This window comes from Pongo abelii, chromosome 3 (assembly GCF_028885655.2).
Source record: "Pongo abelii isolate AG06213 chromosome 3, NHGRI_mPonAbe1-v2.0_pri, whole genome shotgun sequence".
NCBI classification, from domain to species: Eukaryota; Metazoa; Chordata; class Mammalia; order Primates; family Hominidae; genus Pongo; species Pongo abelii.
In genome coordinates, this window is record NC_071988.2 from 11,495,936 (window position 1) to 11,568,024 (window position 72,089).

General features: G+C 36.7%; 1 long non-coding RNA gene across 1 annotated transcript; it reads left to right on the top strand.

Annotated features, from left to right (window-relative positions):
- Positions 1-12,191: 12,191 nt before the first annotated feature.
- LOC129058914 (uncharacterized) lies at positions 12,192-53,490 on the top strand. Its single transcript, XR_008524353.1, has 3 exons — positions 12,192-12,381; positions 37,605-37,722; positions 53,376-53,490. It is a non-coding gene; the product is annotated as an uncharacterized LOC129058914 (long non-coding RNA).
- The last annotated feature ends 18,599 nt before the right edge of the window (positions 53,491-72,089 follow it).

The window sequence follows — 72,089 nt, forward strand, 5'->3', positions numbered from 1 at the left end:
TTGTTAATTTTCTAAAACAAAACTGCTGATCTAATTTACTCATTTTAAAATTTGTTATTATATTTCTTATAAACCTACCTGTATTGCTATTTCTATATAAAATATATTAATTTTGTGAATAATTGTTCCCAGTATTCCAACATTATTTGGCATATAGTTTTGATTATGATGATTATGACTTGCAAATGTTTTCAATTCTTCTCTGTTAAAATCTTCATTATTTTCCATTGTTTGCTTTTAATCTTAGAAAGCAACTGTTACCTTATGAAATCTTTATTTATTTACCTATATTTTATAACATATTACCTGTACTCTATCTGTAATTTATTTTGTTGTACTTTAAGTTTCATTTGTTTTGTTAATTTTCAGTTTCATTTTTTATATATAGCCAGGTTTCACATTTTTAATACAATAATTCATATTTTCTTCTGATGGTTTTTTATTGTATTTTAAGTTATTACATAATTAAATAAATGAAAGAGCCCAGAGGAACCCTTCAGAAACCTCTCTATTCACCCATTCTAAAACCTATATTGGTTCTTCACTACATTTTCCTTTTATTTTTAACAATGTTATTCCAGTAAATTAATATACAAGAAATTGTACATATCTGAAGTGTATAATTTGATATGTTTTGGCATATTTAAACCTCCGGGAAACCTTGAACACAATCAAGGTAATAAATGTATTAATCACCCCCAAAAGTTTCATTATGTACTATGTACTCCTCTCACTAATCCCTTTGGCCACGCCTCCACACTTGCCCCAGGGAGCCACTGCTCTGCCTTCTGTCACTGTAGATTGCTTCATATTTTCTTGAAATCATATAACTTGAACCATAGGGTATGATATTTTTCTTTGTGTGGCTTCCATTATTTCAAATTATTTTGAGATTCATCCATGTTGTAGTACGGATCAGTAAATCACACCTTTGTATTACTGAATAATTTCCAATCATTTTAATTCTGAGGAATACTGTTTGCCCACTCATTTGTTTATTAACATTTGGGTTGTTTCCAGTTAAGGGCTATCATAAGTTTGCTATGAGCATTTACGTACAAATGCTTAGTCTTCTTAATTTTTGTCATTCTAATATGCGTGTAGTGGTATTTCATTACATATTTCATTTGCATTTCCTAAGGACTGATCATACTTGTACATTTTCATGTGTAGATTTGCTGACCATGTATCTTTTTGGTGAAGAATAGTATGCTAAAATCTATTCTCCATTTTTAATGGTCTATTTAGTGGATTTTTTATTGAGTTTTGATAATTCTTCATCTATTCTGATACAAATACTTTAACAGACATGGTTAACAAATATTTTCTCTCAGTCTGTGACTTGCCTTTTTATTCTTTTAACATTGCGTTTTAAATAGCAGTTTTTTTATTTTGATGATGTCTAATTTTTCAATTTGATTGTTTATGAATAATGCTTTCAATGTTTAAGTTAAGCAATGTTTGCCTAAACCAAAGTTATGATGATTTTTTGCTAAAAGATTTGTATCTTAGGTTTTCATGTAGGTATATGATACACTGTATTTAATTTTTGTATATGGCCTATAAATACACACTAAAGTTCATTTTTACATATGAATATACAACTATTCCAGGATTATTTGTTGAAAAACTATACTTTGTCCACTGAATTACTTTTGCACCTTCGTCAAAAATCTGTAGTTCATGTATATTTAATTCTATTTATAGATTCTCTAATCTGTTCTACTAACCAATACCATGTTGATGGTATCACATTGTCTCCATTGCTATAACTTTATAATAACATTTGAAATAGAGTAGAAACTTCCAACTTTGCCATTTTTTTCTCAGTTGTTTTGATTATTTTGGGACTTTTGCATTTCCATATATATTTTAGCATTATCTTACCAATTTGTACAAAAAGTCTGTTGGGGTTTTGATTATGATTGTGTTGAAACCACAGATCAATTAGGGGACATCTGATAGCTTAAGAATATTGAATCTTTCTTGCCGGGCGCATTGGATCACGCCTGTAATCCCAGCACTTTGGGAGGCCGATGGAGGTGGATCACGAGGTCAGGAGATCGAGACCACCCTGGTTAACACAGTGAAACCCCGTCTCTACTAAAAATACAAAAAAAATTAGCTGGGCGTGGTGGCGGGTGCCTGTAATCCTAGATACTTGGGAGGCTAAGGCAGGAGAATGGTGTGAACCTGGGAGGCAGAGCTTGCAGTCAGCCGAGATAGCACCACTGCACCCTAGCCTGGGCAACAGAGTGAGACTACGTTTCAGAAAAAAAAAAGAATATTGAATCTTTCTAACAATGAACCAATGAGCAGGGTATAATTTTTTATAATTTAAGGTGTTTTCTACAAGTCAAGTTTGTTGATCATGCTCTTCATATCTTTGATATAATTAGTTTTATATTTATTTCACCAATTATTGAGAGAGAGGTGTGAAATCTCCCACTGTGAGTAAAGAGTTAATTATTTCTCCTTTAATTCTATTAGTTAGTAATATATATATTAGAGCTTTGTTATTAGGGGTATAAATATTTAGGAATATATTCTCTTCTTGAATTGACCTCATTATTATGAAATGACCTTGTTTAACCTGGCATTATTCTTTGCTCTGAAATTCTCTTTCCCATATTGACTTAGCTTCTTTAGTGTTTCTTGTTTAGTGTTAGCCAGACATATTATTTTTCATCCTTTTATTCTTATTTTTACTTATCTTTTCCTTTACTTTTAAAGTGTGTTTATTTTCAGGCATCATGCTGTTGGGCTGTCCTTTTTTATCCAACCTGACGACCTATTTATTAATTGTGTTATAAAGACTATGTACTTTTAATGTGATAATTAATCATGTTAGCTTTAAATATAGTAACTTGTAGTATTTGGATAGTATACTATAGTATTTGTTTTAAGTTTATCCTATTTTCTGTCTGTTCACTTTGTCCTTCCTTCTTTTTAATCCAAAATTTTTCATTATTACATTGTAGCTATGTTGGCTTGAGTAGACTGTAACATTTCGTTTTGTTATTTTACTGGTTTATTAAGCTTTACATCTTTACCTTATTGTTCTCTACATTCAAGAGATATTCTACTTTACATAAAATAACCATAGCATTAATACTATGTTATTCTATTTGGTACTTATTATTCTCAATATTAGTGTCATTGCTGTCATACAGTATATTTTCACATGTGGTAGAAACTCTAAACTACAGATTAGTATTTGTAAACACTCAATTACCACTGAAGTGACTTAAATAAAAAGTATCCAATACATATAACTGTGTAGGTATGCTGTCTTTGCTCTCTATTCCTTTATGTGCATCCATGCTCCCATCTAGTATCATTTTTTCTCCCTCATAAAGAGCTTCCTTTAATATTTCATATAGCGTGGGTCTCCTGGTGGTGAACTTTCTTCAGCCTTTGTTTGTCTACAATGCCTTTTAACTTTTATTTTGTAAAGATATCTTCTCTGGGTATAGAATTCTAGGTTGAATTTTTCTTTTACCAGGATTTAAAAGATATAGGTCCGGGGGTGTGCTGCAGTGTCTTAGCAGGCTGGAGTGGTTGGGGTGAGAAGAACTATGAGAAGCCAAGTAGATCCACTAGAGGAAAAACCCCAGAAGTGAAGTTACAGAAAATGAATTACAGCAGCACAATGGCAGCTAGATTATTTTTGCTTTTGTCTCTAGCTTGTATTAGCAGAGTCTGATATTCAATTAAATATATAGTTTACTTTACTGTTCAATTGTACTGATATTCCAAAGGTAAAAGATCCCCATCCTTCCAGACAGCAGCAGGGCTGCATGAAGACTGACAGGCCCCCAGCCTCCACATTCCTTGTCCTTCTTAGAGGCTAAAAGCCTATTTTGTCCCTGGTCATGGAATAGCCCAGTTTACCCTCTTGTCAGTGAAAGCCATCAGTCCCATGTACGTCTCCATGAGGAGGAGACCTCAAAGACCACCACACCATTTGCTTGACTTGTGTAGGCTGCTGCATACAGGGAGGTACCCAGTATCTCAAATGCCTGCAGTCGCAAATATATTTACATTTGGTCAAATTTTGTATTCTAAAATTTAATCAATTTTTTTAAAGCTCATTCAAAAGCAGCCAGGAGACTAGTTCACTAAGATCAGACTGTGCCTTCAACTCCTGAGTGAATCGCTGTTCTTTTGTAAAGGTGTGTTTGACCTAAAGTCACACTTTTTCTAAAATTAATCCAGTTAATACTTGCAGTATCTTTCCAAACCCAAGAAGGTTTACGGAAAGTCACCTTGACAGTTCTTTGCACACAATGTTGACAACTATATGTATTCTAAGTTTGTATTGTATTCTTCTTTCAAAGGCAATCGGGTAGTTTGCTTTTTGAAGAATGCACTTTTATAAAGGAACCATGTCAGATCCTCATGAAGCAGCTGATGCCTGCCTTGCTTCCTACAGCTCCCACACAGATGTGGGGCTCTGTCCAAGCCCGGCGTTAAACATGCCTGAGCTTCTGTACGCCCTGGAGGATTTCCGCACGGGGATCAACAAACCTCCCTGCAACCATGCAAACTGCCTGCTTATTGACTGGAAGCTTTGTCAATACGCTTGACCTGCTGGCTTGTCACTTCTTTCTTTTTCCTTAGGACTGTTTAGCTTTAAGCAAATGGCGTGGTGTGGCCCCAGTGCGGCCGGCCGCCTGCGGGATGCTCAGGGCTGCCTCAGAAACCCGCCAAGGACTTCAGCCTTAGTGTTTATAAAGACATTTAGAACCAGATAGATGTTCCTTTTTTGAAGTTGTTATTAAAGTAGGTGCAACAACCAACAAAATAATAATAATAATAATAAAAGATATAGGACCACTGTCTTCTAGTTTGCATTATTTTGAATAAGGAATATAATACCACCTGTATCCTTTTTCCTGTCTGTGACTTGTCTATTTTCAATAATTGGTTTAAGAGTTTTATTTATCATTGATATTGGGCAACTTGATTATGGTGTACATATACTAGCACTCAATGATTTGTGTGTTTGTGTGTGTGCACATGGGTGGGTTCATTAAGTTTCTTGGGTGTTTAAGTTAATATTTTTATCGACTTGAGAATGGCTCACAAATTTTACAAATATATATATATTTATTTTTTTCTTCTTTAGGACTGCAATTATATGTATTTTAGGTTGCTTCATTGACTGCAATTATATATATTTTAGGTTGCTTCATTTGTCCACAGCTCACTTGTATTCAGTTGATTTTGTTTTTGTTTTTGTTTTCTCTTTTTTCTCCCAATTCCATCTTGGAGAACTTCTACTACCCTGTCTTTGAGTTCACTAAGGTTTTATCTGCAATGTTTATTCTGTCAATAATTTTATCCAATGTATTTTTAAAATACACATTGTAAGTTTTATCTCTAGAAGCTCAATCTTAGTTTTTTATATCTAATATGTCTCCACTTATCTTTTAAACATACAGAATACATTTAAAATAAATATTTCTAGGTGCTTATCTGCCAATTTCTGATGTGCCTCTGAATCATTATCAAGATCAATTTTTAATTTATTTTCCTCCTAATTATGGTTCATAATTTTCTACTGGTTTTTATTTCTGGTGATATTTTAATAGATGCCAAACATTGTAAATTGTACCTTGCATGGCACTGAATATTTTTGCTTGTATGAATGCATTTTAGTGTTATTTTTGTACACGGTATAGTATCTTGGAAACAGTTTGATCCTTTGCAGTTGTTTTAAAATTCATTAGGTATTACCTGAACAGTTCTCAGTGGAGGATTAATTATTACCCATCATTGATGCAAGACCCTTTGGCGAGAGGCCCTTCTTTAAAACAAGACACAATGTCCTAGGAATCACAAGGTTTCTCTGGTCTCACTGGTGGCAACAGGCACTGTTTCTGGCTCTCTAATCTTTTCAGGTCTCTTTTTTTCCCCCACAACCTCAGGTCATTTGCTCACATTCATGTGCTCATCTGCTGAAAACTCAAGAAGAACTGTGTTCCATCATCCAGAGTTCTCTCTCTGTGTGCAACTTTCTCCTCTCAGTATTCCATGATGTAAACTAGCTATCTTAGACTCCCCAGATTCTCGACTCTATCTCCTCAATTTACAGAGACTACAAGTCTCCTCCAGGGCCTTGAATCTCTGCGCTGTGTCCTGGAAACATCCATGGCAATAAGAACAAAACATAGTAGGGCTCAGTAGGCCTTCCCAGCCGTGCTGAACTGTGAGTCAATTAAACCTCTTTCCTTTATAAATTACCCTGAGATATAATAGTATTTTTTGGAATTGTTTGCATTAAGAATGTCATGATGAATTGTGATGAAATCTGATTAGATGAAATCTAATTCTAACACCAGACCACTGATTTTATCTGGGAAGCTAAAAATTACCATTACTCACCAAGAGTCAGTCTTCATAGAGGATCTTTTCCATCAAGTATGTTTGTTGTTACATGCATCAATTTCAAGGCATTAAAGTACATTTTACCTACAAGAGGTGAGTTCCTCGACAGCAGAAATCTTGCTTTAATCAACCCAGCTTGTGGAGTGGCCAGCAGGTTGCTTGGTTGCTTGGCATAGAGCAGGACCTCAGTACATCTTGCATAATAAATGAAGGTCTCAGAGCTTGCACTCCACAATGTACATTGAATGACTTTTTTTTTTTTTTTTTAAGACAGAGTCTTGCTCTGTTGCCCAGGCTGGAGTGCAGCGGCACAATCTCGGCTCACTGCAAGCTCTGCCTCCTGGGTTCACGCCATTCTCCTGCCTCAGCCTCCGGGGTAGCTGAAACTAAAGGAGCCCACCACCACGCCCGGCTAATTTTTTGTATTTTTAGTAGAGATGGAGTTTCACCATGTTAACCAGGATGGTCTCGATCTCCTGAGCTCACGATCTGCCTGCCTCAACCTCTCAAAGTGCTGGGATTACAGGTGTGAGCCACCACACCCGGCCCATTGAATGACTTTTAATGTACTTTGAAGCCGGGCATGGTGGCTCATGCCTGTAATCCTAGTACTTTGGGAGCCAAAGACAAGTGGCTCACTTGAGGTCAGGAGTTCGAGACCAGCTTGGCCAACATGATGAAACCCTGTCTCTACTAAAAATACAAAAATTAACCAGGCATGGTGGCGCATGCCTGTAGGCCAAGCTACTCGGGAGGCTGAAGCAGGAGAATTCTTGAACTTGGAAGGCAGAGGTTGCAGTGAGCCGAGATAGCACCACTACACTGCTGCCTGGGCAACAGAGCGAGACTCTGTCAGAAAAAAAAAAAAAAAAAGTACCTTGAACTTCAAGTCACTAATCTGGCCCAAAGGACAAAAATCAACAGAAGCTCTTTCATATTAAAAGTGCTATGCTAGGTGACAGAATTTATGGAGAAACATGAAGGACATATGAGCCACCCAGCTGTAGGAAAAACAATCACAGTAAAATGAAAAATAATTTAAGGTACAATAAATGTGAGTCATTATGAATACTGACTAAATTTCCCTTCCCACCTGTTTTATACTGTTTTCGGATTTACTGTAACCTCTTTATGTTTAGAGAGAAAAATAATATATGATTGGATTCCAGAATTGCAATTGTCTGTTGAAAGTTTAACATCATTGTCTTGAATTCCCATAGAAATTCAACACCTAGTTATTTATGGCATAGAAATGCCATAAATAAAAATCTGGGTATATTCCATAACAGTTCATAACAGGAAACTTAAAAAAGAGAACATAAAACTTCAAATTATTCTGTTGATACTTTCAAGAGTGGTATGTGTCTTTCTTCTATAAATTGAAGTAGTATACTATTAGCTCAGCAATTTAGAATTCAATATAAAAACCAAGATTTATCTCTCTTTCACCATATAAAATTATGTTGTAACAATTCTGAGTGTGAAAATCAGTGCATATATGTATGTTTCTTTAACTGTAAAAGTCAATGAATCCCTTTCTTAGCAGGTTCATCATTTCTCAGGCCATGTTATCTATGCATTATTAGTCTGATGGCCAGGTGAGGAGTTAGGGATAGATCCTCAGGGAGGTATATGCTGCTTTCTAAGGCAAAGATCTCTCCATTGTCTTTAAGCAAGTGAAGAGTGTTAGCCACGAATAGGAAGAAGTGGACCACTTCTGCAAGCCCAGAGGGTTCAGGAGAATATTGGATTTTAAGGTTCTTAAATGCATTGTCTCAGAGATCCTTACTCTGGATATCCCTCTGTTCCTGATCTTTGTCTATCAGACTTTCTGAGGTTGAGAATGTAATCTTGTCAGGAGTTCTTTTATCCTTATAATTAATTCCTTGGCCTGATGCTCAGCTATATCTACCTTTTGGCTGTAGGAAATGGGTATATATTAACATGCCACCAAAGAGGCTCCCTACTTTTACATTTTGTTTCAATTTGGCAATTATTAATAATACTAATCAAGCTTTTACTTTCTTTTTCTTTATTAATATACTCAACAAGATGCATTAGATTTAACCAGCTCTGTAAGACAATTTCTCCAGAATCACTAAAGCAGATTAGCCTCAGATGACCAGGCAAATGAGTGTGTTTTATTCCATTTCTTACAAGAAGGAGACTCAGAATTATATCACATGTTCATATGGTGGAAAAGAATACACAGATATGCTCTTATCCCACAATGTTAATTCCTCCACCTTTATTATAATATAGCTGAAAGCTCCTAGAGAGACTAATATTCTGAAAAATAAGATATTGCTCCACTGAATCAATGACATCACATTAAGTGAACTGGATGAGCAGCAAATGACAAGTGTGTTGGAGGCCTGCCTAAGATTTATGCACTCCATATGGTGGGCAATAAACTGAAAGATTCAGGGTCCTGACATGTCAGTAATACTTTAGGGATATACTGTGCTGGGAAGACTGGAGCATCCGCTATAAAATAAAGAACGAATTGTTGCATCGCATACCTCCCACCATCAGGAAAGAAGCACAGTGCCTGTAAGATTCTTTGGGTTCTTGAGGCATCATTCTAACACTTGGCAATGCTGCTACACCCATTTTCCCCGTGACATGGAGGTCTGCCAGTTCTGAGTGGGCCCCAGAGCGGGAAAAGGTTCTTGCAGCAAGTCCAGACTGCAGCACAAGCAACTCTGCCATTTGAGCCATAGGACCCAGCAGACACGGTAGGACTAAATGAATCTGTAGTCAGAAAAGATGTTGTGTAACATTGATAACAAACCACAATAAGAGAATTATAATGGATACCTCTAGGGTTCCAAGGCAAGGCCATGCCATTTGCATCAGAGTTATCCACCATTCGAAAAACAGCCACTGGTGTCCTGCTAGGCCTTAAGAGACATAACACCTGACCACAGAAGAACACATGATAGGAGGACTTTGGCCAGTGAGATCCATCAGACACTAGCATACGCTACTCTTTCAATCCCGAGTACTGCAATTAAAAATATAGTTGCCACTATTTTAGGCAAATCATAGTAGCTATTTTCATTTAAATTTTTTTACTTTTTAATAATCTTGAAAGTTTATTTAAAATTTGAAAATTTAAATATTCTGAACATATATATTTGTGTATGTACATGTAAATATATATATGTATGTATTTCACATTTTGGAAAGCTTATGCTTAATTCCTTTACTGATATGTCTACTGTATTACTGCTTTTTATACATTAAGAATATTTGCTTTTAAGAATATTAACAAATATTAATAAAATTAACATGTATTCCATTTCCCACCTACACTATGCCATTTGACTTGTAGTTTTCTTTATAGCATTTTGGGACACAGGAAATTGTCCTTATTCAATGTTTAGAAAGTAAGTTTATTATCCTTTTATTTTGTGTCTTCCTTTGATGTCAGTACACTAATTTAAGATACCAAGTTATTCAGTAAAAAATTTTACTTTAAGAAAAATTCTACTCATAATACATATACAAAACATATAGTGATGGGGAACAAAACCTGAAACTTCCTATTCTTCAAACCTTAAAATCATCAATAAACATGTTTCAGCGTATTTCTCCCCCACATTTTAATATGTATGTTTTTCTGCATATTTTTAATAATGCCAAGTTTACAATTTTCTCTTTCACTTTTTTCCCTTAACATTTTCCCATTTCATTAGTGCTGGCTGTCTACTGCCCAACCAGGGACACTCACCATGACTATTGTTGTAAAATTGTCTTGCTTCTATTTTTTCCAATTATAAATAATGCCACAATAATATACCTAATATTATATACCTTTGTATATAATCTTCCCTTATCCCAGGGAGTGGATTATTTCCACTGGACACATTCAGACAAAATGGGATTCTGAGTCAAAGGGCATGAGGTACTGAAGAATATTAATATATATTGCCAAATTTCTTTGGCAGTGTTTCTTCCCCAATTATATGAGCCTTCAAACTGTTCCTAACAGCAGAATCCACTGCTCTTGGTGGTTGTTTTGCCCTTTGAGCCATAGACGTGCACAGGTATATGCACATACCCACAATCAACTCTTACCCTATTACCCATGTTTTAAGTGTAAATTATAATGACGTGTGCCTCTTTTAGCTATAGTTTAAGGTAAGGAAAAAGTAAATTGTGGCTTATGAGTTATTGATTGAAAGCAAGGTATCATTTGTCAAAGCAGTCATTGGCCTGAAATACCAGCAACTATACAAACACATATGCCCCAATCACAGGTTTTTTGCTCATGTTCTGTTATGGAAACACAAAGGCGTATTGATTACATTCTGGAATTAAAGCTCAACTTGATGGCTGCAAACATACCATTACCTATAATACATTTATTTTTGAGACTTGTTTAACTGTAGCAGCTAAGAAAATCAATGTGTGGGGGCCCAGCTAGACTGACCTTTATCAAACAAAACAACCTTTCATTTCTTTTTTTTCCCCCTCCACTCTTCATGTAATTTTACTTCTGCTCCTCTATGGTCTCATGACCTCATGGTAGTTAGAAAAATTATACAAAAACTGTATTAGGTAGCTTGGAGTAAAGATGACTTGATTGAAACAGAGGGAAAAAGGGACATTTGCATAGGTTGTAATTAATGGCCCAGGGCAGAGGACCTGTATAAGCTATTACCTAATGCATTTTAATTTTTTTTTTCATTTTTCTCTTTTCCCTCTTTGTGGGAGGTTGCTATCTTCCTTTGAGGGAAATAAATATGACATCTAGACCCTCAAGCGACAAAAAACGTATCGGCCTTATCAGAGGTGTTCAAATTTCTTCAAGAAAAGGCACATTACATATTGGTAATGCAAACAGTTCTTTCACATGGAATCTGTGTCCTTCGTATTTTTGAAAAACATTTTGGCAAAGGCTTATTGGCTGAGGCTCCCTAGTCAAGGCCATTAGGAGTGGAGGTGGGTGAAAGAAAAAACATGGGAACCTGGAGTACCATTGCCATGTTGGAGTTTAAGAACATCACTATCATGGGGATAGGGAACATGATGGTTGAAAAGAATGTACTTTGACCTCTTTATTTTTTTTTAATTATTTATTCATTCATTTACATATACTGAGCACTGATTCCCACCCAGGAACTTGTTGCCTATATGGTCAGAGTCTGGCTGCACAAGTGGCCACTTGAATAAATGATAATTAATTCACTGAGCCAGCTTAGGAGTTGAAGCATGCCCAAAGTGACGCAAGAGATCCTATAGAAAAGTCACCATACGTAAGAGAGCTGAAAAGGGCTTCCGGCAGAACAGTCCAGATTCATTGGGCTGGGTTTGAAAAGCTATGTAGACATTGTTTTTTTCTGAGAAGATGGAGAAAGAAATCCACATGGATGGAGTAGCACTTTGCCCGGGATCCTTTAGGGAAGTCTGAAGATGATGTGGCTGTAGTAAAGGTCCCATAGAGGGACTGGGAAGAGATGAAGCTGGAAAGGTATTTTGGGGCCATATGGGACAGTCTTTTAAGCCAGCTGGAGTTTTGATTTATGTTTCCTTTTCCCATAGGGGAATGATATGCTCTGCATTGGACCCTTTCAATCTATTTGCAAATAGTAGCCAAGTTGAGTCAGACCACTTAACACTTTTGCAAAATCTGTAATGACTTCCATTTTACTCAAAATAAAATCCAACTAACAGTGAATTATAAGACATTGCATGCTTGCCCCTCTTTCCTCTCATCTCTTATTGAGCTACTCTCTCATCCACTGTAATCTAACCACAATGACCTCATAACTGTTCCTCAAACATTCCACAGTCTTCAGCTCTTGAACTCCAGGATTCTCACCAGTGGCCAACAGTTTCTCAGACCTTAGGCTTTGAACTGAGTTACATCACCAGCTTTCCTGGTTTCAAGGCCTTCAAACATGGATTAAACCATTGTATTGGCTTCTCTGATTCTCCAGTTTGCTGACAACCTATCGTGGGACTTTCCTGCCATCCTAAGTGAGTGAGTCAATTCCCCTGATAAATCCCATCTCTCACTTCTCTCTCTCTCAAAGTACATGTTTCCCTCTGGATAACCCTGGCTAAAACTAAGATCCAGATTAACTCTAGGTACTTGAGTACTGTTTGCAATGCCTGAGCAGGACCAGAGTGAGTGTCCAGGGATTTGGGAAGTGCTTAAAGGGATTCCTGCTCTCATTGACTGGAGGGAAAATTTTCTCACAGTTGGAGAGAAAAGTTCCAAAGAAACAGGTAGAAAATAGAGAAAAACGCCTTTCAGATTGACCTGAAATCTCAACATTTTGTTGAAGGAAGAAATCATATTCTGAATGCCAGTACATGGTCTGGAATTGTTTCACAGGATGGGAAATGAATAGGAACTAGGAACTGCATAGTAAATTGTAGTAAATAATATGATTGGTCCATATGTCTAAGTGGCTTATGGACTTAGCAAAAAGGACAGAAAGCTAATGAAGCTGTCTGTGATTTAGGATTTAAGTCATGATTAACACAATAACATTTGCTTTCATCAGCTGGCTAATACAAAACAGAGTCTCTATCCAGAGATAATAATGATCATGAACAAGTCAACGATTGCTACCCAAAAGTGAGCAGCACTTTATGTGCCAGGTACTTTTAATGAAAGTTTTACATAGTTTAATCCAAGAGTTGGCAACAGTTTTCTGTAAAGAGCCAGACGGTAAACATTTTGAAATTCAGGACATATGATCTCTGTCACAACTGCCCAACTCTGCTATTACAGCAGAAACACAGCCACAGATGACACGCAAACAAGTTGGCATACGATGTTTTAATAACACTTTATTTACAAAAATAAGAAAAGGCAGTGTCAAGATTTGGCCATGGGCTGTAATTTGATGGCCTTTGGTTTGGTTTAGCTGATAGCCTTCCCAGCTCTATCATATTATTTTTAACCCCAATATATTGATTAGGGGACTGGGGCTAAATTAGGGCTAAGCTGAGATATAGAGGGGGCAGTGTTCTAATACACATCAATATAATTCCAATGCCTACATTCTTTATTCTACATTGAATTTTTCATTCAGCTGTGACAAATGAATCTGTATTTCTACCACCTATATCCCTTCTTCACCAAAGGAGCTGCTAGTGGAAGATATGTTGGTTTTATTCGTTCTTATTCAGCTCCAAACTTCAGTGGGGACCCTCAGAGATAGTGCGTGTTTTCTGTTTCTCAAGTACATTTACCTGCTCCAGTGCACCCAAGGATTTTTGCTAAGTCTACCTGTTTGCCCTTTCTTTGCTGTTCTGCCTGCACTGAAAGCCTGACATACGAATTTTATTTTAGTGTCAACCTCAATTTATCAATGCTAGAAGCTTTCCTTGTGAACTTCTGAAAAACAAGGGAGTAGATTTAGAATGAAGGGATTACTCGTTCAATACTAATTATACATGTAATTGCTTCTTGCTGAGAAGAGAAAAAAAGCAACAAGCTGGAAAATTGAACTTTGACCAAGTGGGGCAAAAGAAATAGTAGAAAAGACAACATGGTCTATGAGGAATAATGCTAACCCAAGGAGCTATGATTCATGGATTCACTGGCTCTTTTTCTCTAAGCTCTGCAGCATTGAATATGTCACTTTGGTGTCTCTATTACGGAATATAAACAACCTAATTGAAAAGTATAACCTTTGGAACTCCCAGAATTTGTTTTTTGTCTTCTGCACAAGGATAGAGACATCAAAAGAAACATGAACCTTGGTAGGCACACATATTTGAGTGCAGCCTCCCAATCCATAAGTAGCACCTAAAGCCTGTCTTTATTACCCTTCTGATCATCTTGTCCCCTTCCTCATCAAGACCAAGAATGTCACTCCTATGCAGAAGTATTTCTTAGTTTTGCTTTCTAGTATGAGAAGCAAGAATCTCCCCAACAAACTGGCATCACTAATGACTGACCCTTCTTAGGAGATCTGTCCCTAACCTCAAGTAAAATGGCATCTTCTCTCCTGAAAGCCCAGTAGCATACAATAGAGTATTCATGAAATTTATAACAGGAATCAGATAGAAGCAGTGACTATTCCCTCAAAGAGTATCAGGGAGGGAAAGTCCTAAAGAGGGAAACTCTTGGCAACCTAAACTTATAAAACAGTCTTCCGAAAAACTATGTAAAACTCTCATATCAGGTACCACCTTAAATAGAAGAGCGATTTTCTAACATTAACTCCAAATAATTACATTAACATACAAGCCTCATCTCACCCAATTTTAACATCCTGTTTTCCTTAAAATCAGGCATTGAAGGCACATTCTGAGGTTGGCACTAATACAAAAGAAGCAAATTCATAGTTCCATTGAGATTAATGTGTTTATTTGTACAAGTAAAGGTGTGTGGCCAAATGTCACAACCTTCAATTTGAAAAGTCAGTTTTCTAAAGTAAAATGTAAATTTTATTTTTAATGGCATTGGCTGAAAGAAAAAAGCATTTTGCCTCCCTCCCTCCCAAGAATTCCTTTGTACATTTGGGGGATGAATTGTTCCACCACCTCTTTCAATTTTAACTATTTATTTTTCCTGGAACTGCTGAGAGTCTTGTTTTTCCACTTGTATTCAAAACTGCTTGGGCTTGGTGCTTCCCCAAGTATATAAAACCAGCTTCACAGGAGACTTAGTGGCTCAGAAAATGTGACTGCATCCACAGGAGCTTGTTTCGTAGAGCTGGTTAATGTGAAACGCTTTATAAAGAACATCATTATCTGCCTCTAACGAAAGATTTTTCCTTCACCAAATGGAGAATCTCTCTTTCACAGTTCTCAGAGATGTTTAAAAATGGTTCCACTTCTTATTCCTGTTATATTTATGATCAGGCCCTTTAGATATTGAGGGAGGAAGAAATAAGCATGAGGTCATCCTAACTGAAATTTTAAGTTATATAAATTGGAAGATTTACTGGGTAACAGAATGCTTTTTATGATTACAGAGTTAATTCAGTTTTTCAAAAATATATGTTAATTTTAAAATATTTTTATATGTTTTATGTTGCTTTTAGTTCAATAATAATTGTACATATTTATGCGGTAGAGTGTGATGTTTTGATGCACATGTGCATTGTAGAATGATCAAATCAAAGTGATTAGCATATCTGTGATCTCAAACACATAGTTTTTTGTAAGAACATTTAAAATTCTCTCTTCTAGCTGTTTTGGAGTGTTAATGTATTATTGTTGACTATAGAATACTTACATTTGTTCAGTACTTACCATGTGTTCAGTGCTTTATATTTTATATTTGTTACATCTCACAATCCCTAGAAGAGACATATTGATATCTCTACCTCACATGAAGAAATTCAGAGAAACTAATTGAGTTGTGTAGAACCATCGAGTATTATGGAAACTAAGAGCAAAAATGTTATCATTGGAACACCTATATTCAAACTCCATCTCTACCACTTGATAATAAAATTTAAATCTGAGTCTTAGAGGCTGTACTCTGGGACTGATCTTCTCACTTTTAAAAATGTTGATAATTAATAGGTTATCATAAAATAAAAATGTAGTATATAGAATTTAAAAAATACTTTTCACGCATGATAGGGAAGATTTGCTAGCTAAAATGTAGGAGAGATTAAAATCTAAGATGAATAAAAAAATTTTAAAACATCAATACATAATAGGTAAAGTATATTATTAAATAAGTAAATGGAGTAACATAAATAGGTAATAAATATTTTATTGAATTGTCAGTAAAAATTTTCAAAAGTAAAAAATAATATTATGTTATTCTAGTGTGTGAATAAAGGAGAGTAAATGATATATAACAATAGAGGAACAAGTACTTTTATAAGCAAGTATAGCAGTCAGCACACTTTTGCCATAGGGTAGGTTTCTAATATTTTCTTATATATTGTACTATTAAAACATGGAATATTTATTTATCCCAAAGAGACAGATAGAAATATCAGGATATAGAAATGAAATGTGAAACATCATTTATATTTTTTGAAATCTTGGAAAATACCTAAAGGTAATTAAAAATAGGGGATTAGTTAATTTGTGGTAAATCCAAACAATGAAATTATCTTAGTCTATGTAAAAATGTGACTGGTAAATGTATTTATTAACTTAGAAAAATATCTTATGTATTAAGTAAAAAAGAACAGTATAAAAAATGCATTGTTTGTTATTTTTAAATGGTATGCTATTACTATTTGCAATAAAAGATATCTGAGCACTGTGTGCCAGATATTGTACTAGTACTAAACACATATATGTGTGTGCATATATGTGTATAATTGTATATATACATGTGTTAATTAACTCTGAGTGATGTTTTATTATTCCTAATCTACAAATAGGAATATAGGAATACAAGATGAAGGAATTTGCACAACATAACTCAGTTAGTTGCGTCTCTACCAGGATTTGAACAGAGTAATATCTGATTTCAAACAAGACATAAAAATCACTGGGTTCCAAATTTATTTATTTATTTTACTCAACCCATATGAGTGTGTGCATAAAATATGCATACATAAATCCCATGAAAACTCGTAATCATCAATAAACTCTAAACATAATTAAGACAGTGGGTACAATCCCTAGTGTTATGTACTGAATGTTTGTGTACCCTCAAAATTCATATGTTGAAGCCCTAAAGCTCATCACGATGGTGTTTAGAAGAGAACCTTTGGGAGGTGATTAAGGTTAGAGAAGTCATGAGGCTGGGGCCCTTATGGTGGGATTAGTGCCCTTATAAGAAGAGACACCACAGAGCTTACTCTCTCTTTCTCCACCATATGAGGCAAGAACACAGATATCTACAAGCCAGAAAGAATCCTCTCCAGAACTTCACGTTCTGGCACCCTAATCCTGGACTTCCAACCTCCAGAATTGTAATAAATCGATGTCTGTTGCTTAAGGCACCCAGTATTATATTATAGCACCCAGCTTGTTAGGAAAGAAGTATATAAATCTCTATTTCAAATAATTTTTTCTGGACATTTTTAAAATTATTTGGTAGCTTCTTACAACAGATAATATCATCATTATTTTACAGATATATTGTTGCTAAAGATGAACATGTATTTGCAGGAGGACAAACACAAACTCTGCTAGATTCTTCACTGGGATTTCTAAGCCATTTTTTTTTTTTTATCATGTCACAATTAGTTCCCATAAAATAGATAATATACACTGAAAATCCAAGAACTATGCCAGCCTAAAGTACCTGATGCCACAATAAGAAAAATGAAAATAAACAAGGGAGGAGATCAAATTCTCTACTTTTGAAGTTTTACTGTCTTACTAGTACCCCTCTTGTGTTTGACATTTAACTTGGACAGATTTAAGAAAATTTAATAGAGTCTGGTTCTCTGGCTGCATTCTGAAGCAGAATGAGATATAAGACAAAGAAGTAGGAAGTTGGCTCTACATTTGTCTTTGTTTCTCTGTACTAAATGTATGTTATTTCTCTGGATGCCTAAAGATTTTTCTTTATCACTTATTTTGCCACTAACTTATTTCAATTTTTTCCCTTCTCTCTTCTTTCCTGACACTCCAATTATATGCATGCTACATCACTTAATGTTGTCCCACTGATTACAGATAGATAGTATATATTATGACTATTAAGTGTATAAAGATAATTTTATTACATGTAAAATACCATATATAAATATATGATATTTGCTATATAGTATATATGTATAAATATGTATTATATTGTAAATGCTTTTAATTATAGCTTTTAATTAAATATATAATTCATATATAATTATACTTTTTATTTTAATCATAATTCATTTTATTTTAATTTATATAAGTAAATTATAATATAAATACAAATTAAATATATAATTTTCAAAAATCAATAAGTACATTAAAATCACATTATTAAGTGAATATAATTTTATTTTGAAATTATCTGTATCTATCTATATCTGTATCCCTCTATCTCTATCATATAGTATTCATTTTCTTCGTGGTTCATTTTAGATAATTTCTCCAGCACTATCTTCATGTTGTTAATCTTTTCTTTATAAGTGTCTAAACTACTGTTGGTCATCTACTGCTAGTGATCATCTCTGTCATTTTAAGATTGGGTTTTTACAGGAAAATTTTTCTCCAATGCGTTACATTTTTAATGTCTTTTTTCATAGACTAATATTCTTTAACTCAATGCTATACTTTGTGAATTTTAAGTTCCTTATTGGTAGGTTTTATTTCATTCTGTTATAAAGTATTGGGCTTTAGCTGGCAGGTAATTTAGTTATTTTTGTGTTACATTAATAATTTTGACAGTTGTTTTTTAAGAGTATTTTGGGGTGGTGGTGGACAGAAGAAGTTAGAATAGTATTTATTCTAAAAAATATTAACTCCCCTAAAAACACTAAGCACGTGGCTCCCCTGTTGTCACTACTGATGGCACTGCTTATTCCACAAGGTCTCTGCTGGACACCTAACGATATACAATTTAATGCTATCTGTAATAATCTTTTGGATTATAATGTTTCTTTTCTTGGGAACTTTCCTTGTCTGACCTTGTGGGTTTTAATTCTATACCTAAACAGAACACCAGATAGCATACACCGAAGATCCACTAAACTAGGCCAGCCAAAATTATCTAGTAATATATGAGCAGATTATATTCAAATAAAGGTTCACAAGGACCCATGTGAAAATATCTGGAACTCTGTTTCTACACATCTCCCTTGTTTGGGGCACTCCCTCCAACACAGTCTACCTGCTTTGTCCTCCTTTAACTCTGACCCAGGCCTTCTTTATTTAGCAAGATTGCTGGTATCTGGTTGGTTTCTGCTGCCTCCCCCTCATTCAGTAATTTCCTCCAATCAAAAGCTACAGCAATCCTGAGACTCACGTTGTTTTCTTTCCTTTTTTCAGGGGTCACTTTTTTTGCTGCATGTTGTCCAATGTTTTAAAATAGTTATTTTCTACATTCTATCCATGTCTATTTAGTTTAACATTGCAAGAGAGCATTTTTGGACTATTTCATTCCATCATGATCAGAACCTGAAATTAAAAATTCATATTGTTTGCTAGTTTTTCATTTCAAATTACATCCAGCCATGTTGTATGCATCTTATTAGTGATTCTACAATAAGACTAAATGCTATAGAATGCCCAAAATGCAAATGATGTAAAGATGTTCTTAAATTCAAACTAAACTGTATCTCAAAATTTCTGGAAGAAGTTAAAGTCCAAAAATTAAAACAATCATAACTTCACAAGTTATGAAACTTAGAAAGTTAAGCAAAGGAATGAATGCTTAAAATAAAATTTTTCTTTTTTGTTTATTAAAGTTTAAGAAAATTCAAGTCTAAAATTCACTCTTTCAGCTTCCTATATGGGCTCAGTTTCCTCGGGATTCCTCTCTCTCTCTCTCTCTTTCTCTCTTTCCTTCCCTCTTTTTCTAACTCTTTGTTTTAGATCCATGGAAAATATCTTATTTCTTAAAGAGTCCAAATAGAATTTACAATATTGTATAGTGCTGTCTGACAGACAGTGTCACTTGAGATATTTCTACCTTCTCACAAAGTTTAGAAATGTGCAACATTGGCAGGACAGAACATGTTAAATATTTAAATAATTTTTCTTCCTGTATTATATGTGCATGCACACACACACGCATGAACATATATTCTTCCATACTTATACCTGTGTCTATATCCATCTGTCATTTTTCTTTTATCCTTGAAAACAATTGCCAACATGCAGATATTTTCCAGAGACATAATGCCCAGTCTTTCCTGTTCAGACTTTTTAAGTCCTTTGGCCCAATGCCTCCTTTTACTGCTTTTTTTTTTTTTTTTTTTTTTTTTTGACGGAGTCTCGCTCTGTCGCCAGGCTGGAGTGCAGTGGCGCAATCTCAGCTCACTGTAACCTCTGCCTCCTGGGTTCAAGTGATTCTCCTGTGTCAGCCTCCTGAGTAGCTGGGACTACAGGTGCACACTACCATGCCCAGCTAATTTTTGTATTTTTAGTAGAGATGGGGTTTCACCATGTTAGCCAGGATGGTCTCCATCTGATCTCAGGATCCGCCCACCTGGGCCTCCCAAAGTGTTGGGATTATAGGCGTGAGCCCCCGCGCCCTGCCTTTCTACTGCTCTTTACTGTGGAATTATCTCCTAGACCAACTTTTTTTTCCTTATGAAAAATTATTTAATCCAAAGCCATCTGGCAGGGATAAGCTTATGGATAGGGTCAAGTTCAGGGCCCAAGGGGGATGAAGTTTATACCATTTGAAGCATCCTCTGCCACACACACATCAAAAAATATAAAATGATAACAAAATCAGCTATGAACATTGTCCCACTCCTTTGTATAATGCCTTTGGGTGGGTCAGCACAGAGAATGGAAGGGGTATTCTTAGAAGCCATGCCTACACCAGAATTTCTAACAACACATGACCCTTCATGAAAGTGATCACAAGCCACATAGATATATCCCACTCAACTCAAACTAAAACTGTGTCTAGTTTAATTTCCCATTAGTTGGATCCCAGAAATGTCCATGTCTGTTCCCTTCCCAACCTTCTACTGGGGAAGAGAGATGAAGGGGAAGATGGAGTCCAAATAAGCAGTAGTCACAACCAATTGTGGCTACAATGTCTTACTTTTGCCAATTTTACAAAATATATGACCTTATGAATACATCACTGAAAACTCTCAGAGAGGCCTAGAAAGGAGATTGTGTTTCTTAGCTTCAGCACACATCTTCAGAAGTGTGTCTGTAAATCCAAGGTTGGTTCCTGTCCCTGAAAGAAGACTGGCATCAGGAGCACCTGACTTAACCCTACCTGCCTACTTCTGAAATACTAATTTGAAGCCAAGGCCCCAGTATTTCAGTGCAGTTCATGGACAACTCATGCATCTAAAATTGGAAGGCAGAGAATATTACTCTACCCCTGAATGTCTAAAAGGCCCAGAAGACTTTTCATCTTATTGTGAAATGTTTGCCTGGGCTAAAGCTATTTGGGTAAAGCTGAGTCATAGCTCAAGAACAAGTTGTAGCAGCTTGGCCCACTGTCTGCTGAGGCCAGTTGTAGTCTAGTCTGTGTTTGTGGTTAGGCTTTATGGAGCACGCAACTGCTGTGCCCAATGTCATCGGCAGGGTACTAAGTGCAAAGCTTTTGGAATTTGTGATCAAAGTCTAAGAGCTACTGGGTGGTTCCCACAAATTGAGCAGGCAGTCCTCAGCTTTACTGAAGTCTTCATTTTTGCTGAGGCTAACATGCCCAATATTTGCATCTCAGACCATATCCTCCATGATTTTGTTCCATCCCAGGACTTCTATTCCACTACTGATTCCAATGTCTATCCTTTTCCTGAGTCCTGAGGCCCACGCCTCTCCTAATGTTTCCCCTTTCTTAAAAGAAATTAAGTCCAAGATCCTATTGCATAAGGGCTTGTATATATGCTGTTGCTTCTACAAAACAAACATCTTGTCTTTGCACAAAGTTGCCCTAAATTACAGAAATCAATTAAGTTCTACATCACATGTGCTCTGAGGTCTAAGCCGGGTGCTCACAAAGCAGTAGATAAAATCCAATGGAAAAAAAGTAGCCTTGTATTTCAGCATGAGCCTGTATGAATCATGAGGCTTAAAATGCCATACCCACACAATAGGACCAACATAAGATATGCTGACCCCCAAAAAGATTAATGTTAAGGATATTAATATTGTAGACATAATGCCAGGGGTGGAATCCTTGCTCTGTCATTTACTAGGTATGTGACATTAGGCAACTTGCCTACTTTATCTGCACTTTAAAATCCTCTTCACTGTAATAAGGATAACACTCTAATACAGTAACATTATATTGTATGATAACATTGCTATAGAATGAATGATGGTGTCTCCACAAAATTAATATCATGAAACCTAATCTCCATGAGCTGGTATTAGGAAGTAAGGTCTTAAGAGGCGATTAGGTCATGACAGTAGATTTTTTGTGTATTGCTACTCTCACAAGGGACTGAAGAGACCACAGTTCCCCCTTCTACCACGTGAAGACATAGCAAGAAGACAGCCATCTAGGAAAATAGGAAGCAGGCTCTTACAGTATCCCAAATCTGCTAGTGCAATGATCTTGGGCTTACCAGCTTCCACATGTCAAATCCATTTCTGTTGTTTATAAGCTACCCAGTCTATGGTAATTTGTTATAGTAGCCTGAATAGACTATGATAAGCATTCTGATATAGCATTGTTATGAAGATTAAACGAGTTCATTTATGTAATGCACATAGTTCTTTATGAGTATTTGTTAAGTATATTACACACACACATACATGCATGCGTACATAGATACATTAATTAATTAATCATACTCTATTTCTCAAAGTCCCCAGATGAATTCACCCAACGAAACAAGGTCACTACTCAGACTTCAGATCCTTCACTGCCATCACCAATAGCTTAGAGAAAGAGCCCTTACTCCTTCAGCTTTACTTTTACAGCTTACTGCATGGCACCATCTGCCCCAATCCTTCTGGCCCATATTCCTTAAGTTAGGGTATGAAGAGGCTCAGTGATTTGGCATCCCTCTCATTTCTCTTAGTTCTGAACAAACAGAGAAATAAGATAAGAAATAACATAAGTAAGGCAGATGAGACTAAAAATACCAACTTTATTACTGAGAAAGCTGATATTAGTGAAATAGGCTTATATTTGTGTTCCTCTAGGCTTTGTAATACTGACGCTTAAATTTAAGGAATTTACCCACTCAGTATGAACACCCCTACTTGGAACAGGTCTCTCTACAAATGTTTCATGTGTATACATGTATGTATGTGTGTGTTTCATCCTGTACAACTTATGACAACAAGAAGTAGAGCAGAACATATAGTCCTGAAGGGATCTTATATCTAAGCATAATGGAAGAAGGAATGGCTTGACTATGCATCTCTGATTTCTTCTTCCAAACTCACCAATCAGGAAGTTCCTCACTAATAGGGAGGAGGAAGTGACAGGATGAGAAGAGGTCAAAAGTATTAGGCTAAGAGATGGCCACTGAAACACAGAATCAAACAAAACTCATGCAAACTCAGTGGTCAAAAATAGCAATCACTTATTTGCATGCATCTGAATCTCAGATGAGTATTGGATGATCTAGGCTGACTTCAGTTGAGTGACTTTGCCTCAACCTGCAGGTTTGGCTATGCCTGAATAAGGTGACTCTACTCCATGTAGGCTTATCCTGGGGCCCAGGCTGAAGGGACAGAAATGACAGAGAAAACTCTTTTCAAGGCAATAGCAGACACACAAGGGAGAGAGAGGATGAAAACACACAAGGCCGCTTAAGACCTAGACTCACACCTGGCACCCTGTCACATCCACCCTTGTGCTATTTAACAAAGGAAGTCACTTGGCCACATCCAGAGCCAAGAGGTGGGAATACTCATCTCCCAGGATGAGGCCACAGCAATGGAGTGATGCAGGGAAGAGTGAAGAACTGGGACCAGTGATCCATCCATCTCAAGTCCCTAATCAAACTGGCACACTCAGCACAATTTTCAGTGTCGATCTCGGTATTAAATTCCACTTATAGCATATGCATCCATTTTCTTTTTTTTTATTATTATTATACTTTAAGTTTTAGGGTACATGTGCACAATGTGCAGGTTAGTTACATATGTATACATGTGCCATGCTGGTGTGCTGCACCCATTAACTTGTCATTTAGCATTAGGTATATCTCCTAATGCCATCCCTCCTCCCTCCCCCCATCCCACAACAGTCCCCAGAGTGTGATGTTCCCCTTCCTGTGTCCATGTGTTCTCATTGTTCAATTCCCATCTATGAGTGAGAACATGCAGTGTTTGGTTTTTTGTCCTTGTGATAGTTTACTGAGAATGATGATTTCCAATTTCATCCATGTCCCTACAAAGGACATGAACTCATCATTTTTTATGGCTGCATAGTAGTCCATGGTGTATATGTGCCACATTTTCTTAATCCAGTCTATCATTGTTGGATATTTGGGTTGGTTCCAAGTCTTTGCTACTGTGAATAGCATATGCACCCATTTTCTAAACAACATCAGTCTCTAACAACATTCCCTAAACAACAACAGCAAGAAAACAAAGTTATCCTTGCATAAATTAATAATGTCTAGTATATGGTAGACATTTAATAATTTGTTGAAGAATGAAAAATAAATGAATGGATGATGAATAGTTGTATGCCTTGACTGTTACTTAAATTCAATGAATCCTTCTTGTTATTAAAATATAATTACAAACATTTAGCTATTTACAATTGTTGTGAGTAAAGAATACTGTGTTATTATTAATTCATGAGTTAGTACACTGATTTGCAAAGGTGCTTTTTAAAGTTTTTTTCTTAATTTCTCCACAACTCTGATTACAGATGGAATCTCAATCTTTGAGATTTAAAGTTTTTTTTCTTAATTTCTCTACAACTCTTATTACAGGTAGAATCTCCATCTTGGCCTTTGTTTTCCTCTACCAAATTTCTAATTTGTCATTTATAAAAGTACTCTCTGTAACATGCTGTAACTTTAAGGCTTTTTTTTTTCTATTCCTTAATCTTTTGTTCAGGACTCTAAAATTTAATGGTTTAACTTCAAAAATGAGAATAAGTGGCCAAAAATGGCACACTTTACAACTATAAGACCTTGTTTTCAAAAAGACAGATTATATCTTGATTGTATGTTCTTGGGTTTATTTAAAAATTTTTTTAAAAAGATGAAATATCTATTACAACCTAAAGGAATAAGACAAATATTGTGACAATGTAAATGTCAACTGTGACTGGAGATCTGGAGATTGACTGAGAGTCTCTATTTTTAATAAATTTGCATGGATGTGGCAAGACTGCAAAGCACTTTTAAGCAATCATCAGAATATATAAATAAATATGAATGTAAATGACATCAAAATACCTGGGTTGGGAGGATCAGCACAGTTTAAAATCAGTTGAATTTCCTAAGCATTTATTGAGCATGTACTAAATTCACAACATCGAGTTGAACCTTGTGGGTACATACAGATGGAAATGCCACATGACTAGGGGCGTTGCAGAGCTCTCTTATAAACTCACTGACCTAAATCACTCAGTCCAGTTTTTTGAGCTTTATGTATCTCCATTGTTAAGCGACACATGACTGTAATATGTGGAGGCATCAGGGATTTGATGTGGACATATCTTTGGTGGACACCCTTCAACCCACTCCAGAGGTCCAAATAACCCTTCCCCTTGCTCTACTCCACTGTTCAAAAAACTTTAAGGGCTTTAACCCTGTTTACTCTGGCCAACCTGTGCACCACAACCTGTCTTCTGACCTCTTCCCACATTTTGTCATTCACTAAACAGCCACATTGACCTTTTATTTGTAAACATACATACACATGTTCATTAGCACATGTATACATGTAGAGAAAAAAATGGAATAACTTACTCTCAAGGAGCCTGCAGCCTAGTTCATAAGTGTGAAATCAGTCATTCCATTAAATGTAGAGTGAGATTGTGAGGCATGAACCATTAACATGACCTGACTAACCATTGTTAAGGAGGTCAGGGGAAATTTCAGAAAAACCATAGCATTTTAACCAAACCCTAGAGAATAAAACACAATTAACTGAGAGATGGGGAAGGAGGGTGCATGTTTCCTACTAATAAAGAAAGAGCTGTGTAAATCCCTAACATAACGTGAATCCTAATATTCTGATGGATTCTATTCAAGGTTTTGCCCAATTCTTAATCTTCAGCAAATGTTTTACACAAAAGCCTTGACTATGACAATCTTTCAAGAAAACCAGGAGAAAGGCTGTAACTGCATGTTAACTGTGCCTCATCCAGTGGAAGCTCACTCTAGTATTGAGATATTTATGCTTGAGAATGAATGCAACCTGATTTTATAAAATGGTCAAATAGCATCATAGTATATATCCACTTTAGTTATAGGTTAAGAAGTTATTAATCCACAACTAAAATGAAAGGCAAAGGTACATTCATTAAGATTCAATTGTTTAAAAGACTATAAGCAATAGTCTGCTTGTACATTATGAATAACAAAATTCTTGAGTACATACTATGTGCTTGTTACATATATTATCTGATAACATGCTTCGTCCTGTGAAGAAGGTTGATACGGTTTGGCTGTGTCCCCACCCAAATCTTATCTTGAATTGTAATTCCCATAATCCCCACGTCATGGGAGGGAACCTGTGGGAGGTAGTTTAATCAAGGGGCAGTTACCCTCATGCTGTTCTTGTGATAGTGAGTGAGTTCTCACAAGATATGATAGTTTTAAGGGGCTTTCCCCTCTTTTGTTTGGCATTTCTTCTTGCTGCCACCACGTGAAGAACGATGTGTTTGCTTCCCCTTCCGCCATAATTGTAAGTTTCTGGAGGCCTTGCTAGCCATGCAGAAGTGTGAGTCAATTAAACCTATTTCCTTTATAAATTACCCATTATGTGCCAGGTTTTCCCCTGAAATACATGTGCCATCAAGTCTTCTGTATCTTCTACACTTCTGGTGCCTGCATTCTGAGGGATAAGTGTGGTCCAAGTGGATATCAGTCAAAAACAATTAAACTGACAGACAAGATAAACATTTTTGCTCAGTAAGTTTGATGAAGGCATGAAATTAGTGACTGAGATAAAGAATAATGGGGAATTATTTATGATAGTAATGAAAGATCACTTTGATGGAAAATTACATTTTAGTTGAAATCTAAACATTAGAAAGCAGCTACTCAAAGAGCTGTGTATTTATGTTCCAATAAAAGGAAATAGCATGTTCAATGTCCTAGCACGGACAACAACTTGGCATATTTGAGAAAGTGGCCAAAAGGACGGAGGCGGCCAATTAAGTTGAGATGGTATGTTAGGCTGCTCTTGCATTGCTACAAATAAATTCCTGACACTGGGTAATTTATAAGAAAAGAGGTTAAATTGTCTTACAGTTCTGCAGGCTGTACAGGAAGCATAGCTCTAGCATCTGCTTCTGGGAGGCCTTAGAGAGCTTACAATCATAGCGGAAGGTGAACTGGGGCAGGTGTCTCACACAGTGAGAATGGGAGAAAGTGGGGGTCAGGTGCCACACACTTTTACACAACCAGACCCCATGTGAACTCAGAGTAAGAGCTCACTTATCACAAGGGGTTGGCCCAAGCCATTCATGAAGACTCTGCCTACACGATCCAAACACCTTCCACCAAGCCTCACCTCCAACATTGGGAGATTTCAATCCAACATGAGATTTGGGTGGGAACAAATATTCTAATTATGTCAAATAGGCACAACATGATAGAGAATAAAGATAGAGAAATAATGAATGGTCAGATCACACAGAGCATGTGACACGATGAAACAAAGCAGTTTATATAAACACGTGCTACATAAAGTTTCCAAAGTGAGGGGTTGGTGTGACCAAAGTATGTACCAGCCAAGGGCTAGAAACATGGATACTAATCTCAATGCCATCCAGGGTCCATGATGTAGGAGGCACTCAACAAATGTCAGTTATTCTTCCTTCTTCTCTACCTCTAGTTCCATACACTGTACTCCACCCATTATTCCCTTTTAGAGTTAAGACATTATATTTTTCTATGGGCATACTTTTTGATGGACAACAGATTGCAACTGTCCTTGTCCTAAGAAATCACAATATTTCTTACAAAAAGAACCTGTCTAACATCTAAGTCCAATCAAACTCTCTCTGTTAATTTAATTAAACTAATAAACACTAAATGCCTATTATGTACAAAGGATTTTTGCTGTTTTCTGCAGAAGTTGCAAGGGGAACAATCACAGTTCTGTCTTCAAAAAACTGACAAAATAAATGCCTCCCCTACCCAAAACTTCTACTTCTAATAAGTATATAAACGTAGTGTATTCAATAAAGAGTTTTTAAATGGCAACTAAATGAATGGTGTAAAATGCAATTCTGAGATGTAGTAAAGTAACAAGCCCCTATCAAATATTCCAGAACAGGTCTCAATGCCTGATAGAACCAAGGTTCCTAATAGGTGTTGGATGAAGAAAGAATACACCCATTCCCCTCACCCCACCCCACCTCACATCTATCATAAGGCCATGTTAGTATAGGACAAACATGCCAGTAACTTCTGACCATTTAATTTTCAAATTATATGCCTGGGTCAATTTTATTTTTCAAAAATTCTATACAAGACTTTAGATGGAGGAAGAGCTCTGGCTATTGTATGATAGCTTTGTGAAGCTAATAACTATTGATGCCATTTAATTTATCAAGCAGGCAATTAATCAAAACATACTGACTACTAGCACAGTATATTTGATTTCTTCATTGAAACCAAACTTTTGTTTACATATGAAAAACAATAGGATTGCTAGATATTTTAAATACACAGAAAGAAAACTGAGATTTTACAATTTCCCAAGGTCTCTATAACAGACAATTTTGCTCACATAGCTGTAATTTTGCCAACATCAACAACTATAATTTTGCCAACAACAATAGCATTTTTTAAAGGCTGATTTTGGCACTGCTTGGCTTAGACAAAGTAAGTATTCTATGGTGTTTATACATTGTAAAACAGACATATTTCTTAGGGACATAAAGCTGGGCTTCAAGATGTCATTTTCTATTTGTTGATAAAGAAATCAACACTATAATTAATTAGATTTGGTAGCAGCATTAGCTGGCTCACCTGCCCCCACAAAACTGGTTCCAAGACTTTATCTCCTAGTCAAAAGCTTGTTGCACAAATTGATGTTCTTGTTCATTATCTTCTTTCCGCTGAACAGAGATAGTTGTAGAAGTCCTTAACCTTCAACCAATGTGCATTTCAGTATGCTGGCTATACTCTTTGTGGGTTGATAGAATGAAAAAATCTATGCCCTTCATTTTGAAGCCCTTAAGCCATCTCAGTGCTATTTTAAATGTTTTATCTTCGACTCTCACAACAGTCATGTGGGTTAGACTGAACAATCATTTGCCATTTCACAGATGAAGATGAAGGTCTGAGTGACCCAGTACCTTGTAACTTCAGTAATCTCTGGAGATTGCTCCAGAGGGTTTACAGAATGAATTTTGTGAGTCCCTAATTTCACACCCTTTACTCTTGGCAGTGTCAATCTTTTATTCTCCCCAACTGCACAGCTTCATGCTGAGACTTGCTTTTATTCCTTCTGAGGGAGGACCTCTCTGCCATTACTTAATTATAAATCCTGTATGTGACTCCCTTTCAAAAGTCTGGCAAACTGTAGTCATTTTAAAATCCAGCAGCAGACATTAACTTAGAAACCTCCATGAGTGAAGGGAAAGGAAACTATTAAAATGAGAAAACAGAGATAAAATTTAAAGTACAAAATGGTCTTTTTATCAGCTCACTCCAGAAAAAAAAAGAAAAAAAAAACAAACTTCTGTTGTCATAAAAAAAAAAAAAAAAGAAGAGGAGGTCTACTGTTGGTGCAGAAGATTATGGGAACAAGGAAATTCGCAAAAAGAAAGGGTAAAATTGCTGGGATAGTTGGCTATGAATTTCACTAAATTAGAGACAGAAAATCCTCTTTCACTTTTGCAAAAGGTGATACCATTGAAATATCTTTATAACATGTTTACATTTTCATTTTTTTAACTTTTCCATTTGATAAAGTGTCATAAATGGTATCAAATTATCGGGAAAATAAGGAAGAAAGTAATTACCCATATTCTCATCACCCAAACATGGTTACTTTGATGTCCATTTTTCTTTATGTATGAAAATATACATCTTTTAATATAATACTCTTTAAAATGGTCATGAAATATTTGTATATGTCATAATTCAGAAAGTTCAGTTAAATAATGAAATACATTATTTATCCTGTTCTACATAGAGTAACTTACTTACAACAGACTCAATATTTTATCCTTGGTGAAAAGAAATGATGTTTACTATACAGTGGGTGGGAAAATGAGTACCAATTGGCATTCCGTTAGGATGGATGTTGGGTGGTGTGCCCAATGGGGCAGGGAGGAAGTTAAATAATTTGAGGTGCTTATCATGAACCAAAAATTGGGCTAAGATAAATGTTTGAGAAGATATGCTTGCATGCATAATTTTACGTACTGCTGGAAAGATATCTACAGTTAACCTTCTTTAGTCCCTTTCAATCATAGCTTGAATGATGCATACTATTGATAAATATCTTCTTTATGAAAATATCCCGGCTGATAAAAGTGAGGTTCTTGCTGATGCCCAATGAATTTGATTCAAGGAAGCCAGAGACACTCTTTTAGGATATGATTTTCTACTAAAACAAACCTAATAAAAAGCACACCAGTAAAGCGCCTCACCACTGATCATTGCTCTTGTGCCTGATTCTCCGCCTCTGCAGTTCTATCTTTAAACAAAGCAAGCCTGTACCTCCAGGCCCTTCCTCAAAAATTTGTCTGAGTCTTTCCAAAGGCTGGGACCTTCTGGGGTAGACAGTAGCATGCCTCCCTTGAATCTAAACTTCCATGTGGGGTTTCTTCTCTCAGGAGAGCTCTCTGACCCTTTACCCTTTCCATGTGTCTGGCTAATACACGTGTAGGAGCTCCAGTACTTGCACCTTTGGGATCAGCCTGGCCCAGAGGTGGGGGCCCTGGTTCTAGGAGGTGGCTTGTTAAAGGTTGTCCTCAGTAACACACAATCAAATCAGTTTTTTTCCCATGGAATCCCAAGCCCATCACAATAGGACTGATGAGCTAGTCATCTCCCCCAAATATGCATAAAAATAAATCCCAAAGAATACAACAGAACATAAAAATCATACACAAAATGTCTAGAAGATTAAGTAAATTACTAATTGTCAAATCTTGGATCTAATCAGGAGTTAAGAATAAATGTAAAAAAAATTATGCTTTATACCTCTAATATGCACAATCAAAATGTATTTTTAAAAAGAAATAAACAGAAATGTTCTAAAATGTTAAGTTCAAAAGAACTAAAGTGAATGTGTTTTGCAAGAGCTATAATGAGTAAAATTCAAAGGCAAAAAATAGCAAATAAGTGTGCAACAGCTGCATTAAAGACATATTCTTAATAAATAGCTCTTTAGGTAAGTTGTTCAGTGGGAAAAATAAACAGGAAATACTAATGGTAAGTTTCACAGATACTTCATAAAATAGGAAATAATGGTTATAATCATATTCAGTACTGTGCAATCATTTAAAGATGTCAAGCCAAAAATCATATAAATTTGACTCTCAAGTTTAAATTATTAGAGAAATTGTGATAACTCAGTGCTGGAAAGTATGTAGAGTACAGTAGTCACACAGATGAATAGATACACATGGGGGAAAATTGTATGTCTGAAGAGATTCATACCAATATTTTTTATAAAGCAAAAACATAGAAGTAATGTAAATGTTGAAAAACATGACAATTAAGTAAATTAGAGTATCTTTACAGGTTATATTATACAGCCATTAAAAATGATGTTTACAAATATGTGCCAAAATTGTGTGATAATAATTTTTATGCAATGTTAGGTGATACACACATGATCTAGCTGAAAAAGCATGCATAAAAGAGCTCAGACAGAAATGCTCCAAAATACATTTTTAAATGGATATTTTTACGTTATGCATTCTTAAACTTGGGTGCAGCTAAGGAGGTTGTCTGAATGTAGATTTCTGGTCTAGAGGCCTAAAATCTCCGATTCGGTGAATCTGGAGAGGAGCTCAGGAACAATCTACATTTTTAAACAAGTCTCTCCAGGGCTTCTGATGCAGGTGAAGTCTACTCTTGGGAAGCTGTTCTAGTTAGTAGGATTATAGGTGCAAATATATATATAAACATACATAAACATATATATGTACAACCTGCATAATCAGAAAGTCATACAATATATAAAATATATGCTGTATACATAATGTTTGTAAAATATATACATAATATATCTATATTCCTGATTATACTTGTTTTTATTTTTAATTATATTTTCAATATATGGGTAATTTTTAGGATTTGCTTCTTTTTCTTTTGATTTTTGAAAGAATTTGTAGGACACAATAGTCACTAAAAATAATTCTTTGTTTCCTCATTCTATTTTATTCCCCAAGTTTTCTTTTTAAATGGGAAAGAAAATTTTATTTTGCTTATTTCAAATCTGTCCCCTCAGTAGGAACAAAATGCAATCTGAGTGGCAGATTCTGGTTCTGCTGTCTTCGTATTAAACTGATAAGAAAATGGAATGGGACTGACATGTGTAAAGTAGCCTGAAAATTTCATTCCACAAAAACCGAGGCTGTGACTTGGAAGAATATGAATGAAGAGTGTAAAGTTAAGAACCCTTAAGGACATAGAATGATTGCATTTCAGCTCCGTGGGTAATCTACAGCACGACTCCAGGGGCATTATCTGTGTCTAGAGAAAAGGGGAGCTTTGCCACGAGAAAAGCAGCAGGAATATTGGTGGGGTGGCGGAACCTTGCAGAAACAAAAAGTACCTGCCGACCCCAATTCCATTGAGATAGAAAAGGATCAAGATGATTTAAGGGAGGAGCAGGGCAACTCCAAGATGGGCTCAAATACCACAGTTAAACTACTTTCTTCTGTTCCACAGACCAACCATGCAGTCAGCAGACCCGCAGGGTGATACAACTAAAAGGACCTGAGATTCACAAACCTAAATGAAATTATTTGTCTTGCTGTTTACCAGTTGTCCTAACTTGGGCAGGCAACTTACACTCTATGGTCTTGATTTTCTCATCTGTAAAAGGATTGAGTGGAGACTGCAACCTCTTAGGTGTGGAATTGACGTCAACTCAGTATTTGGTCCAACTCTATGTTCAACAAATGCTTTCTTTTCATCCTATGAAAGGTTTTCTTTCTTTTCATCCTGTGAAAGGTTTTCCTTTGTTCAAGGCACGAAAACTGTGTTAAACTCCCAACACAAGTCAAGTACTCTGCTATTTATTGCAAATGGAAATACACATACACCTATACAAACACATTTCTGTAACTGATGTGATCATTTTCCTTAAGGAAGTAACAATTATGACTATAGTGGAAGACAGAGAAATATAATAGATGACAGCTAAGACATAGGTGTCCACAAGTAGCAACTATAGTAGTTGCAAAGTGGAAGACATGTAATTCTGAAAGAGAAAAAATGAGATTGGAGACATGTTTCAAGAGGAAAGCTACATGTGAGCTGTGTTGTAATGTGAACAGGGACTTGAGAGAAGAAAATGTAATTCCTTCCAGGTTCGTCACCTATTGACCAAATTGTTCCTGTACTTCATGAACCCTGCTGTGTCTCTTACAGGGATCATCCCATAATACTTCCAGTCCATCTTCTGGCTGCCTTCCTAGCTGACCTGATTGTTATACTATGCAGTTCTCTCATTGCCACCCTGGATTATGCAATGACTTGGATTCATAGATGTCTTCAGTTAGCTATACAATATTAAATATGTGTTAGATGGACCTCTGTCACATATTCTCTGGTTAGTGTGGGTTTGGCTCAATTGTCTTTTGATACATTCACTCTCTTCTCTATGATACACACTCTCTTCTCTATGATTGGCACAGTGTGGGTTGGCAACATCTAGAGATATTTGTGAGGATTCTCTCTGATTTCCCAGCCGTACTCGGGTTCAATACATGAAGGAAAATGAAGAAATGGTAAGACGCAGTTGGGCCCAGGTTTTAATTTCATGTCTTCCATTTACATGCTGTATGACCTTGGGCAAATTCATCAGCTTCTCTTAGCACTAATGGAGATTATAAATATGCAGGACCTAGTACTGTCTGATACCTGAAAGGCATCTACTGAATGCTGCTATTCTCTCACACTCCCCTGGGTATTTCAGAGTTCATTATACAGCCTTTTATTGAATTATCCTGTGTTAGCGAGACTACTCTAAGATAAGGCAGCACTTTTTAATAATCTGGTCTTTTTTTCAAAGAGGCGGGTTCATTCTTATTTAATAAATAATCAATTTCTTTTATATAATTGAAGTTAGCCTTAGTTTATCTTCCTTTCACCTGGTTCCATGATTGTCTTCTGTACTTATAAATGTGTCTTCAATTGTCATTAGGAGTTTGGTGCACGTCTGTGATAAAACTGTCATTAGTCATTAAAAGAATGGAAATAAAAATTATTTATTTTCTAATAAATAAAAGCATGTTCAATTAAAAAGGCTTTCTTTTATTCCAAGGTTATGTAATTGTTATCCGTTCATATTAAAATGACTTATAATTTATAACATAATGCCAGATTATCAGATATATATATCTGTGTGTATATATGTATATTTTTATATATGTATATGTATTTACATATGTTTATATACACACACACACATATATATTTATGAGTATATATGTAATTGCTTGGCAAAAGTTAATTCTGGCAACAATTTTTCAGTCTCCCATTTCATTTCTCATTAATGATTCACAAATTCCAAAACCCAGGAGCCACTTAAGTGAAGCAGTTTAAGGATATCATACTTCTCTTTATCCACTTTTCAAATTCAATTTGAAAAAACAAAAAAATGTCATTAGGTCATTTCCCCTTAGTCTTTCCTCCAGGGCAGAGATGCCCAATATTTGCATTAGCAACTTTGGTGACATGGTTTCAAGTTCTGTACTACAGCTACTACTCTCTTTGACTTGTATTTCTAGCTTCCCACCTTTGCTTCCTTTGTGCTTTTCCTTTGCCAGACTGTGATAATCAGGGTTCCTACTAGAAGGCTGATCCTTCTCTCCTCTTGTCTCTTGTTCAAGCTGTAGGTCCATGATTTGCCCATAATATCCTTCCCTGACTCATCCTGGCCAAAGTTTTACTCAGATTATGATAATAAGAGGAATACCATTTTCCTGTTTTCTTTTTTTCTCATATTTTGATTTTACTGCTTGTCTTCAATTATCTGTCCTTGAATGTCCTTATAGATTGACATCTAGAAAAGGGGTCAGTAAACTTTTCCTGTAAAGGGTCAGAGGTTAAATATTGTTGGCTTTGCAGGCCTAGGGTCTCTCTCAGGACTACTAAATTGTGCTGTTGCTGCATGAAAGCAGCGATGATTTATAAATGATTGGGCATGACTGCATTTGAATAAAACTTTATTTACAAAAGCCGATTGTAGCTGGATTTGGTCGAGGGTTTGCTGACATTTCTACTGGTGACACTTTTGCTCTCTTAGCACTCAGTTCTCCTAATCTTCCCTACAGGGTAATTGGTAGGTTTTAAAATGGGGTCTTGCTCTGTTGCCCAGGCTGGAGTACAGTGATGTGATCATAGATAACTGCAGACTTGAACTCTTGGGCTCAAAAAATCCTTCCATCTCAGCCTTCTGAGTAGCTGGGTCTACAGGTGGCACCACTGCACCAAGCTAGGATGGGTAGGTTTAGAAGAGATAAGTCTTCTCTTTTATGTAACTCTTCCTCTCTCTTACCTCCCTTTCTTTCTCTCTCTCTCTCTCTCTCTCTCTCTCTCTCTCTCTCTCTCTCTCTCCCCCGACACGCCCATATTCTGCTCTGCTCTTTATTAGGTGAGGATACTGCTATGACAGAAACCTGTGATTTTCCAGCTGTACTTGTAATTAGGGGGAATTAACTGCCAGGTATATATTTTAGAAATATTTGTTACCCCAGTGTAACCTAGACTATTTTGACTGATGTATGGGATAGAGGATGAGGAATTACTTCATATAGTCATGTCTAAAAATGTCCTTCATCTCATCATTTTATCTGTAGAATAGCTGTTATTTGGATTTCCATGAGTCCAACTCCTGTGACATTTCAACTGGTTTCAAACCTGAGTGGATGTGTTTCCCTCCCAAAGGCAGGATAGACCTGCACTCAAAGTTTGGTTTGAATGTTGAGACTGATGATGTGACACACACCAGAAGAGTTATGAAAGTGTTTATTATTTACTTTTTTGAGGTCCTGGGAAGGGCTAGGCAAGCCTCTCAAATCTTGGAATGCCTTGAGAGAAACAGAAAAGGAGACTGACTCTGGGTTTTATTGTGATTTCAGGGTGGGGCTAGGGTGAGGGTCCTCACATGTAGGCAAAAGCTTGCATGGGTTTTAATCTTTCATGGGCACCAAATAAGGTATCACCTAGGCTTTAATCTTAGCTAGCTCAGATATGAGGGACAGGAGAAAACAGGGGGTTAGATGTAAAAGCTGTCATCAAAAAATAGAGTCAGACTATTATAGTTGAAAAGAGAGGTTTTATTTAATTAAGAATCATATCTCTAGCTACCTAGAATTAACAATACATATATAAGGATTTTTTTTCTTAATTTGTCAGTGAACTCCTGGATAACAAATGTCTTATCTCATCGACGTGTCTATACTGACAGTTGCAATAACTTAGTAAATGTCCTTATGCATAATTATAATTAAATGATTCCTTTATCTAAATGATGCAACCTAATTATCTAATGCATTTAGAGAAAAATGCCCACGTAGACTTGTAAGGGTTTTGTTGTTGTTATTGTTGGATTAATAGAATGCTGAGCATTCTGTGGACCTTTTTAGTGCTAATAGTCCTAATTGTATCTAAGTTTTATTGGATTTCTCTGTGATGAAGTCAAAGTTTCCTCCAAAACCAGAATTAAAGAGGGGCTATCAAAAGCACAACCACGTTGCTTGAGTTATCACATTAATGCCTCAAAGTATCTAAAGGGGAAAATACCGCACATTGTACGTGAATAAGAAGCAACGTCTGTGTAGAAAGAAATTCTATCGTAATATTATATTACAGAGTAATCTCTGGAAAAGTACTCGAATGAAACCTCATACCTCTCACCATGTAATGATTGTGCCCTTTCCCAATACCAAATAAGACATATAAATTGTGAAGTCCAGTGTTTAGGAATAAATGACAGAGTTGTTGACACTTTTCCACATAAACATTAAAGTAGGAAAATTGATTTGCAAACCCCTTGTTCAAAATCATTTGTTTTTCAATCTTATTTATCATTATTATTATTATTATTATTATTATTATTATTATTATTATTTGCGTGTGTGTATGTGTGTGTGAATGGATTATGGAATCATGTATTTTTTGGTATCCTAAGCAAGGCAAAAGAAAGCCATATATTCATTGAAAGCAAAAAGTTTGTTTCCACTCCAGTAAGATTTGTAAAAATGGCTGGGAATACTCCATCCTCTTGATGAAACTGTTGAATAAAATGGTTTATTTACAGACCTGGTAGGGATTACAAGAAAGACCTTTGTGTATTATCTTCCCCTTTCACCACTAATCAATGACATTTCTGAGTTCCAGGACCTGTGAAGAATTCTACCTTCAGACAACTGCTCAACTGGATTGAATCTGGGAGAAGAAGATGGGGACATTATTTCTTGACAGCCACCTAGATTCCAGCAGCATCACGCAACAAATGGTACTAAGACCTTCGGAACCCTTGAAGAGTTAACCAGCACTTATGCATGAAAGCAATGTTCTAAACCTTAGTGGTCAGGAAATGTTTGAGATTTGAAACAGTTGTTTGAGGTTGAGGCAGAAAGTAATAAAGAATACTAAAATTATCAAAGAAACACCAAACACAAATCAATAGCATCCAAAAGAGCTTTACCTTTATAGCTGGTACTCTTTCTGCCCTCTTTTCTGCTTCCTAACAGGTGTCTTTTGGTGATTTGGTCCTCCTAAGTGCATGGACATTGGACAGGATAGTATGATTATGATTAGAGGTGTAAGCATGACTAGAAGCACAAGTTAATTTATGAGTGATTGAATAAAAGTAATTTTGTGAAAAATAAGAACAAGTTCTTTTGGTTTATATTTCGGCATGCTTTCTTTCACCATTTTAAAGAGGTCTTTCCAAGATGAAATACATTGCAGAGATACATATCTGTCACCTATTTAGAAAATGACATTCATTTGAAAATGAGCCACTGTGAATTAGATACAAAGAGAGGTCAAAGTTAATAAACAGAGGCATTTATGTGAATAGAAACGTGCTAATGTTTATTATTATGGCATTAGTTCACATTAGAGATGTATTAAAAATAATATCTAGGATCATAGGCTAGAATACATCCTTAAAGGTCATTTGGGACAACCCCTTAATTTAATAAAAAAGAGAGGAACAAACTTCGGAATGAATGGCTAAGGTTATTTCTCAAGATCACACAACTACTTGGTAGATATACCAAATTTTAAACACAGGACTCCTGGTTTCTAACCTAACTCTATTTCCACAAACTTAACATAATGTAGTTAAAAACTTTAACTCATATTTCAAATTTGTTGTTCTTATAAATGTGGATTGTTTTGTTTATTTTACCTCTCTACTTTTTTTCATTCCAAGCTGCTCGCCTGCATCTTGGAGGGGTTAAAAATAATTATTCAATCTATTATAAACTACAAGGCAATTTGATCATGTGAACATGTCCTATATATTTTATGTTCATACTCTTAGAAAACGTGTAGCCTCTCAAAGAGTTACTCTTTCCCATGATTTTGCATGCAGCTACCTGTCCCTGTTGGCTTTGCTTGCATTTACACTAGAGTCTATTCTGCAAGAGTGCCAGAGTATAGATGTAATTATCTGGTATTTCACCCATGCAGCCTTCTCTTTCCTAGCTTCTGCTACGGGGACATCTCATCCTATTACGGCTTGATTCAAAGCAGAGCTGCAGGTGTGAGCTAAGTGTCCATCCTTTGCACTGCTTGACCATGCTTCATAGCTGAGTTAACCTTGATGTGATGGTGCCCTGAGTTGTTATAAATTCTTGCCTTTTCCTCCAATCTTAGATAAAAAAGCTCTGGCTATGCCTATGATGGGTTTGATAAGAGTGTCTAATTTTGGACTTCAATCTTAGCAGGCCTAATTGCCTAGAAATATAAGATATATTTTCATTCTAGCCTTTGGTAGCAGTAAACGCAACATACCTTCCTCTCTCTGTTGAATCATTTACCTTATTTCTCAGTTTATTCATAACCCTGATAGAAAAGATGGGTGCTCTTTATTTGTGAACCCTCATTTCAAACAAAATATCAGGGGCTTTCTTAGGCATTTGATCTGTATTTCCATATTCTGACAACGTATTCCTCTTCCTCTTAAAGTACAGCACTATTTCTTTTAAGCTACCTCACTTTGAAAAGGTTTGCTAATTCAATAGGAAAAATAATACTCAATGTACTTACAAGTTCTATATTACTTGTCAATATTTTATCACAATTTGAATTCTAAAGACAATTTTTGTAATATAAGGAAAATGCCAGATATGTGATACAGTAAAAAGTCATGTTAACTGTCGTATACTTAAAATAGAGGCTCCACAAATATTGAACTGCATTACGTGAAACTCATTCATAGTTTTGTATTGCCTGCATTTAGATTTCTTCCTCCAAATAGGCATACTTTGTAAATAATTCATAAGTCATGTTCACAATCTGACAATTAAACCTGCAATAACTAAACTACAGTAATATTGGTAGTAAGTGGCTTATTGGTAATGGATTATTGTAGAAGAATTCAGGATATGTAAAATGCATATACTAAACTTCCTGATCAAAAGGGAAATCAGGGCAAAATGAGTATAAGATCGTCTTTTGGGATTTTCCAATCTAAAATATAAAGACCAACAAACAGTCTCCAGGAAAATCACATTTCAGTTGCTAAACTCCATAGATAGGTTTATACCTCTTATTCATTAGTTACAATATGTTGAACATTTTCTCAGGGCAGGGCTTACAAAACCAATTCTCATAATTTGAGAATTATAGGGAAATTCTCCAATTTTAGACAGAAAGATGAAAAGAGACCAATCTATAATAACCATAAAATACAATTCAAAAATTAATTGTTTCAAAACTGAACTCACATAAAGAACAGCCACAGAACATCAGAGACTGTTGGCTTTTACCTCCCTATTTTGTTTACCTGGTTCCAAAATAATCTGAGTAAATTTTACATCTCATATGTGAAAACATTACTCATCCATTTATAATTTCCAGCTAGTAGATCTCACATTCAGTGATAAAGAAGTTTGGAAATCAAGACAGGATAAGAAAAGGTATCTTGGACAGTCTGTGACAGTCTAATCAATTGCTTACAGTATGGCTGCAATCATTTCCCTTCCCATATCCCTGTCCTTTCACAGAGGGAAATCTATTTCCATACTCCTAAATCCCAAGTCAATCTTGCCACTTGCTTTGGCAAGAGAATGCAATATGCCAGCTTTGAATCTTGCTTCTAGGAATGTGCACTACTTTCCTTCTTCTTTCTCTTCGATGCATGTCACTACCATGTGAGAAATTTGAGTCTAGTGAGCTAAAGAATGCAAGGTTATGTGGAGCAGAGATAAGTCATCCCACCAGCAATGCTCTAGCAAAACTGGTAACTATTCACAGTTACATGAGTGAATCCAACAGAGGTGAGATGGACCACCCAGTCATGCCCAGTCCAAATTGCCAACGTGAAGAATCATAAGCCCAATAAGTGGTTATTTTGTTCAACTGTAACTTTTAAGGGAGTTTGTTATGTAGCAAAAGCTAACATATACTTGGTCTTTTTCATCACTAATTTTGTAAAAAGTTACTGTTGGCCATGGATCATTGATCACCTTTCTGATTCATGAGGCTCTATCTCAGTCCTCATTTGCATTGCTGTAAAGGAATACCTGAGGCTGGGTAATTTATAAAGAAAAGAGGCTTACTTTGTTCACAATTCTGCAGAATGTATGAGAAACATGGATACAGCATCTGCTTCTAGCGAGGGGCTCAGGAAGCTTTCACTTATGGTGGAAGGGGAAGGAAATAAGACATCACATGGCAAGAGCAAGGAAGAAGAGAGTGAGGAGGGAGGTGCCAGACTCTCTTTAATAGCCGGTTCTTTCAGGAGCTAAGATGACAAATCACCCCACCTGGTGCGGGAGCTAAGAAGACAAATCACCCCACCTGGTGAGGGCCCAAAGCTATTCATGAGGCACCTACTCTCATGGCGCAAACATCTTCCATTAGGCCCTACTGCAACATTGAAAATCGACTTTCAAAGTGAGATTTGGAGAGGACAAACATCCAAACTCTATCAGGCTCTATCCAGCTAAAACCTAAAAAGAGGGGCTTTGCCCTTCTAAAATGTCAGTGGCAGCTTAGGCTGAAATCCTATGTTAGTGCTACTAAAAATACAAAATATTCTCCTCTCTGGTCACAAGCATAGAATGATTTGTTTCAACCAGTTCATCCCAGCGTAGAATTAAGAAGTAGAATCATTAATAAGAAAACATCCATTTCACTCAAGGGAAAAAAAAACACAATAACTTACAACAAGATTTCCTTGAGGTTCATTGCTAGAGTGCTGTGACTCATCAGTCAATACAACAGTGAATAATCAGATGAGAGATGCTTACCTTAATCAGGCCCAGTGACCATTTAGAGACCTTGATGTGTATTTCCAAGGGGGTGAGGAATACAGAAAACAGCATTTGAGACCTGCTTTGAGAATTCCTCACTATCAGCAGCATAGAGGAGACAGTCTTCACTGAGAATATCATGTAATAACAGAGTCTGGCAAAGCATTTCCAGTCAGATCAAATATGGACCCTGCAGAAAGGAGGTAGAAAGGGCAGTCTTGAGCCCACCAAAAAGGGCAGCCTGGAGGAATAAAGTGACCCCAACCAATGGAAGGGATGATGGCAAGAAACAGCCTGAGAGTTAAGTTGTAAGTGGTGGAAATGATGAGTCATTATGTACACCAAGAAAACAGGAATTAAAAGAAATGACAGAAATACATCAGATAACATCCCAAATAAGACATGGCATAAAAGAGTCAGCCATATCCAAAGAACATTTGGACAAAATTAAAACTGTAGGATGAGCAGAGACGTTCTAGGCAGAGAACCAGGAAAAGGGAGTCCTAGCAGAGGAAAACATTAGGTGTCAAGACATAAAGACATGAAACCCGCATGGTATAATCAGGGAAAGTCGTGGGTCTCAGGCCAGCTGCAGAGAGGAGCATTTGGGTCCAAGACGTAGATGATGATAACAAAGAGGTAAAAACCAAACTTTAAACAGCCTTATTCTTCAGGCAGCAAGTAGCCCAGCAGTGGCAAAATTAGCTTCCGTATTTACATGTTCCTGTGTAAATGTGGAATTGATCTCAAAGACATTTGCTATCTAACAGCCTGACAGGCTTATGCTCCATGTTCTGAGGAAATAGAGCTTGTGTAAGTTTCTCTTACTCTCTCTGGTATGGGCTGTCAGGTTGTCACACTTGTCTAGTTCCTAAAAATATGATCAGCAATTTTGAGGATGAGAACTAAAGAAAGTAGCTGTAAGATTGACAGTCATCTTCCTTTTTAACATGTCCCTCTTTTATTTTATAACTTCTCTTGGAAGAAAAAATACATTTAAGAAAGCAGAAAATATTTAGTGGAAAAGGAGAGAAAAGGGGCTAGGTAAAGAAGAGATGAAAGACACAACAAAACAAAAATCAACTTTAGAAAAAAGAAAAACCAGGACTAAGAGAAGAGAAGAAATACAAGCTAGAAAGAAGTGATAGATATTAACTAAAATTTGGTAAGTAATTAGTAAGACACTTGGGCCAGGAGGGTAGAGAAAGAAAAAAATAAAGCAGGCAAGCAAAAAAGCTTAATAAAGGAGTATAAATATAATGTCAATCAAGAATATTTCATTATAATACATTGTTAATTTACGCTGCATTATTAAATACTTAGCCAACAGCACATATAGTACTTAGGTGCTGTCTTTGTGACTCTTACAGCTATAATATTAGTGGGAAATTAAAAAATTTATATTTTTTCTTATATCTAAAAGGGCAGATAAACAGTGAGGTGGGTAATGTTTGCAAGTTTACAACTGGCCAGTGCTGATAGGAAAACTCTGTTTCCTGATGCCATCTTTATAGTTGCACAAATAAACTTCTCAGCAAATGTTTGTTGTTGGAAGTGAAGTGATGAACACGAAGGCACAAAGTAAATCAACGGGAAATACATAAATAGAACTCAAGATTCCTGACTTGCATTTTTAATCATGGCTCTGCAAAGTTGTTCTCACATGCATAAAAAACAATAAAATCACTTGAAGGAAACTTTCTCCTGTTTCCTCATCATGCAGCACCTTAATTTAGTGTAGGGTTTCTCAACTGTGGCACTGTTAATATATGGGTCCAGATCGTTCTTTGTTGAAAGGGGAAGGGTTCTATGCATTGCAGAATGTTTAACGACATTTCTGATCTCTATCCACTAGATCCTAGTAACATTACAATAAAAAATGTCTGCAAATATTGCCAAATGTCCTCTGGGGGACAAAAATCATTCCCAATTAAGAAACAATGGGGCTGGGTGTGGTGGTCCATGCCTATAATCCTAGCACTTTGGGAGGCCAAGGCAGAAGGATTCTTGAACCCAGGAGTTCCAGACCAGCCTCAGCAACATAGTGAGACCCCTATTTTAAAAAAAAAAAAAAAAAAAAAAAAAAAAAAAAAAAAAAAAAGCCAGACGTTGGGGCATACGCCTGTGGTCCCAGCTACTCAAGAGCCTGAGGTAGGAGGATCACTTGAGCCCAGGAGTGCAAGGCTGCAGTGCACTGTGATTGTGCCATTGCACTTTAGCCTTGGGGACAGAGTGAGATCCTGTCAACAAAAAAAAAACAAAAAAACATTGATCTAGTGGAAATAGAATAGACCAGGCTGCAGCAGGTAACAGATCTAGCTCCATCACAATGAATGGGGTGACCTCAGACAAACCAGTTTTGTTACACTCCATTCCTTCATCTGTCTAGTGCCCTTTTACGTGACCAAGATGTGTTAGCTGTGAGTTTTATCGAAATGGTAAGTAATGACAAAGACGATTATCAAAGCAAGTCAAATCTGGAAAGGTGTTTGTCCACAGTAGTCATTCATACAAGGAGTCTGGTGAAGGAATAAAAGGAATATAATAGGAATAAAAGTTATTGCTTGGGGAACAGTCATCATTATTAAGAGCAAATGGCCCAGCAAGTGTGGAAATTGAAGAATGAGGAACAAGACTGATGACACTGGGAACAGTAGCAGAGTGGAATTGGATTCAAGGAAAAAAAAAAAGGGTGGTGGGTAGACAGGATTCAGGTAGAGCTAAGGCTGGAACTCTACCTATGTGCTAGAGCAGCCTCTTTAGGCAGAGCTTGGTGCCTGTTTGGAGGGTCAGCACGGCACCTGATAGACACAGATTGGAGAATTTCAACCACAGCGTCTCGGATGTCACACTTGCATTTCATGTTTTATTTCAAAAAGTATTTTAAAAAATGTGAGGCACTGGCCTGGGCACTTTATTATCTTAGACCACTTATTACATATCCCAGACATTGGTATTCTTATTTGAAGAAAATGAGGCAATATCTTTTGAATAATCTAATGTATATAAAATGAGCTACAACAGAGGTTGAATCATGGTAGGTTCTTGATAAAAACTATATATACATTTCCTTCTTGAGAAACACAATGGTAACAAACATAATGCTTTCTCCCAGTAGCTCATATGAAAGGGGTGACAGTAGAGGAAAGGAATAGTTATTGAGTGCTTTCATAGCATACCATGCATGCAATGTCATTTTCAGTCTTTACACACTTCTAAGAAGTAAATATTTTTATTCTGTTTTAATGAATGAAAAAAATGAGATCCAGAGAGAGCAAATATATCACCTAATACTCACAAATAATTAAATAAGCTGAAAGTCACACCATTATAGGTGACCCCAAAGTTCGTGCTGTTTCACTTACAGCACATCTCTACTCTCTAAAACCTATCCCGGTAGTACCAAATGGGTTAGTGTTATTTACAAAAAATAAACATGCTACAAAATATGAGATGTTAATATTATTTCAAAGTCAGGAAGAGAAAAGCAAACCTGACAGTTGGGAAGCAATTTGGGATTCCAAATATATCACTTCTCATAACTTTAGAGGAATGTTTTGCTATTATGTTTGCTTGTGAAAGTATCCAAACAATTCCAAAAACATTTGAAGCAGGCATCAAATATTTGAAAAGCCTCCAAATTTTACAAAAGGAGTTGGCAAGCTTTTTAAATGTGGACTCTCTATCCAACTTTGCCACCTGAAGAATGTGGACAGTTTGCAATTGATGAAAATGCTCACAATAATGATTTTCTTTACTTAAAATGTGCAGGATAATTTCTGAACTCGTAAGACTGTCATAAGTACCCAAATGAACTATTCCTTCTAATCGACAAAGCAATTACTTATTTCTTAAGAATGAGAGAAATGTACCTTCATGAATTAGACAGGTTGTCCTATCGGGTGCTGACAAGAGACAGGCAAAAATAAATCTTTTTTTTATCATAGTTACTGTAATAATACATTTTCTGAAAACTTTTTTTTAACCCAAGAACAACCAAAAAATGATAATCAGTGAGCCCTTCTTACACATTTGAAGAAGCTCATATATCATAAGTCTAATGTTTGGTCTTTTCTTCCATTGTCTTCCTTGGGAAAAAGAGAAAGTTGAATGAATCTGAGCAGTTGCTTATAATTGTGCTACTTCAAATTGCCAAATCTTAGTCTTTGACATTTTATCATTGCCATGCATTGGAGAAAAATGCTCCTTAATAGGGTAGTATTTAAAATAAGAAGCCACAACCTTGTCATTATTATTAGCACAATGGAACCAGGCACGCTAGAATCAGCCATCCAAGCTATGGAGGGGCTGGAAGTTAATTACATTACCTTAGACAATAAGTTGGTCTTCGTGGTTCCAGTTATCTCTGCACACAGTTGGCTCAATTTTTTGTTGTTGTGTAATGTCCCATTAATCACAGTTACATTTGTTCCCTGCCATGTGATTCATCATCCTTTCCCCCTGAAACGACTTCCATTCTCCAGGACTCAAGATAAACCACTAATTTAAAGTGGCAGTGACCAACCTTGGCTATCACAATGGCATAGTTTGAATGAAGAGAGTCAATGGCAGCACACACAGACTCCAGGCATTTCAGTCGATTCAAATTATCCCTTGTGATTGGGTTCAGGCACGGGGATAGAGATCAGGTGTGACAATTATAGGACAAACTCTTGAAATGAAGCTGAAGGTGTGTTTGTCTTTGAAACTTATCCGAGCACATTCATTTGAAAAAGATGACAGAGTAAAGTACGTGGAGAGGGAGAAAAGTATAGTGAAAAAAATCATGGGCTAAGTTTCGGGAGAAATATATTCTCACTTTAGCTTTGAATAAAGATATCTGTGTGACCTTGAGCAAGTCACTTTATCACCTGGTCTCTCTTAAAAATTGGGAACTTGGAACAGGTGATGTATTTACGTAGTGTTACTATTTTTCCTTTTCCTGGACTCTGATTTTTTAAATTTGAGAATTAGCATAGAGAGGCTTCCTTTTAATAAAATATCAACAAAAGTATCATGTGAAGCATTTTGAAGTGTTTCTAATGATTAAAATATTGATTATTGGGAGGATAAATCTATCCCTGTTCTCAGCTGTATATTACAGATCTTTCTCCTTATCAAGACCAGACTTCAACATTCAGCAGGCTATTATTGATTTTCATTGTATCTCCTGCTAATTCTAACTTCGCCAAATGGCCACAAATATCTCCTAACTCTCAAATTAATTACTTTGCACAATTTTGTAGCCTAAGAAAAAAACTCTTGTATGATTCCCTCCAAGGTATTTCTGGAGTGTGGGTGAGAGGACCTATTAAATAGCCCAAGTAGCCAACCCCAAAAGCAAATTTCCGGAGACTTAGTCTATTGACAGAAAGTTTGGAATTATAAACCAATCATTATTTTATCAAATTAATATTTTCATATAAATATGATACATGGATTAATTCCTTTTAATTAATTAATCACATCAGTTCTGAAACTTAAGATGAAGCCTTTCAGAAATATTGCTCCTCTGATTCTGTTCCCTGTGCTGGTCAGATTCAGTAATTTATGGTAACATGACACCTTGTATTGTCTATTATTATTTCTTTTTGGTTTCAGTTTGTTTTTTGTTAGTGAAGTTCTTAAGATGGAGTTTTGATCTCACACATTTGAAGATAGTTTCTTGCATAATCCCTAGACAGAGCACTCAATAAATGTTCCTGGCAAGAAACGTGTTGTCCAGTGAAGCTTGACCAAATACCATGTATTTTCCACCCCTGCAGCCCCTCCTTCAGGTCTTATGAAGAGCTCCCAATTGCTAGTTGGTTGATTTTAGGAAACTAATAAGAGCCAAAATCACATATTTTCTAATGTGTACTACTGACCGTACACATCAATATTAAACTTCACAATATCAATTTAAAGTAGCTGCCTCCACTTGCTTTTTATAGATCAGAAAACCGAGAAGTAAAAAGGTTAAATTATGTTTGTGAAACTGTATACCTGCCATAAGTGAGTTGAGAGCCACACCCAGGCTATTTGTCCCCAATGTGTATGTACTTCCTATTACGTAGTGCTTCCTACATCACATAAACTAGTGAGTTTATGATTACCGGGAATCATAGACTTAATCTACGTGAGACCCTGAGGAAATCACTTGGCATGTCTCTCTGTTACAGACAATATGTCAGCTACCATAAGATCTTCAATTAAGACCTGATTAAGATGAAAGTGAACATGGGAAATATTTAGAACAAACAAGAATAGGCTTTTTGTGGCTTTTAAAAAACTATCAGTACTTTCATATAGATGAATTCTTCTCAACCAGGGACAATTTTATGCTTCACAGGATATTTGGCCATATTTGTGGACATTTTGGTTTCTGAAGTTATCGCAACTGCAGTAATGCTATTGGTATCTAGCATGTAGAGGCCAGGGATGCTTTTAAACAACCTACAATGCACAGGAGAGCCCCTCACAACAATTAATTACCTGGCTCAAAATGTCACTTGTGTCAAAGTTGGAAAACCCTGATATAGACAGATGTAATTAATTAAAAAATATAATTGGAAAAAAATGAGTACCCAGTAACAATAACAACAAAAGCTATAAAGTACATAAAGACAAATAAAAATGGGCAGGCTCTTTATTGAACACTTAATAAAACATCATTATAGGATGTGTTTAGAAAAAAGAGAGAAAATATATAACTCACTCATTGAAGGGGAAATGTTCAATAATGTAAAGATGCTAAAACTCTACAAATTACTCTCTGTAGCCACTGAGATCCCATAATATTACTTTCTGAAACACTGAAATAGGCTGAGGAAGTACGTGAGGTAGCAAGAAGATTATTTCAGTGGGGGTAGAGAGAACAAAGGATAGCTCCCAAAACTTGGGACCTTGTAGAACATTGTAAGAACTTTGACTTTCCTCTTAGTGAGAAAAGATAACATTGGATGGATGATTGCTGCAGATGTGATTGTTTTTAAAAAGTTCAGTCATGTGGCTATGTGGAAAATAATTTGTGTGTTATGTTGTGAGAGGGGCAATCAGGACTGAAGCAAAGCAACAGCTAGCCTGCGATTGCAGCAGAATACACTTAAGCAGTGGTGCTGTTTTTTCTTGGAAGGTGACAGTGAAGATTATGGAAATTGATCAGCAAGGAGACAGCTGAGGGTAAAGCTAAGAGCATTCACTGTGTGATGAATTATCTATAAATATTGGGAGGGAAATTAGACCGCAATGATTTTAAGTTTTTGCCTTGTAAACCTAAAAGTTAGGACTCGCCATTTTCTGAGATGGAGATAACTGAGATAGGAGTAGATTTGCGTGCAGGTAGAAAAGAAGACTTGAATTTTGGATGTGAAGTTTGAGATGTGTATTAGACATTGGATAGATTATCAGAGACCACTAGATACATGAGTGTCAGTTCATGAGAACAATCACGACTTAAGGTACACATTTTGGAGTCATCAGGGTTAAAGCAGCACATAAGCACATTCAGATGACAAGATGACCTAGAGTAAAAGCTGACAAAGAACAGTTTATGAACTAAGACTTAGAACATTTTAATATTTAAAGATCTGAAAAAAAAACTGAAAATGCGCAGTGTACAGTGACACTAGGAGAAAAATAATGATGACATAAAAGCTAAAGTGTAAATAGAATATAATTTCCAGTGTGACTGATAAAACAGTTTTGCTAGCAATGGGACTAGTTCCCCAGATTAATAAAATATTTTAAATAACATCCAAAAGATAAAAACCACTTTAAAGAATATACCATTAAAAATTCAAAATTCGGCTAACTTATCTTAAAGTGATAAATATTTCTGCTTTTATTATATTAGCAAAATTAAAAAAGAAAATTCATAATCCCTCAAAGAGGGAAAAATTGAACAAGCAATAATTTAGTAAGCTAAAGATAACTATAGAATAATATTTTTCAAGAATATTAAGTGATCTAGACATATTCAAATAATGTAGTAAAGAGATAGAAAATAATATATAAATAATATGATGTCAATTTTATTAAATTATAAATGCACATATAAATAAAAGTAAAAATATGCATATAATGCCTGGTTATAAGGTAACATAAGAGAACATGGGATAAAATAAAAGACAACAGCACACTGACAGTTAAATTATGCATATATTTAAATTTTCATATTTACTTTTCTGGTATTTTATAAATTTTTATAATCTGAATATAGTCTTACTGTATTTTAACATAACAACACTATAAAAATAAAATATATTATCATGGGTATAAAATGTGTTACTTTTTGTTTTATCTTTTGCCTACAAAGCTATTTATGTCATCACAAATAATTCAAGCTGTGTCCCAGGCAATATTCTGTTTGAATAATCTTCCTATGTTTTTTGTGTGGTGCTCTGCCCACTGCCATGAGAGTTATGAACATTTTATGTGTCTGCTACATTTTTTGAGGAAATATGTGCTCACACTTTAAGAAATGCCTTTCAGTGATGAACTCACCCTGTGGGAATAACTAAAGTAAAGGAAGAGAGGAAATCGCCCCTGTGTGCTGGCCACCAATACTTGATTACAGCAACTACTCATATCCTCCCACTTTCTACTGTCATGAAACCACTTCAGTGAGAAACAGTGACTCTTTCCCATCCCTCCTTCCAAAAATAATGTTTGCATGACTGATGTAATAGAATTGAGAGTCCATATTAAGCTGATATATTTAGGGTGAATGGATTTTTGATAAAGGTTTTAAGACAATTCAATGGGAGAAAGAAAAGTCTTTTTAACAAATGGTGCAGGCACAACTGAATATTCATGTGCAGAGAAATGAAGATGGACCTCCCCCTCGTACTACACACAAAAACTTAATCAAAAGCAATGTAGGAACAAAAACTACACAATTAATTTTTTTAAAACAAAGGTGAATAAGCATATGTGACCTTGGATTACAAACTAAATTTTGGTTATGACACCAAAGTCAACGGCAAAAATGGGAAAAAAGAAATAGAAACCAAGTTTAAAAAAAATTTGCTTCAAAGGATGACATCAAGAAAGTAAAAATATAATTCATAAAATTGAAGACTGCATTTGCAAATCATATACTTAATAAGGGTCTAGTGTCCAGAATATTTAAAGAACCTTTACAATATGAGAATAAGAGACATTACAACTATATCACTTTGTGAAAAAGGCAAAACTAGTAGAGCTAGTACAAAGAACAGTAGTTGCCAGGGGCTAGTGGGGAGTGAGGAATGAATTAGCGGAGCTCACAGAATTTTTAGGGAAGTGAAAATGTTCTGAATACTATAAGGGTGAGTATATGTCATTATACATTTGTCCAGAACCATAGAATGCACAACACCAAGAGTGAACTGTAATGTGAACTGTGGACTTTGGCTGACAACCATGTGTCAATGCAGGTTTGTCAGTCGGAATAAACATTATGCGCCTTTTGGGGTGTTGCTAATGGGTGAGACAATCCATGTGTGGGAACAGGATATACAGGAAATCTCTGTACCTTCCTCTCAATTTTGCTGTGACCCAGAAGCTTATATTAAAAAATAAAATCTTTAAAAATGCAATTAAAAAAATAAAGAGAAAAATTATCCAGTTTTTTTTTTTTTTAATGTGAATGTTTAGACAGACATTTCTCCAAAGAAAATATACTAATGGCCAAGAAGCACAGGTAAGGAAGCTTAATGTCATTAGTCATCATGGAAATGCAAATCAAAGCTGAAATGAGATACCATTTCACACATAGTAGGATGACCATAATCAAGAAGGTGGACAATGACATGGGTTATTGTAGACAGGATGTAGAGAATTTGGAGCCCGCATACATTCCTGGTTGAAATTAAAAAAAAAAAAAAAAAGTGCAGTCACTTTGGGAAACAGTTCAAAAGTTCCTCAAAATATTATCCATTGAGTTACTACATGACCCAGCAATTGCAATTGTTCACGTATACACAAAAGAAGTTAAAGCATTCATCCATAAAAAACTCATACACAAATACTCAGATCAGTATTATTCATAATGGCTAAAAACAGAAACAAGCCTAAGTAATGCTTATCAAAGGATGAATGAGTAAACAAACATCCATAACATAGAATATTATTCAGCCTTAAAAATAACGAAGTACTGATGAATGCTGTAACATGTATGAATCATGAGAGCATTATTATAAATGAAAAAACCAGACATGAAAGGTCACATATTGTATGATTCCGTTCATATAAACTCTTCTGAATAGGTAAATCCTTTGTGACAGAAAGTAGATTAGAGGTTTTGCAGAGGCTGGGAGAGGAAGTAATGGAGTGCGACATTAATGAGGACAGCTTTTTTTCTTTTTTTAGATGGAGTTTCACTCTGTCCCCCAGGCTAGAGTGTAGTGGTGCAATTCAGCTGACTGCAACCTCGGCCCTCCAGGTTCAAGTGATTCTTGTGTCTCAGCCTCCCGAGTAGCTGGGACTATAGGAGTGTGCCAGCAGGCCCAGCTAAATTTTATATTTTTAGTAGAGATGGGTTTCGCCATGTTGGTTAGGCTGGTCTTGAACTCCTGACCTCAGGTGATCCACCCACCTTGGTCTCCCAAAGTGCTGGGATTACAGGTGTGAGCCACTGAGCCAGGCCTGAGTACAGCATTTCTTTCTGGGACAATGAAAATGTTCTGGAATTAGATTATCGTGATGACTGCAAAACTTTGTGAACATTCTAAGAGCCACTGAGTTGTCCCCTTTAAAAAGTAGAGTTGTTTTATATGTGAATTAAAATAAAAAGGAAAAGGGGATCTGCTTTACGTTTAAAGTATTCTAAAAATGCCATGGATACCCCCATGAAGCCTGCTATATGATGCTGCAACTAGATATCCTCTCCTCTTCTTGTTTTACTCAGCTTTGGGCTTTCAACAGACTTTCATGAAGGTGCATGTCATTTGCTTATAGGATGCACAATGTAGATACACGTTACTGGGTACACAGTGAATTGTCTAGAGAAAAGGTATTTCAATTACAAATATTGAGAAACTTTCAATTGTTCAAAGCATGAACATAAGCCGGTGAGATCTTTCTTGTTGGAGTCAGCTTGGCCTTATGCTTTAACCCTATTGTGTTCCATGAACCTGGATGACCATCATAAGCCATTACAATCAATCCTGGATGCATCCCAGCTCCTTCTTAACTAAATGATACAATACACACCAGCTGTTGTTTTATGCACTCAAGGTATCTTCTAATCTACAATCTTAAAATAAATATACTTATATTCTAACTCATAATTATAATTCAGGATAGCTGATTGAAATTAAATTTAAAATCAGTATATTCATGATTATCTGTGATTTTTATTAATAAAACAGAAACAATTTCTGTGAGATTTACAGATACAGGCCATAACTGGCAAAGACATGTAAATGTGAGATTCCAGTGAGATTCTGCATGAATTATTCAAGACATTTGGTTTGTACTTTAATTGCACATCAATTTGAATGTTGTGTGTGTGTGCTTATACTCTCACAATGATGACCACAGTCAACATAATTATACACTTAGAATGGCCATAGCCATTGGCAATGTGCAAGGTTTATAATGCTGATCACTGCTTTAGTAAGCTTTCATTAGATTATGCTATGATAATAAACAACGACTCCTCTATCTCAGTTGCTTCCAGCAACAAAAGTTTCTTTCCTGTATTACATCTTAGGTGCCGTAGTTTGCTGTGTTCTTCCCAGTCTCTTCCCACTCTGCAATCAAGCTTTAAAAACCAACCTTTGAGTCAGTCTCATGGCACAAGGAAAAGAAAACAATATCCAAATCAGGCGAGGGTTCTGAAAGCTTCTGTTTGGATATGACAAGGTCACTTCCATTGCCCCTCCACTGAACACAAGTCACAGGGCCAACCTTGACATCAGAGGTGTGCAGCTGTCTACATCTACTAGACTGAGGCACCACAAGTCACATAGAAACACTAGGAATTGCAAATTATCTCACAGAAAGGAGAGAAACAAGTAAGGAAAACAAACAAAAAATGCCACAAATGTGCTATTGTCTCCAAAAGTCCAAAAGAATCAGTCTCTTACATACTTCTCTGCCTTGCAGACACTATTCCTCTTTCTAATACCCTTCTGCCCTTTGCTACCTGACAACATTTAGGAAGATTCATTTCCCTGATGAAAGTATTTAGTACCTTCTTTGTCTTTCCATAATTGTATTCCCTAAGCCCCTGTTATAACATTAACTATATGCCTTATGATGTTGTATTTACTTTCAGTTACCTCTTCCTATAAACTACTCAAGGCTGGGACTAGGGAATGTTCTCTTTGTTACCTGGGTTCTGAAACTGTAAATGTTCACTGAATATTTATAAATCAATGACAGAACATTCTCAAGATCCATTACTGAGTGGACCATTTTATGTTCTATTTTATGGCATTCTCTTTCTCCCTCTTTCCACCCTTATTTCTAACTTTAACTAACATTGGTTGAGTGCCTTCTATTTGGTCAACAATGTAGCATAAACAGAAGATGAATAATGCATTCTGTGTGTCATTCAGGGACCCAGAGTTAACTGTAAGATGGACATACTTGAACAAGGAGTTAGATTAACCTTAATACATAATGTCCAGGCTGATGATCCCAACGTGGACCTGGAATCTGACAGTCTTAATATTTTACCAGCAATTCAATTGCAGGGCTTTCTATATTCCAATTCAGAGAATTTTGAATGAAATTATTTTCATTGGAGAACGTCCAAAGGAATTCTAAAAAATTTACCTTCCTGCCAAAATTCTTTAGTTGTGTTTTATGGTTAACACACTTGATTTTATCGTCAGACAGCTGTCCTTTGTAGCTCATAGAAGACAATCATTTCCTTATCTCTATATTTATTGTTTTCCAAACTGATCTGTTAGCTTTAAAAAAACCCTCAGCTTATTATTATCACAGTGTTCATCAAATCACTATTATCATCTTAACACCAACACATTTCAGTTATTACCAAGCTGTTGGTTGTTAAATAATAATTTATACTATAAATGTTAACAGTGTGTCACATCCCAGAAGGGCTCATTTGAATGTGATTAAAATAAGAACTAGTCATCTGAATTAATGTACTCTCTGGTTGAGATTAGAAGGAGAAATAGAAACACTTTTTCTGGACAGATGAAGTTTAGTGAGAACAAAAAGTGACTTTGCAGTAACACAATTTCAGAAATAATGAAATATCTATGAGTTTGGTATTCTGTTCAAACCATACAAATCCACTAGGGAAAAGGTAAAGAGCTAATCTTTACTGGTGTAACAGAATTTGATCTTTTTTATAAAACAGGATTTTTCCATGACATAGGTTGATTGGGCCTGTAGACTAAAAAGAGTTAGCTAATAATCCAATAGTCCACCATATTAGATGTTTTTGAGAAAAACAACGGACTCAGTTCTCTGAACTGATTAAATTATTATCCTTGGAGTAAACTCCACTCTTTCCATCCCCCTTTTAGCTCCCTCTGGTTGTAGAGTTTGTTGCATAGATTCCGAATGTCACAATTCAGAAGAAATCTTAAACAATCACTGCCTCCCAGAGATAGTAAATGAAATTGAGTGGGTATTGAAAACATGGCAGGTCAGCAGCAATATATTAACTACCAAGTGTTGCATAAAAATGTACTTCAAAACATGGAGGATTGAAGCCAAATATGTTTCATTATCACTAGTAGAGTCTGTGGGTCAGGCATTGGGAGTTCCTTAGCTGAGCATTTCTGTCTCAGGGCTTTTCATGAGCTTGAAGTCAAGATACTGGCCAGACTTGAGTCAGCTAAAGGCTTGCCTTGATGAAGAGAAATAATGCACTTCCATGATGACTCAACCACATGGATGGCACTACTGGCCAGTGGTTGGTAGGACTTCCAATGTGGGCCATTCCACAGGACTGTTTTAATGCCCTTATAACGTGGATTTCTCCAAAGCAAATGATGCAAGAGTAAGACAGACAGACTATTGTAAAGATTGTTTCTTTCAAATTATTCATATAATCAGTATAATCAGGATTTAACTAGAGTGTCTCTGTCTTGGCACTATTGACATGTTGGGCCAGAACAATTATTTGTTGTGGGGAATCATCCAATGCATTATAGAATATTTAGCATTATTCCTGGCTTCTACCCATGAGATGCCAGTAGCACTCCCTGCTCTCCAATTTGACAACCAAATTGTCTCCAGACATGGGCAAGTGTGCCCTGGGAGAAAAGGACCCTGAGTTACGAGCCGCTTGAAGCTGTTAGCACAGCCAATACTCAACTAACCTTGAAAGAAAATATAGTCAGCAAAGATGATAACCAAGTTTAGAGGTAGAAAAATCTAATAGGGCCATCAAAAAGAAGAAGAAAATAAATAAGAAAATAAAAACCTTCTCTGCAATCTATACAATCTCAATTCAGACCCCAAACTGAAACCTGATATTCTATCTCCTATAAATATTGACTGATCCTTTCCCATGGTCTGGGGCAATGACAGCTCCTGAAAATAAGCAAGTGATTAAAATGAGGTCCCAGCTCCAAATAGATTGCTCTTTTCTGTCCATTTTCTTAAGTTTCCTATCTCTCATTCACATTCACCAAAAACTCAATAAAAGAACCTTAGGTAAGATAAATAAAATCATTAAAAATAAATAATTTTCCATAACATGTATAGTCACAGAATATTACTTTTTTATAGTACAAATTCACCACTCAATAAATGTTTTTACTGAAAAGTTTGTATAGCATACCTCAGGATTCAGGGTATCATAGGTAGCTTATAAAATCTATATAATGTTTTTATAATGTAAAATATAGAAAAAAGCCAATAAAGATAGATAATTTAGCAATAATAATAATTATGGTAATGATAATGAAAACAATAATAAGTAGCCCAAAGTACCAGTTACAAAGCCTTAACTGAATGCTAAATATAGATTTAAATTTTATTTTGAACTTCTTGAAGCCTAGAGCAAAATGGAAGATATGACCAGCATCATATTTTATACAAATATTTCACTCTTTGTAATTACCATCAGTGATTCTCTCTTCTTTCCTCCCCAGCCAGCCGATAAAAGTTGAACTGAAGTGGAAAAGGTGAAATTAGTTTTCTGAGTTAAAGATTGATGACTGTAACCACCATTAATTTGAATTTGTATACTGGTTTGTTATTTACTTGGATTTGAATTCAAGGTAAATAATATAAAAAATAAGGTTTACAGTTGGAAACATGTCTACTTTTCTATGATAAAGATTGATGAAAGGGAAGTTTACAATTAAAATTTTATTAGTGCGAACCTTGAAAACAAATTAGATTAGTGAGTGGTTCTCTAGGGCTGGGAGAGAGGAAGAATGGTTCATAATGTTAACAGGAATTAGGTTTTTTTTTTGAAGTGATGAAAATGTTCTGTAATTAGTTATGGTGATAGTTTTAAGACTCTGTCAATATACTAAAAATCATGGATTGTACACTTTAAAAGAGTAAATGTATGATATATGAAGTGTATTTTAATTTTTAAAAATTAAAAATATATCAGTAATATAGATATATGGGTGGAAAAATCAAATGTAACAGATAAGAAAGTAATTTGATTGGACTTTAAAAAATGAAAAAATAATTAAGTCTTCTATCAATGAAATATTTATAAAAACAGTATTTTTTAATTAACCTATATAAAAGTGGGACTTATGTATTTTCCAAATTGATTTATTTTCTCAATGAATTAGCTTATTGTTTTGACACTTTGTAGATTCAACAGGACATACTTTTTCAGGTAGGAACCATGACAGGTAATTATCTTTTACAATCTCAAAGTGATTAGCACAGTTTGGTAAACAGTAGAACTGTATAATATAAACTTAGTGATAGACAATTGGCATAATCTTAGTGACTTTTCAAACACTGACCTTATTTCAGAATGTTAACCCAACCTATTAGAGGATGCTATAAAGCTAGAAATAAGTCCAAATATATTTAATAACAGATTAATGTCCAAAAATTAGATCAATACATTGAAAAAATGGGTTAACTATAAAATGGATTTTATAAGAAAACATTAGAAAGCAGGCAAACAAACAAATGAAAACAGGTGTCAGGATAAGAGGTTAACACCAAACTGATTAAATATCCAACATGAAAAACAAGGTTTAATTACTGAGCTTGTGAAAATGACTTGAAGAGCCAATTGGCTGTAAATGTGTTGGAAAAGGGCCTGGCTACAGACTCAGAAAAACTCACAGTTGCATCTCAGCTATTTCCCTTAGCTAAATTCTTAAACATTCTTAGTCACAGTTTCTAAGAACTCATTTAAAAGTAGTCACTCCCGGGCGGGCGCAGTGGCTCACGTCTGTAATCCCAGCACTTTGAGAGGCCGAGGCAGGTGAATCATGAGGTCAGGAGATCGAGACCATCCTGGCTAACATGGTGAAACCCCGTCTCTACTAAAAATACAAAAAAATTAGCCAGGCATGGTGGCGGGTGCCTGTAGTCCCAGCTACTCGGGAGGCTGAGGCAGGAGAATGGTGTGAATCCGGGAGGCAGAGGTTGCAGTGAGCCGCCTTAGTGCCACTGCACTCCAGGCTGGGCGACAGAGTGAGACTCCATCTCAAAAAAAAAAAAAAAAAAAAAGAGTAGTCACCCCTTCCTCAAATTCTTTCTTACCCCCATTCTTTCTATCCTTTCCCTTTGCAACTTCAGTAAGCTATATGTCAAGTATTACATTATATCTCTATCACTTTAAGCTTCATTCCTGATCATTTTTCCATGTTTTATCATCTAAGTTATAAATATTTTCTTCAGCTCTATCTAGTCCACTTTTAGCCCATCTAGGAAGTTTTATTCTGCTTGTTTTTGAGTGCTGTTCACCTCTAAGTATGCTAAGAAAACACAGAGTGGTCATTCAAATTGTGGGGTTTGGAGTCATCCTCACCTGGGTTTTAACTACAGATCTGCTATCCTCTAGTAACAGGCCAGCAGGACGTCAGGAAGTTCTCAGGGTTTAGTTTTTCCTCATCTAAATATGAAGAAAATAGCACTTGCCTCACAGACTTATTCTAAGCATTTGTATTAGTTCATAGTCTCCAAGATACAAATGCCAAGACTGCAATAAATGTCCAAATATGTAATAGGGGAGAAGTCTGAGAAAGAAAATATGAAGCTGGATAGACTGGGAAACAAACCTGATGCTAGTGAAGATGAGAGGGAAGAAACATTCCTGGAGGCATTCCAGACCAGCATGAAGCCTAAAGAGGGTTCAACAAGATCAAAGTCCACTGTCCAGGGTTCCTGGAGTCAGAGTTATCCATGGTCAACATACACGTTTCCTGGAATGGACCTGCCTTAGTATCCCTGCCACACTCAGTCACCGGCTAAGAACATGGCCATGGGAAGAATGGCCTCCATACAAATGTGATGATAGATTACAGAGCCAACAAATGTCTGACCTAGTCAAGTAAGCACTCTATTATTGGAGGTCTTCAAGTCACATTTTCATGACTGCTATAGTGTTAAATAATTATTGATATGGCTAGGTTGTGTCCCTACCCAAGTCTCAACTTGAATTGTAACTCCCATAATTCCCACGTGTTGTGGGAGAAACCCAGTGGGAGGTAATTGAATCACAGGAGTGGGTCTTTCCCATGCTGTTCTTGTGATAGTGAATAAGTCTCACAAGATCTGATAGTTTTAAAAACAGGAGTTTCCCTGCACAATCTCTCTCTCTCTTTCTCTCTCTCTGCCTGCTGCCATCCATGTGAGACATGCCCTTCACCTTCCACTATGATTGTGAGGCCTCCCCAGCCAAGTGGAACTGTAAGTCCAACAAATTTCTTTTTTTTTTTTTTTTTTGGTAAATTGCCCAGTCTAAAGCATGTCTTTAGCAGCAGCGTGAAAACAGACTAACACAATTACATACAATAAGTGCTCATCACAGAGCCTGACAGAGCAGCACGTTCTACTTCATAAATGATCAATAGGCGGTCGTGCAACATTGGAGTATGGTGACTCAGTTCACTGCTAAGCCTGAGGCTTCCTCTGAAGCACCAATCAACCATTCCTAGATATCATGTTAGCAGGGGTATTCTACAAATGTCAATAAACCACAGCCTCAAGAGTTACAGGGGCTTGAGGTTACATATATTTAGAAAGTCTTAATAGAAGAGGTGGCATTTGATTTAGTTCTAAAGAATGAGAGCAGCAGGAGAATTCCAGGCATTCTTAGAGTAAGTATCTTGAGCAAAGACTGATAGAAATACAGAGAGGGGTGATTAGAACATTCCTATGGTAAACATGCTTATGGTGACCCCTTTCTGGGAGAATTACCTGTTGAAAAGGTGTCTTCTGCATCATTTGAGAGTTGCAAATGAAAGAGACAACAGTGAGCACTGAAAATGACTCACCAGGGCTTCAGAGTAAATATTCACAACTTTGAAATTCAATACCAAATACTTTTCCTCCATACCAAAGAACAAATTCTGTGGGCAACCCACCAAGGAGGCACTGGGTCTGGAGAGAACTCAGTCTGTTAAAAAAACATGTAGAATAGAGAATCCCGGGATTTCTATTTTAGCCACAGTTGAATCAGTCACCTGGAACAGGTCTTCTAACACACTGAAACGGCTCTCTTATCTTTACAATAGATGCTGGGGCTACTTACTCTCTGTGTCCATTATCAACCAGAAAAATGCTACAATTTTGCCCTGGGTAATCACTAAAATAAATATACCCTGAAGATTTCTGACTCAAAAGCTGTTTTATCCTTTTCAGCTCTCTGAATCTTATTTTTACTCCTGGGGGGAGAAAAGTAACTATTGCCATCCATCAAAGGTGAAAGTCATGAAACAGCTAATTGGTTTTGAATTTAGTCTCATCAGGGGGTCAAGAAAGAAATTTGGATCAGACTTGACAGTTCTGAGTGTGTCCTTAATGTTTTGTCTTTGAAAGAAAGAGACACATTTTTCAAAAGTCAAGGAGAAAATGATCTCCCACGCATCTAATTTGCATATTAGAAAATATACCTTGCCTATCAAGGAATGTTTGAGTTTGTAGCAAAAGTGAAAGTCAACTCTCAGATAATCCAGGAGTGAAAGGGATCATGGACATGGATAGCAAAAATCATGATAGCAGGGCGTGCTGCGGAGATGACTAAGAGGGGGACTAGGCCTGATCTTATTTTAATAGCTCTCCGCTGCCTGCTCACTGTGGGCCTAATTGGCTTAACATCCTCTCTTTTCCATCTAAGAACTTTCCAAAGGCAGACTTGTCATCTGTCTTCACAAAGCTTATAGAAGGAAAAACATGGAGAGACCCCACTCAGTGAAGGCCTCTATATCTCCCTTTGACCACATCCTGACTCCAGCTAAAATGCCAACGTCATCCCCCTAAAACCCCAATTATCTTGAAAAGCCAAGCCTAAAGTCTATGTTTCTTTATATCACACCCTGCCTGAGTTTCTTGATTTAAACAAACATATGGAGATGGATGAAGTAGGGTAAGATAAACTGTATGTTGGAAGTAGGAGATAGTATTAATTAGAGGTTTTTAATAATGACCCGTCTTGAATGGGAAAGGCATCTCAATGTTAAACACAGAGAATTTATAGACCCATTATTAGTGTGGTCCTGGAAGACTGAAATTTGAGTGTTTATATCAGATGGCATTACAGTCATTAGGCATAAGTTCTAAAAACTATGCCTATTAACAGATCTACCCTAGCTTTTATGACTTAGTGAGAGCTGGCATATTAGTTAGGGTTAAAAAAAAAAAAAAAAAAACTTGGGGGAGGGGCAAATATGGCCTAGTAGAAACAGCTCTGGTCTGCAGCTTCCACTGAGACATATGCAAAAGGCGGCATGATTTCTGCATTTCCAACTGAGGTACCCAGATTATCTCATTGAGACTGACTAGGTGGTTGATGTGACCCATGGAGAGCAAGGAAAAGCAGGTTTGGGCGATGGCTCACCCGGGAGCTGCACGGGGCAAAGGGACCTCCCTACCCAAGGCAAGGGAGGTGGTGAGGGACTGTGCTACCCACCTGGGGTTCTGCGCTTTTCCCATGGATTTTTGGAATCTGCAGATCAGAAGATTCCCTCATGTGCTTACACTACCAGGGCCTTGGGTCCCAAGCACGAAACTGGCAGACCCACAACAGTTGCTCGGGTCAGTGGTCATTCAGGCAGGCACTGAGTTGCAGGAGTTTTTACATACTCCAGCAGCTCCTGGAACTCCACGGAGGCAGGAGAGCTGTCCATTCACGTGGAAAGGGGGCTGAAGCCAGGGAGCCAAGCAGCCTCCCTCAGCAGGTCCCATTCCCACGAAACCCCACAAGATAAGACCCACTGACTTGGAATCGCCACTGGCCAGCACAACAGCCTAGAGTCTGACTGGGATGACTGAGTTCCTTGGGGAAGGGATCACTGCCATTACTGAGGCTCTAGGAGGCGGTTTTCCCCTGCCAGTGCTCTGGAGGCTGGGTGGTTTGGACTGGGCAGTATTCCCCACAGCGTAGCACAGTGGCTGTAACAGATCATAGCCAGAATGCTTCTTTAGGTGGGACCTGGATCCATCCATCCCCCCTCACCAGGGAGAGCCTCCCTGCAGGAATTCCAGCAACTCCAGCCAGGGATACACAGACAAAATTCTCATCTCCCTGGGACAGAGCACCTCAGGGGAGGGGTAGCTGCAGTCTCAGGTTTAGTGGACTTAATCTTTCTTGCCTGCTTGCTCTGAAGAGTCTGGGCGATCCAGACAAGGGGGATTCCTCCACCCAGCGCACCAACTCTGCTAAAGGGCAGCCAGACTGCTTCTTTAAGCAGGTCCCTGATCCCATGCTTCCTGACTGGGTAAGAACTCCCAACGGGGTAGCCAGACACCCCATACAGGAGAGCTCCGGCTGGCATCAGGTTGGTGCCCCTCTGAGACAAAACTTCCCGAGGAAGGGGCAGGCAGCAATCCTTGCTGTTCTGCAGCCTCCACTGGTGATATCCTGGTGAACAGGGTCTGGAGTGGACCCCCAGCAAACTGCAGCAGACCTGAAGAAGAGGGGCCTATTAGAAGAAAAAGAAACAAACAGAAAACAACAATAACAACAGCATCAACAAAAAGAGACACCACACAAAAACCCCATCCAAAGGTCAACAGCCTCAAAGAGCAAAGGTAGATAAATCCATGAAGCGGAGGAAAAACCATGCAAAAACACTGAAAATTCCCAAAGCCAGAATGCCTCTTTTCCTCAAAATGATTGCAACACTTCTCCAGCAGGGGGACAGAGTGGGGCTGAAGCTGAGGTGGATGGCTTCAGAAAGTGGGTAATAGTGAATTTCTCTGAGCTGAAGGATTATATTCTAACCCAATGCAAAGAAGCTAATAACCATGATAAAAGGTTACAGGAACCGTTAACTAGAATAACCAGTTTAGAGAGGAACATAAATGGCCTGATGGAGCTGAGGAACACAGCATGAGAACTTTATGAAGTATACACAAGTATCAATAGCTGAATCAACCAAGTGGCAGAAAGAATATCAGAGCTTAAAGACTATCTTGCCGAAATAAGGCAGGCAGACAATATTAGAGAAAGAGAATAAAAAAGAAGAAACAAAACCTTTGAGAACTATGGGACTATGTAAAAAGACCAAATCTATGACTGATTGGAGTACCTGAAAGAGATGAGGAGAATGGAACCAAGTTGGAAAACACACTTCAGGATATCATCCAGGAGAACCTTCCCAACGTAGCAAGACAGGCCGTCATTCAAATTCAGGAAATCCAGAGAACCCCAGTAAGATACTCCACGAGAAGATTAACCCCAAGACACATAATCATCAGATTCTCCAAGGTTGAAATGAAGGAAAATTGTTAAGGGAAGCCAGAGGGAAAGGCCAGGTCACTTACAAAGGGAAGCCCATCAGACTAACAGCAGACCTCTCAGTGGAAACCCTACAAGCCAGAAGAGATTGAGGGCCAATATTCGACATTCTTAAAGAAAAGAATTTCCAACCCAGAATTTCATATATGGCTGATATGATTTGGCTGTGTCCCCACCCAAATCTCATCTTGATTGTAGCTCCCACAACTTTCCTTTGTCATGGGAGGGACCCGGTGGAAGGTAATTGAATCATGGGGGCAGTTTCCCCTCTACTGTTCTGGTGGCAGTGAATAAGTTTCATGAGATATGATAGTTTTACAAGGGGCTTTCCCCTTTCACTTGGCTCTCATTATCACTTGTCTGTCACCATGTAGGATGTGCCTTTGGACTTCCACCATAATTGTGAGGCCTCCCCAGCCACATGGAACTGTGAGTCTGTTAAGCCACTTTTTCTTTATGAATTACCCAATCTCAGGTATTTCTTTTTTTTATTTTATTATTATTATACTTTAAGTTTTAGGGTACATGTGCTTATTACCAGCGTGAGAACACATTAAAACACCAGCCAACCTAAGCTTCATAAGTGAAAGAGAAATAAAATCCTTTTCACACAAGCAAATGCCAAAGGATGTTGTCACCACCAGGCCTGCCTTGCAAGAGCTCCTGAAGGAAGCACTAAAAATGGGAAGGAACAACCAATATCAGCCACTGCAACACACTGAAGTACACAGACCAATGACACTACGAAGCAACTACATCAACAAATCTACAGAATTACCCAACCAGCATCATGATGACAGGATCAAATTCACACATAACAATATTAACGTTAAATGTAAATGAGCTAAATTCCCCATTAAAAGACACAGAATAGCAAGCTGGATAAACAGACAAGACCCACTGGTGTGCTGTATTAAAAAAAAAAATCTCACATGCAAAGACACACAAAGGCTCAAAATAAAGGGAAAGAGGAAAGTTTACCAAGCAAATGGAAAGCAGAAAAAAATCAGGAGTGGCAATTGTAGTTTCTAACAAAATAGACTTTAAACCAGCAAAGGTAAAAAAAGACAAAGAAGGGCATTACATAATGGTAAAGGCTTCAATTCAACAAGAAGAGCTAACTATTCCAAATGTATATGCTCCCAACACAGAGGAACCCAGATTCATAAAATAAGTTCTTAGAGACTACAAAAAGACTTAGAACCCCACACAATTATACTAAGAGACTTTAATACCCTGCTGTCAGTATTACACAGATCATTGAGGTGGAAAATTAACAAAGATTTTCAGGACTTCAACTCAGCTCTGGATCAAGTGGACCTGATAGATATCTATAGAACTCTCCACCCCCAAACAAGAGAATATACATTTTTCTCAGCGACACATGGCACTTACTCTAAAATTGATCACATAATTGGAAGTAAAACACTCCTCAGCAAGTGCAAAATAACTGAAATCATAACAAACAATCTATCAGACCACAGCACAATCAAATTAGAACTCAAGATTAAGAAACCCACTCAAAACAACTGTATTACATGGAAATTGAACAACCTGCTCCTGAATAACTTCTGGGTAAATAATGAAATTAAGGCAGAAATCAAGAAGTTCTTTGAAACTAATGAGAACAAAGAAACAATGTACCAGAATGTCTGGGACACAGCTAAAACAGTGTTAAGAGGAAAATTTATAGCATTAAATGCCCACATCAAAAGGCTAGGGAAGATCTCAAATTGACACTCTAATATCACAGCTCAAAGAACTAGAGAAGAAAGAGCAAACAAACACCAGAGCTAGCAGAATACAAGAGATAACCAAGATTAGAGTGGAACTGGAGAAGCTACAGACACGAAAAACCCTTCAAAAAAAATCAATGAATCCAGGAGCTGGCTTTTTTGAAAATAATCAATAAAATAAATAGATTGATAGCTAGACTAATGAAGAAAAGAAAAGAGATTCAAATAAACATAATCAGAAATAATAATAATACCACCTCTGACCCCACAAAAATACAAACAACCATCAGAGAATACTGTAAACACCTCTATGCAAATAAACTGGAAAATCTGGAAGAAATGGATAAATTCCTGGACACATACACCCTTCCAAGACTGAACTGGGAAGAAGCTGAACCCCTGAATAGACCAATAACAAGTTCTGAAATTAAGGCAGTAATAAATAGCCTACCAATCAAAAAAAACACAGAAACAGATGGATTTATAGCTGAATTCTACCAGAGGAACAAAGAAGAGCTGGTACTTTTTCTTCTAAAACTATTCCAAACAACTGAAAAGGAGAAACTCCTCCCAAATTCATTTTATGAGGCTAGCATTATCCTGATACCAAAACATGGCAGAGATACAGCAAATAAAGAAAACTTCACATCCCTTGTAAGTTGGATTCCTAGGTATTTTATTCTCTTTGAAGCAATTGTGAATGGGAGTTCACTCATGATTTGGCTCTCTGTTTGTCTGTTATTGATGTATAAGAATGCTTGTGATTTTTGCACATTGATTTTGTATCCTGAGACTTTGCTGAAGTTGCTTATCAGCTTAAGGAGATTTTGGGCTGAGACAATGGGGTTTTCTAGATATACTATCATGTCATCTGCAAACAGGGACAATTTGACTTCCTCTTTTCCTAATTGAATACCCTTGATTTCCTTCTCCTGCCTAATTGCCCTGGCCAGAACTTCCAACACTATGTTGAATAGAAGTGGCGAGAGAGGGCATCCCTGTCTTGTGCCAGTTTTCAAAGGGAATGCTTTCAGTTTTTGCCCATTCAGTATGATATTGGCTGTGGGTTTGTCATAAATAGCTCTTATTATTTTGAGATACGTCCCATCAATTCCTAATTTATTGAGAGTTTTTAGCATGAAGGGTTGTTGAATTTTGTCAAAGGCCTTTTCTGCATCTATTGAGATAATCATGTGGTTTTTGTCTTTGGTTCTGTTTATATGCTGGATTACATTTATTGATTTGCGTATATTGAACCAGCCTTGCATCCCAGGGATGAAGCCCACTTGATCATGGTGGATAAGCTTTTTGATGTGCTGCTGGATTCTGTTTGCCAGTATTTTATTGAGGATTTTTGCATCAATGTTCATCAAGGATATTGGTCTAAAATTCTCTTTTTTTGTTGTGTCTCTGCCAGGCTTTGGTATCAGGATGATGCTGGCCTCATAAAATGAGTTAGGGAGGATTCCCTCTTTTTCTATTGATTGGAATAGTTTCAGAAGGAATGGTACCAGCTCCTCCTTGTACCTCTGGTAGAATTCGGCTGTGAACCCATCTGGTCCTGGACTTTTTTTGGTTGGTAAGCTATTGATTATTGCCATAATTTCAGCTCCTGTTATTGCTCTATTCAGAACAGGCAACCTACAAAATGGGAGAAAATTTTCGCAACCTACTCATCTGACAAAGGGCTAATATCCAGAATCTACAATGAACTCCAACAAATTTACAAGAAAAAAACAAACAACCCCATCAAAAAGTGGGCGAAGGACATGAACAGACACTTCTCAAAAGAAGACATTTATGCAGCCAAAAGACACATGAAAAAATGCTCACCATCACTGGCCATCAGAGAAATGCAAATCAAAACCACAATGAGATACCATCTCACACCAGTTAGAATGGCAATCATTAAAAAGTCAGGAAACAACAGGTGCTGGAGAGGATGTGGGGAAATAGGAACACTTTTACACTGTTGGTGGGACTGTAAACTAGTTCAACCCTTGTGGAAGTCAGTGTGGCGAGTCCTCAGGGATCTAGAACTAGAAATTCCATTCGACCCAGCCATCCCATTACTGGGTATATACCCAAAGGACTATAAATCATGCTGCTATAAAGACACATGCACACGTATGTTTATTGCCGCATTATTCACAATAGCAAAGACTTGGAACCAACCCAAATGTCCAACAATGATAGACTGGATTAAGAAAATGTGGCACATCTACACCATGGAATACTATGCAGCCATAAGAAATGATGAGTTCATGTCCTTTGTAGGGACATGGATGAAATTGGAAATCATCATTCTCAGTAAACTATCGCAAGAACAAAAAACCAAACACCGCATATTCTCACTCATAGGTGGGAATTGAACAATGAGAACACATGGACACAGGAAGGGGAACATCACACTTCAGGGACTGTTGTGGGTTGGGGGGAGGGGGGAGGGATAACATTGGGAGATATACCTAATGCTAGATGACGAGTTGGTGGGTGCAGTGCACCAGCATGGCACATGTATACATATGTAACTTACTGCACATTGGGCACATGTACCATAAAACCTAAAGTATAATAATAATAATAATAATAATTACAATAAAAGAAAAAAATAAATAAAAAAAAAATAAAAAAATAAAAAAATAAAAAAAAAAAAAAAAAAGAAAACTTCAGGCGAATATCCCTGATAAACGTTGATGCAAAAATCCTTAATAAAATACAGGCAAACCAAACACAGCAGCACATCAAAAAGCTTATCCATCACAATTGAGTCAGCTTCATCCGTGGGATGCAAGGCTGGTTCAACATATTTAAATCCATGAACATAATTAATCCTAATCCTATAAACATAACTAAAGACAAAAAACACCTGATTATTTCAATAGATGCAGAAAAGGTCTTTGATAAAATTCAACATCCCTTCATATTAAAAACTCTCAATAAACTAGATATTGAAGGAACATACCTCAAAATAATAAGAGCAATTTATGACAGACCCACAGCCAATATCATGCTGGATGGGCAAAAGCTGGAAGCATTCCCCTTGAAAACTGGCACAAGACAAGGATGCCCTCTCTCACCACTCTTATTCAACATAGTATTGGAAGTTCTTGCCAGAGCAATCAGGCAAGAGAAAGAAATAAATGGTATTCAAATAGGAAGAGAGGAAGTCAAATTGTCCCTGTTTGCAGATGGCATGATCCTATATCTAGAAAACCTCATCAACTCAGTCCAAAAGCTTTTTAAGCTGATAAGCAATTTCAGCATAGTCTCAGGATGCAAAATCAATGTGGAGAAATCACAAGCATTCTTATATACCAACAACAGACAAGCTGAGAGCCAAATCATGAGTGAACTCCCATTCCCAGTTGCCACAAAAAGAATGAAATACCCAGGAATACAGCTAACAAGGAAGGTGAAGGGCCTCTTCAAGGAGAACTAGCAACCACTGCTCAAGGAAATCAGAGAGGACGCAAGCAGATGAAAAAACATTTCATGCTCATGGATAGAAAGAATCAATATTGTGAAAATGGCCATACTGCCCAAAGCAATTTATAGATTCAATGCTATTCTCATTAAACACCACTGACACTCTTTTTAAATTCTTTCATAATTAAGAAAAACTTTTTAAAAATTCATATGTAACCAAAAAAGAGCTTGTATACCCAGGACAATCCTAAGCAAAAAGAACAAAGCTGGAGGCATCATGCTATCTGACTTCAAAATATACTATAAGACTACAGTAACCAAAACAGCATGGTACTAAAACATAAACAGGCACATAGATCAATGGAACAGAATAGAGAACTCAGAAATAAAACTGCACATCTATAACCATCTGATCTTTGACAAATCTGACAAAAACAAGCAATAGGAAAAGGATTCCCTGTTTAACAAATGGTGCTGGGAGAACTGGCTAACTATATGCAGAAAATTGAAACTGGACCCCTACTTATACCTTATACAAAAATTAACTCAAGATGGATTAAAGACTTAAATGTAAACCCAAAACTATAAAAACTCCAGGAGAAAATCTAGGCAATACCATTCAGGATGTAGGCATGGGCAAATATTTTTATGATGAAATTGCCAAAAGCAATTGCAACAAAAACAAAAATTGACAAATGGGATCTAACTAAACTAAAGAGGTTCTGTGCAGCAAAATCAACTATCATCAGAGCAAACAGACAACCTACAGCATGGGAGAAAATTTTTGTAATCTATCTAACAAAGGTCTAATATCCAGAAACTACAAGAAACTTAAGCAAATTTCTGAGAAAAAAAAAACAACCCCATTAAAAAGTGGGCTAAGGACATGAACTAACACTTCTCAAAAGAAGACCTACATGCAGCCAAAAAACATATGAAAAAAACTGAACATCACTAATCCTTAGAGAAATGCAAATCAAAATCACAATGAGATACCATCTTACACCACCAGTCAAAATGATGATTATTAAAAAGTCAAGAAACAACAGATACTGGCAAGGTTGCAAAGGAATAGGAACACTTTTACACTGTTGGTGGGAATGTAAATTAGTTCAACCAATGTGGAAGAAAGTGTGGTGATTCCTCAAAGATTTAGAATCAGAAATACTATTTGACCCAGCAATCTCATTACTGGGTATATACCCAAAGGAATATAAATCATTCTATTATAAAGACACATGCACCCGTATATTCATTGCAGCACTATTCACAATAGCAAAGACATGCAGTCAACTCAAATGCCCCTTAATAGTAGACTGGATTTTAAAAATGTGGTACATATACACCATGGTACACGATGCAGCCACAAAAAAGAATGAGATCATGTCCTCTCATTTACAGGGACACGGATGGAGCTGGAAGTCATTATTCTCAGCAAATTAACACAGGAACAGAAAACCAAACACTGCATGTTCTCACTTATAAGTAGAAGCTGAACAATGAGAACACATGGACACAGGGAGGGGAACAACAGACACTGGGGCCTGTCAAGGGAGGATGGGGGTTGTGGGAGAGCATTAGGAAAAATAGTTAACACATGCTGGGCTTAATATCTAGGTGATGGGTTGATAGGTGCAGCAAACCACCATGGCACACCTTTACCTATGTAACATACATGCACATCCTGCACATATTCCCCAAAACTTAATAGAGTAAAATAAAATAAAACATAACTAATAGGGGATCACATATAATAAGAGATTCTATTTATCTGTCTATATCTCTTATTTTTTAAAATACCATATATATATATACACACACCATAAATACCATATTTGGTATGTATATGGCATATATATATTTTTTAAAATGTACAATATTTACCATATATAGGATTTTTAAAAATACCATGTATATACACATATATTCACACACACACACACAGACACATAAACACACACATATATTTATATGGTATTGGTTTATGAGATTATGGAGGCTAATAAGTTCCAAATTCTGTCATCTATGAATGAGAGACACACACAGGAGAGTAGCATAATTCAAAGACCTGAGAGCATGAAAGCCAATGGTTTAGGTGTCAGTCCAAGGGCAGGAAAAGATTGATGTGTCAGCTCAAACAGTCAGGCAGAAAGCCAGCAAATCCTCTCTTCCTTCATCTTATTGTTCTATTCAGGCCCTCAATGGATTAGATGATGCCCACGAACATTGGAGAAGATAATCCATTTTACTCAGTCTTATCAATTCAAAAGCTAATGTCTTATAGAAACATCCTCACAGAGAGACTCAGAAATATTAGATCAGTTGTATTAGTTCATTTTCATGTTGCTGATAAAGACATAGCTGAGACTGGGCAATTTACAAAAGAAAGAGGTTTAAAAGTGGACTTACAGGTCCATGTGGCTAGGGAGGCCTCACACTCATGGTGGAAGGCAAAAGGCACTTCTTACATGGCAGGGACAAGAGAGAGAACTTGTGCAGGGAAACTCCCATTTTTAATACCATCAGATCTCATGAGACTCATTCACTATCATGAGAAAAGCACAGGAAAGGCCCACCCCTATAATTCAATTACCTCCCACTGGGTTCTTCTCATGACACATGGATATTGTGGGAGTTACAATTCAAGATGAGATTTGGATGGGGACACAGCCAAAGCATATCATCGGTACAAAAGTAATTGTGGTTTTTGCCATTGCTTTCAATGGCAAAAACCACAATTACTTTTGCATGGATATATTATTATTTAATTGTATATCTAGCCATTCCATGATCTAGTCAAACTGACACATAAAATTAAAATTAACTATCACAGCTGTATTACCACAAGCATTCATAATATCCCTTAATTTGAGAACAACCCCTCCTACCAATGTCTTTAGTCCCACCTCAATTGAGTTCTACTTGACAAACATTCTTTAAGACACATTTTATGCCTCAAGCACTGAGTTAGATGCTGAGGATACAGTTATGAATAAGACAGGGTCCCACTAACTCATAGGCCGGTGTGAGAAGTAGCTGTAAGTAGATTATTTCAGTGTATTATTATAAGCTCAGTAATAAAGATAGGCACTGAAAGCTATGAAAACAGGAGAGGGGGCCGGGCACAGTGGCTGACGCCTATAATCCCAGCACTTTGGGAGGCTGAGGCAGATGGATCACCTGAGATCAGGAGTTCTAGACCAGCCTGGCCAACATGGCGAAACCCCATCTCTACTAAAAATACAAAAATTAGCCAGGCATGGTGGCAGGCGCCTGTAATCCCAGCTACTTGGGAGGCTGAGGCAGGAGAATTGCTTGATCTCAGCTACTTGGGAGGCCGAGGCAGGAGAATCGCTTGCAGTGAGCCAAGATTGCGCCATCA